The sequence below is a fragment of the Amaranthus tricolor genome, chromosome 3 (genome assembly GCF_026212465.1).
Source record: "Amaranthus tricolor cultivar Red isolate AtriRed21 chromosome 3, ASM2621246v1, whole genome shotgun sequence".
Lineage (NCBI taxonomy): Eukaryota > Viridiplantae > Streptophyta > Magnoliopsida > Caryophyllales > Amaranthaceae > Amaranthus > Amaranthus tricolor.
Genome location: NC_080049.1, coordinates 9,538,158 through 9,610,246, shown reverse-complemented (window position 1 = coordinate 9,610,246; position 72,089 = coordinate 9,538,158). Strand labels below are relative to the sequence as shown.

The following is a 72,089-nucleotide window of genomic DNA, read 5'->3' as shown; positions in this document are numbered from 1 at the left end:
CACCAACCCTAACCAGAATGGAGGTGCAAATGAGTTTGAAGTAGAAAAATTATCTAAGTCATAGCAGTGCACATGTACCTTACGGGAAACTAGCTGCAAGAAAAGAGAATATACAATGCACATATACATGTAAACTATAAATTCGAAGCTAATTAAGCATTAGATCCTTGCATTTATTGCACTGCTTGACCAATGAGATGGCTGATTACGACGACGAACCAACCATAAAATCTAATTAAATGCACAGAAGGAAAAAAACTACTACACAATCAATTGTAAAAACAAAAAAACCCTAATCCTTAACCTAAAACAGTAAAAAGTATTCCTAAATTCTAAAAAAGGCTGATCAACAACAAAGATTCCCTCCAACAGCATCTTACTCTAGTCGCCCAGCAACATCACATCTTCAAGCCCATGCAGCAACATGGATATATGTTGTGCAGAAATCAGCACCATTGGAACATAACAGGAATCAGACAGTAGGCAGGCAGCAGGAGTTAGACAGTATGCAGGCAGGTAATGGGAATCAGTACCATTGTCCAGAAATCAGTCATCAGACAGTGGGTAAGCGGAAGGAATCAGCACCAAAAGCAATGCCAAAACAGATGAGTGTAGAAATAGCAGATCCAAAAGCAGAACACACATCCTATGATATTAGAAGCAGCAGCCTCACACATGCCATTATAGAAGCAACTGACACAACAATAAAAAATATAGAAAGCAGTAAGAATCCGCACCCAAAGCAGCTAAGTGCACCAACATTTCATAAGCCAAAGATGTCAAATCATTAACATTTATTGTGCTATAACACTAACGGCTCGTTTGATAGGTGACATTAAATGGTGGTAATAGGAATAAAAACTAATGTAATTTTGGTTGAAAAATCTCTGGCTACCTTGATAGTCATGCTTGTTCAACTTCAATCATCTCATTTTCTTCGTAAATTTCATTCCAATGCATAATCATTGAAAGGTGGTAATGAAAATTTGTATACAGAAAAGCTTTTTTATGATCAAAGTTTCATTACCATAAAAATGACATGAACTTTTGATGAAATTTTACACTATAAATCATTTCTATTATCACTATTTAATACCACTAATCAAACAGATTGTAGTCTTTATTTCATATCAATACAACTTCCTCCAATTTGTGCTCAATAGAAGACCAAAAAGTTCCATGAACAACACAAAAATAAATAAAAACCACAAAAATTGCATAAATATTCAATGAAACCAGAAAAAGACTTAATTGAACAAACATGAAATATCGCATAATTATACTCACAACAAATAGAACATGAGCAAATGCAACAGAACAGTAGCAGCCTAAATGCAACACTCAGCAACAGCTTCTTGATAAAACATCTGAAATGTAAACCTGAGACATCTGAAATGAGATTTTTTGAAAGTTAAGAACATAATTCAATCATTGATAGTGTTGACATGGTATTTTTATCAAATACTGGCAGCAAGGCTTTTTCCTCCCTCAAATAATTTAATAGGATCAGAGATTTCTGTGTATTCTGACTAAAGATTCCCCTTGTCTGTATGAATTTGCCGCAATTTTTATTTTCGTTAGTCCTTTAACTTTGCAACATTTTTATTTTAGGAAGTGTCAATACTTTTTTTTTAATTCTTATCCACATATCTTCTCTTATTTTCTCCCACTATTAATTTATCCACACAATATAGTGGCCGCTGTCCTTTTCCTAATACTTGTGTGATTGATGAGTGTTGCAATCTCTTGGAGCCGGATGGAGTAAATTATAGGGTCTATAATTCAACAATTATTTTTAACGAAAAAAAAAACTCAAAATAGTTGTCACCGAAACCTTTAAGAGGTTCTTTGTGAATACCAAATTGCTCATAGGCGGTTTCTGGTTGAAATACTGTTTTAGTAGTGTCGTGTTTGGTATTTTTTGCTGAATTACGTAAGTCTAGGCAGGGTCAATCTTGCTCTCCCTGGCCTTCTCTAGAAATTTTGTGAATCTGTTTTGGGGTAAAGGGGAATAAGTATTTTTGGTTTGATATTTCGATGGAAATTTTGTTAGATGACTAGCTACATCCCTTATTCATACAATTTCAGATGATTGAACCAGTACTGATCTTTATTTCCTCAAACACTGGATTATTCAGATTCATCTGATCAAAGTTGTTTGAGTGGTTTATTCATTTGGGAGATGTTTGCTTTAATAGGAAAATAATAGCTTTTCATGATAATATTTTTCAATGGAAAATGCAATTAAAGATTAATGTTTGATTATTTAGTTTGATGGGAAAGTAGTAAATCAAGTGAAAATAAAGATATTGAGAATGGGAACAGTGGAAGAAAATTTTCTTAACGGGGATTACTATTTTTTTCTGATAATGTTTTTACTCACAAAACCAAACATCCCATGGAACTTTTCATATGGGAATTGCCGAGTTTCCACACAAGCAGGATTGATACTATGTGGTGGTAGTGATGATTTAGCAAGTAAATAAATAAAACTAAAGTTTAAGATTAATCATTTATACTACATTGAGCAGGTGGGCCATTCATATTGTTATGGTGAATTTTTTGCTGATCTTTGTTATTGATTTTTTACTCAAACTAATTACGGTATTTCAGCAACTACCTGGATATATTATTGATTTTAACTTATCTTACTCGTAGGCTGTGAAGTAACATCAACTAACTTGTGTTGCATGCTGCTTTTATCTGTGGTCTCTCAGATTGAAGATGCTCGTGCTGCAATGATGCTTTACCAGAGGCACAAAAAGGAGTGGGAGAGGAATGTCAAAGACCGGTCAAGGCTTATGGAGAAACAAAAGAAACGCAAAAAGCGCAAGAATTCAAGCAAGAAAGTGGCTGTGGAGGTGATTATTATTCCAGTTTTGTTGAATGTTTCTGCTAGTTAACTTCTGTTTTTGGCCCTTGAGAATTTTTATGATATGTTATGTTCCTTCTTAATATTTTAAAAGAAAAGCTTAAATATGCCTAGAGGAAAAGTGTCAACATTTTAGATGCATATAGTTTCCATATAAAGTAATCAGAAGTTCTTGAATCCTCAAAAACAACTTCTTAAATTGTGGTTTTAAAAGCTTCCTTAAGAATATTCTAGGGGCTCCATTATGAGTGGTAGCCCTGGCATAGCATTGTCCTTTGTTTTCCTGCAGGCTCAAAAACCTTTCCAATCTTTTGGATCGGAAAATGTAGTTTTTTCTAGCATAGATAATCGCCTTCACACGAGTGTCTAGTCTCTAGCAAGTTTAAAGAAAATCAACCATGTTTGGAATGTCAAAGTGTTTTTTCTAGAGTAGTGGAATTCGTTCAGCCTATGGGAAACAGTGACATGACGCCCACATCAAGTTCATCATTCATAGTGCAAGGCCTGTGAAGATTAGGGTCCTGTTCAATTACACTCTATCACAATTAGGATCATGTCTAGTTTTATGTTGTCTAATCTGAACTTTTACGAAGACTTGATGGATTCGATTATAATCACAGAGAGTATTGGATTTCCATACAAAAACTCGACAATACTTAATTCTGTTAGGATCCTCTGAACCGTACAAAATGCAATTGCAACAGTTACACATTGTTTCTAAAATAGTTTGTTTTCAACAGTGAAGGAAGGAAATGTGGCACCTGACAGCTTCATTAGTGGGCTCCTTTTGCACCTGAGAAATATGTGAACAAATAGGGAGCAAGAGAAGTGGTAAACCTAGATAAGATCAAAATTGGAAGCAGCACTACTTCCAAAAAGCCACTGAGTTTTGGCTCAAATGGTGTACCTGCAAAAACTATGAGCAGAGAAAACAATATATAAGTGGAAAGTTAAGATATCTCTGTTTCACTTGATTTGATTTTGATTCTTTGGTTCGTTTCTCTTTTAATTGGTGTCTTTGTAAAGTGGCATTTTCTGTGACTGTCCATTGCCTAATCCTCCTTTACCAACAAATTTTGCATACTGTACTTTCTCTGTTTTTTTAAGTTGTACTCATGTTTGACTTTGGTACTATTTATCAACCAGATTACCTAGCTTATTATCGGTAATCTATAAGTTAAAACATAGTTATATGAGATTTTGTTTCAATTATTTTGATTGAAAGTTTATTAATTTTTAGTTTTTATAATTTTTTAATCTACATAATTAGATAGAATATTAATGATTGAAAACGTGCATTGGGTGATGTGAAAATACAAATGATGCGAGTATAAGGAGGTTTTTGTTTCTTTTTAAAATTATATTGATTAGTTATTCATGGGAGATTATACCATAAAAAATATGGAGATGAAATAAAAAGAAAAATAGAGTTTGTGGATGAAATGAGGAGAAAAGTTGATGTGGATGAGATATAACAGAAAATGTGAGGTTATAAAGATTAATATAAAATATAGTAAAAGCAGGAGCCAATCAAGAAAGAATAGTATAGCAAATTCAGGAGTAATATGTAAAGTATTGAAGTATTAATTTGATTATTGCAATTTTCTGCCTGTTATTTCTAGGCATACTTGCTTTCTAATAAAATTCAACTCTAATTTTAAAAGGATTCACAATTTTGGGTAATCCAGTTGCATTCCAAATTTCTATCTTCTTTTTCTTCCTGATATTATTTTACACAATTTTTTTTTCATTTACCTCCCTAAAGATTAGTCATTTTTTTAAGAGTCATTTTTATGTTATTATATGCTTTATTTAATTGCACCTACTGCTTTATTTATCTGAAAAAAAAAATCTTACATTTTCTAAAACTTAATTACTCTTTATTTTCATGTAATTTGTGTTAATTTATTTTGAAATAATTTGTTAGACTACTTATTTTGTTAATTATTATTGTGGTTAGTGAGAACCGTTAATTATTCAATTTAGCATTAAAATAACTAATAACAATAATTAATTGAGAATCTAAAAGAAGTCTCTCTAATTGCATGTAAATAATAAAAAAATTAAAAATATAAATGATTTTGTAAACGTTATTATGATTTGGATCATACAAGTTAATGTATGCAACTATCACTTAGTTTACACTACAAAAACTACCTATTTTATACCACCTTTTACAAAAAATTACATATTCTATTTTTTTTCCAAAAACTACTTTATAAGACATAAATATACCCTTCCCTTCGGCCTTTTTCATTTTACCTCCAATTTCCTCTTTTCCCCAAAATTTTTTCTTATAAAAACTGTCAGGCCAATTCATTGCATATCTTTCTGTTCTTTTCTTTCTAATACTCCTACCTCTCGTTCTTATAACTGGAATGTCCAAGGTTGATTGGTATGATTGTGGTGTTCCATTGCAAAGAAAACTTTGCAGACCAAGTAGAATCCTGAAAGGAGGTTTAAGACCTACAAGTTCTATGACCCCAATATCAATTGGAGGGGCTGCAAGAAGTTTATTTGGCTGGATGAACTTGAAATGATGGATTGGCAACGGGAGGTAACAAACACCCTTGTTGAGAAGAAGAGGCAATTGTCAATTAAAGTTAAGATGTTCAATTCAAAAGTTTCTTTCTTGGAACATGAAAAGGAACACTCCATTGTAGAATTGGAGGAGCTGAAGAAGAAAATGAGCAATGAGAGAAAGCGGGGAAAAAAATAATGGACTTGTAGGCTTAGATGTTAAGGGCTATGTATTAGGTTTCTTTTATTTGTGTTTTGTTGGGATTATAATAGTAATTTCTTATTGACCAAGCTATGAGCAAATGTCTACATGCATGAATGCAATTAATGGTAATAACGTAGTGTTGTTCTGTTCAATTGTTTTCTGTGCATTATAGCTACTTGAATGATGCAAATTGTTGGTGTTGTGCAATATAGCAACATGAAGGGTAATTAATGTCAGTTTGTGTTTAGTGCAATATAGAAACATTATGAATGCTACAAATTGTTTGTTTTGTTAAATAGTGCAACTAGAATAAAATGAATTGTGTACTGTGGGTAGTGAACTACAATGCAAATAGAAACATTACATTATGCCAACCACAATGCAAATTACATACAAAAGTAAGTTCTTACAAATGTTCAAGCCTGCAAATAGTAACATTAAGTTCTTACAAACATTAAACTATGTCTACTACACATAATGTTCTACAATTGATTACAACTTAAAGCTTGATTAACAAGCACAATTATCTAAATTTACTACTTTGATCTACTACATTATGTGATGTTTTGATCTACTACATTATGTGATGTTTTGGATTGATGATGAGAACTTGATGAAGTTTGGATTGAAACAACTCTTGGTATAACGAACATCTTTGTTCCCTTTTTTTTTTGCTCCCAACAGCACATAACTTCTCTCTTCTTCCTTCTGATGGTGAGGTCATTAATGGACATGCTTGCTGGTGAAGTGGTATAGGCATTTTTGGAATTGCTAAAGTTTTAGGGGTGGAAGTAAGGATTGTTAGAGTAGCGGGAGTTTTAGTGGCAAGTGTTGGGATAGATCGTTGGGGCTGGTTGCTAGCTGCATTTGGTGTTGTTGATGATGATAAAATGGACCCCTTCTTAGGCCTTCCTTTCTTTGACTTCTCCACTGTGAAAAGGGGTTTTGGAGGGTTATTTTTCTAGAATAGGACTACCTAAGGGTGTCTTTTAGATTTAGGGTTTGGATTTAAGGGTAATTTACATCCTTGTCCTTTAGTGGTGGTCCTTTTTTCACATGTGCACTTGTACTTTCCACATCATCCCAACCTTATTTACCACATCACCCTCATCCATATCCATCTTATTTCCTAACCTGCACACATCATCATTACTTTTCATGGCATCTGCCACTTCATCATTTTCCATTTTTATTTTGGCTTTATTCTTAGTGGTTGTCTTGGGATCTTCACCTTTGCCATCACCTTCATAAACAACATATAGATGGTACCAACCATCAATTTCAAGACTTTCTAAGAAGACTGGGATGCTTTTATCATCCTTGATTTCTGCCCATATCATCAAATCCTAACTCTTTCCTAATTCAATGTGCCATTTCGAAATAACAAACCTCCTCTGTGTTTAGGTGTAAGATATAGATTTCCATTATGTCTATTGGAATTACCTTTTTATCCCTACTAAGGGTGGGAGGGAGGCTCTAAATTTAAAGCAAGTCAATGTATCAACATAAACTTCTTCATCTCCAAATTGAAAATTCACCATTGTTGGTCCTCATCTTAACCATGCAAAGAGTTACAATTTGCAGTCTATTCATAGCTACTGATGTGGAGATTGAAGACATCCACACACTTAAATGCTGTAATAATCATGAAGAGTACTTGACAGAATTAGAGTTTCCAATTCAGATGCCAACCCATTAAGGTCATGTGAAGTGGATGTCATTTTGCGCGTGAAGTGGAGGTTTTAAAAAATCATGTGAAGCTACTCAAAGTTGTAGTAAAGATTTTGGGAATTGTATGTTTACTTCTATTTGCACTATGATTAGGAAATTAAGTTGTTGTTGTGAAATAGTAAGTTTAATTAGTTACTCAAATTAAAAATATCAGATTTGATATATGATTAAAGCTATGCAATGTGATGTGAGCCCTTTTTGGATTTCTTTGAAAAATAAACATAATGTACTCATTGTTTACATTTATAAATTGATATGAATATGCATCTTCATTCTAACAGTATGTCATAACTGCAAATATCTATTTTCATTCATAAGATTTGATTGTAGTCATAAAAAGGTGTGTATTAGTTACATAAGGCATAAGTTCACTATAAGTTCCAAATAATAAGCATAACATAGTTCTAAGTTTAACAGTAGTGATTAAATATCAGACTGAATGGTTCAAGCAGCTTGTCAAGATGATGCCTTTGTTGAAGTACTGTTACCCTTCTTTTGTTTAGCTGTCAACCCACCCGTGCAAGTCTTCACATTATGCCCAAACTCCTCACATCTACCACAATTCACAATCTTAAAACTCTTCCCTTTCTTTCTTCATCTGCATCTTTCTTTCTATTTAAAAGGTCTTCCAACATATCTCTTTATGATTGAAGGCTTAATCATGGGAAACTCCATATCAGGCCAATGTTTAGTGTCTAGAATGGATCTAATAGTTTTTGCATAAGCTTGCTGGTACATCTTACAAGTGTACCATTCACTGCAGAACCTTATGGGATCTTGGCTTGAATGTAGAATGTTTTGGGGATCGATCGACTTGTTTGAATGGGTGAATCATCAAACACATGTAGATCAATAGTGTTATCAAGTGGTTTATTTCCTCTTTTCAATTCCTTTTTTTCTAATTTCTCTTTATTGGGGGGGGGGGGGGGGGGGGGGGGGGAGGGGGGGGGGGGGTAAGGGGGAGTTTGGATGCATGGGTGGAATCCACTTTGATGACATGATTAATTGGGCGTTTAAACAACAGGTGTATCTATATCTATCATCATAAACCGAGGACTGCTCAAGAATGGTATTAAGTGTTACAGGGGACAAAGGAACATGGATTTCTGGGATAGGGGTCTGTGATGCTTATGGTTGTAAAGCCCCACGACTTCTAATTAATTTCATCAAACTACTTTCTTAATCAAGTGTCCTAACCCAAATGTAAATCATATATTTTTCAAGTATGCTCTCAAACATTTTCATCAAGTCTTGTTCACAATTCAGTTTAATTTATTTGTTTTCTAAACATATGCAAATGAAGGAAAATTCAAGCATGATTTTACCAATTCTAAGATACTCATCTTCCCAATCCATTATCAGCTCTAACAAAGTAACCTTATCCGTATCATCTACACTAAAGTCAATATCATGACACTACCAGGTAAAACTTAACACCACATATTATTTGATTCTGCAAATCAAATCAATGACACAATTAAAAGCAATAGATCCCTAATTTTCGCAATAAACAAGTAAATAAAAGACACAATCAAAATCAAATAGCATGCAAACATTAATCATACTACAATTAAGCCCTAGTTTCAACCATAAACTAGTAAATAAAACAAATTCAAAGGTCTAAATAATGGCCATTAACTTAATAAACCCTAATTTGTCGCCATATATTACTTCGAAAAAACTTAGATTTATCAAAGATTACCTCAATAGTAGAAAAAGAGGGTGTGGGGAAGATTGGTTTGATGACGCCTTTGTGAAATTTAAGGTTACATGAAAGGGAAGAAGAGTTCATGTAAGAGAAGTTTAACGAGTGAGGATGATTGGTTTAAAGAGAAGTTTTTGAAAAAATAAACTTAAAATAAACTTAACAGTTACTTAATTGTTTTTTGCTATTAATGTTACCGAAAACATAAGCAGACAAGTATGATGTCATGCCGAGGAAAAATCTGTAAACTTAACAGTTACTTAATTGTTTTTTGCTATGGTTAATGTAAATCATCAAATGATTAGATGTACAAGTGCATTATATATACACCAAAGTCATATCTCTTCATATGCTTTACTTTGTTCCATATGATATAATGAAGATAAATGTATCTTTATATGTACAATCTATGTTCCAACTAACATATATAATATATGTTTTAGTAATCTATTAAAAACTATGCTTGTAATCAAACAATGCAATAAACTAACACTATAATATCAGTAAGCATCTTATATTATGTGGGAAACTTTTATCTTATCAATACTTATATGTGTAACATCATAAGATCTGATTATATTTAGTAGTAAACTAATCGAATTATTAAACAAATCAGAGTTGGTTTAAGTAAAATGTTATGATCATTTATAATAAACAAATACATTTTATCTTCATAAATTGTCCTATTTATATATAGTGTTCACACTTCATTAAAGGAAATCTAATTCCTTCTATATCCTACTTGTCAACCACAAAGTTCCCATATCACTTAATGTCAAATTTAAAAGAATAATGAAAACTTATGTCATCCATAAAAATGTTCAAATTTATTGCCTGAAATCTAACTGTCAAAACAAATGATTTATACTTTAATCCATTTGAGCACGATCATGCATTTTAGTTCTTACTCTTCCAAGAGGCCAAAGACACCAATCCTACTATCCAATCTTTTATAACCAAAACTCCTACTTAATTTTTAGCAACCCTAAGCATTTCCTTTACTGCTTCCTTTTACGATATAATATTTGAGAATGTCAAAGGCATACTAATCACTAAATGAGAATAGTGTCATACTCATAATCAAAGGAATCCACTAATTGCAACAATGAAATTCTTCAAATAATTTTTGAAAAACATCAGAAAAGTCTATCTAATATGTATCACTATTACATATCTATGTAAATGACTAAGAATCTTTGTGTCTCTATTTTCCATTAAATTGCGCTATTAGACAACTTACAAATTAGTCCATAAATAAATCGTTTAGTCCAATTTATTGATTCAAACTAGGGATAAATAGTATTTTAAGTAACTTTGTTCACTTAATAGGATTTCATTCATTAAATCACGTATTTGACAAACCTATTGAATGTTGTGAAATACTTTGAACAATTATCTAACACTAAACCATTGTTAAATAAGAACTATACTCCAACGATAAACATAAACAAATACATTCAAGTGTCTTTAAATATATGACTAAATTCTAAAATAGTACACATTTAAAACCACTTTCATATATTCGTAGATCTCAAACCCTAGTATGACTCACATGCTTAGGTTGAGGCATTGGTTTAGTTAACAAATTAAAAATATTGTCATTCGCATGAGTTTTGCAAACCTTCACATCTTTCCTTTCAATAATCTCATAAAAATATATGAAACTTTTGCGCACATGATTGGGCTTCAAAGGAAGCCTATGCCGTTTGTAACAAAGGGGACTACTACTAGCTTAATAATAATTTCTTTATCAATAGTCTCAAGAGTTACTTCACTTTCCACTCTATACACTAAATAATGACCATTAGTTCTTCTCAAGTACTATAAGATATTATTAGCTACCTTCCATTGTGCATCACTTGTATTTGATTGGAATATTCTACATATACTCAAAGTATAAGATATTTGTGCGAGTACAAAATTTTTGGCATATCTAATAGACCCTATCAATGAAACATAAGGTATAATAATCATCTGCTTAATCTCATCATAGTCTAAAGAACATTATTTCATGCTAAGTGATAAAATATGTTGCATGGGGAGGAATCCTCAATTTCAATTTACATGTTGAACCAAGTAAGGACCTTCTCAATATAAGTCCTTGACTTAGTCCAATTGATTGTTTAGGCTTACCTATATATATCTTGATCCTCAATATGTACTTAGCTTCACTAAGGTCTTTGTCGAGAAATAACTCTTTTAGCCATTTCTTAACCAAGTCAAGCATGTGAATATCGTTTCTTATGAGTAATACGTCATCTACATATATAACCAAAAAAACAATGCCACTCCACTAAAATTTTTGTGAACACAAGCTTCATCTTTATATTTGTGAAAACAATAATATTTAATTACTTCATCAAATTAGATTCAAGCTCCGAGGTGCTTACTTTAGTCCTTAAAAGGAATTTTAAAGCTTGCATAACCTTCATGTACACATCCTCTTTTAAGAGTCCATTCAAGAAAGTTCTTTTGACATCCATCTACCAATTTTCTTAATCATAGATGCAACAATTGCTAACTATGACCAAATGGATCAAAGCATCAATACTTGTAAAAAGATTTCATTATATTCTATACCATGAACTTGTTTGTAACCTTTTGCTACCAACCTTACATTAAAAACACTAATGTTTTCATCCTTGTTTGTGTTCAATTTGAAAACCCATTTGCAAACATTAGGTGTTACCTCATAAAGCATATCGACCAAGTCCCATACTTGATTTTTAAATATGAATTCCATTTCAGACTTCATGGATCCAAGACATTTTTCAGAGTCTTGAACCGCCAAGGCACTTTTGTAGCTAGTTGGTTCATCATGTTCTGGATTCATTATTTCAAAAATTTTAGTCAACAAGAAATCAATAAATCCTTTTAATTAGTTATTAAGTCGACTCAACCTGCGTAGGGCACCAAAAGAAGAAATATCCTTCTCAATAATTTGAGAATTTTTGCATGAACTAGGTACGAGTGGAGCAGTAGGAGATGGTGTTGGAATCACTTCCTCTAGCACAGGGTCATGCAAGTAAAATCTATCATGCATTGGCTACACTTCCTCAACTATAGGCATTTGCATAAGTATTTCTACTTCTAACATGGAGTGATCTATATCCATTTGTTATGGTTCTCATATAACTCCCACTTTCCTTTTAGGAAAAGAAATCATTTTCGTGAAATACTATCATCAGCATCAAACACTTTGTTCTCATGATAATTTTAGAAATAATAGTCCTTTGTTTCTTTAAAATAATCTACAATAAAACATTTGTCGACTTTAGGTAAGAGTTTATCTAATTTTAAACGTTTTACATATGCCTCACAAGTTACAACCTCAAATACATTGAAAAGATAAGCTAGGAACATTTACTCTCCGTAACTTATATGAAGTCTTTTCTACTACCTTAGATGGAGCCCAATTTAGTGTAAAAATAGGTTTTTTGAGAGCATATCTCCAGAAGGACATTAGAAAGTCAACAAGACTTATCATAGGTCGAACCGTATCTATTAAAGTTATATTTCTCCTTTAAAACACACCATTCAATTGAGGTGTTTCATGATGAGCCCATTGTGAAAGAATTCCATAACTTTTCAAATAACTAATGAATGATTGGCTCAAATATTCAACATAATGATAAAGATCGTAATGCTTTAATTGTCTTACCAAGTTGGTACTCTACTTCCTATTGGAATTCTTTGAACATTTCAAATGATTATGACATGTTTTTCATAAAGTAATTATAACCATATTTACTTAAGTTATCAGTGAAGATGATGAAGTAGTTATAACCTCTACTAGCTTTTGTATTCATTGGTACATAGACACTAGTATTTATTAGGCCCAAAAGTTTACTCGTCCTATCACTTTTTCCAATAAAAGGTTTTTCCCCCTCAAATAAGATTCATGCACATTAAAAGTTACATACTCAACCCTAATGTAATATCTAAAATAGTTACACGGTTTTAATTAAAAAATAAATAATAATAATAATAATAATAATAATAATAATAATAAATAAATTAATTAATTAAATAATCAATATATTTAATATCAAAAATTAAGATTTTCGAATAAAATTGAATTATAATTTTATTTTTTTGTTTTGAAACTAAAAAAAATTTAATTGTTAAAATCCAATAAGTTACACGTAAATAAAATACAACTAAAAAAAATTAAATTGTTAAAACCCTGTAAGTTACATGTAAGTTTTCCTAACCTCCTACTCCCACTTTCTCCTGTCATCCCACTCTTCCCTCAACTTTTCCTTATCCAACAATTTCCACCCATATAAATTGATGATGTTATTTTTTAATTTCTTTTCACCATTATCAGTTTATTTTTCTTTTTCTTCTAACTCCTTTTCTCTCATTAACCATTCTTTTTTATTTACAACTATTATTAATTTTTCTTCTCCTTTACAGCATTTTGCAATTTCTTGCTATTTTGTTGTCTACAATTATAAATAACAATTATACTTTAGATATTAGATTTGTAGACGAAGGTTATTAAGAGCGTAGGTTAATGTTCTAGACTCGTTTGATAAGGTAATTCTCATATCCATCCAATTAGGATTAACTCGCTAAAATTATGTGCTAAGTGATTATTAATGTATTTAAATGAGATGCATGATTTTGTTTATATTATACTTTATATACTTATTACTTAAATTATATTAAATCTACTACTATTTTTGTTAAAGGTTTAATTTATAATATTATTTTGATGAAATTTGAATTATTATTTAATAACAAATTTAAAGCCGTTAAATTTGAAAGAAAAATATTTATGATATTAATTTCTGCTGCCACCATTAAATGTAAAAATAATATTTTAAAAAATGAGATTTCAATTAGATATTCTTAAAATATATATTTAGTGGAAAAATTTGTGATCATAAAATGAAATATGTAATGCATGCTTGATTATATGATTATGTATTTACGGCTAGTTATTTAAATATATTAAATCACTTTAAGTGAAACATGAGAGAAATGAAGCTCTGATATTTGTTGTGATCCAAGTATAAGGGTGATGAATAGGTTATCCAGTTTGGTTAGTATAGCTACCGGTAGGTTTATATTTCTGATACTTGATACTATTTTGGTTCTTCCTTCTATTTGTTGTGATCCAAATAGGAGGGGTGTGTACACTAAAGTTATCTGAGACTACTCTGCTGGACTTGAATTATTTGGGGTGATGACCTCTTGATGAATTAGGTATAAGGGTAAAGCCTCGACCTACTGGTGTTCTCGTTCCCTCGATTTACTAATTGAATATGTATTTGTCATTAAGAAATTTCAAATTAGTTAGCTGGTTGACGAGAACTAACGTGATATTATATTGTTTACACAAATTGATTCTTAACTCAACTACGTATTATTTTCTTAAACTATTTTCATACTTAATTATTTTATGGGAAAGAGTTGAAATTACTCAAATTTCCTGATTTTGGAGTTTTTCCCTTTCCTTTCTTGCATTATTATTTTTGCAAGTTATTGATCGCGTAGGGATCGTGGAGTGAGATTCACCTAGAAAATTATTTTTTATTATAGTCATGTCTCAGTTTAAATTTTACTTCAGTTGTAAGACCTTTTTAGTTGGCTTAATTTTATTAAGTTATAAATAACAATGTCAATAGGAATTATTGATATTTGTTCAATTTAATTACTGTAAATGATAGTTTAATTATTATAAATTAATAAATGGAGATTAAAATAATTTTTAGTTTTAAAAATGGGCCGAGTTGCGCCGGGCCAGACTTTTAAAGCCTAGCCCATTTTAAGCCCATATTAAGTTTAAATCGCCTTATCCAACACGGCCCATATTTATTTAAGACCGGTCTGACCCTTATCTAATCCATAGAACACCCCTAGTGCATCTTATGTTATTTGGTAATTTTATCTCGATACTTATATATATGACCTTATAGTACATGATTAAAACTAAAATTAGTAGTATTCAACTAATACCTTCGTCTTTAAAGATAATTTGTTAACTTTAAGACTCATGTCAACTAACGACTCACAAAGTCATTAATTAGTCATCATCAAAATTAATACTCCTTATCAACTATTAGCCATCAACACTTTTATTAACCACTTAAGCATGAACAATCAATAAATTAATATTAACTAATTTGAATTGTTCTCTTCAATTTTCAATTCAACGTATATATATTAATTATATTTAAACTTTTTTTCTTTTGTTAACGTTAAGGTCGAAAAACCCCATATAAATAAGGGGATTGTAAGAATCAAACCTTTATAATAAAACCTTAAACCACCATAAACCAAACTATGATTATCTACATAAATAGTATATTTATTTTTATTTATTCAAGAGATTCTCATAAGCACATTCATAGCATCCCTAAAGATAAAAGGCGAAGTGATTCTCGAATGAAGGGAGAAAAACATGCGATGACTAGGACATCAAATGAAAGCACTTACAATAATGATCATAATAAACACAAAGGTCCGTCTTTATCTTTATGATAGTCTGAGTCCACTATGAGTCGCTTAGCCGCATAAATGGCACAATAATTGTAATTTGTGAACCTTATTAACTAATCTCCAATTGTCTCATTCTATTTTTTTATACTATTTATCGATCACTTTTAATTTGTATTTTATTTTTAATTTAAATATTAAAATATAGTCATGTGAAATCTTGTTAGATTGTTCTAATATACATTTTATTAATATTATTTTTTATAATTTTTAATCATACATAGTTAGATAGAGTGTAAAAACGAAATGGGATCGGAGAGAGTATTAATTAAGGAGAAGATTAGAATGAAAAATTCCTTGACAGCGCACAAAGTTAGTCTCTCCAATAGTGATTGACCACCCAAAAGCTCCTTTTGTTTTGTTTAATTAAACCCAATTGCTCAAATATCACTACCCATCCATTACATTTCTAGTATAGTCTTCTCTTTGAATTTCTATTTATAGCTCAAACAATAACACATATAATCCAAGTTAACTAACCACATTTATGTCTCCCAACATGAAGAAAATTGCTACCCTCCTCTTCCTTGCTCTCTTCTTTACTTTTGGTAAGCTTTATTTTCTATCCTTTTTAAGCTTATCTATGTCATTGCTTTTGTGTTTATCACCTATTTGATTTTCTCTACCAAGTAATAAAACCCATAAAAATAATTTAATATCAATTTTATAAGTCATAATTAATGAAAATTGTACTCCCTCCGTTTCAAATTATTTGTGCATTTTAAGTTTTTTCACTTTATAAAAGAGAAATTTAAATTTTATTTTTAAAGTATATATTCAAGACAAAATGTATTCATATGGGATCTTGTTAAATTTGTCTTGATACATCGAATTTTAATATATAACTTTTACAATTTTTTATCATGCGTACTATTAGATATTAAGGCTCAAAATTTACGTCGAAATACGTGAAAAAGTAAATGCACAAATAAAAGAAATGAAGAAAATATTAAACATTTTTTTAGCATTCACACAATTCGGTGTTTTAGCTTTTATTATTTACTACCTTTGCATAATAATAATTACTATTCATCAAGATTCAAGAAATATAGTTTTACTTCTTGGTTTTTATGTATAATTAAAAAAAAAACTAAATAAATAAGATGGTAATTGATTTGTCTCAATCCATATTTTTATAATAATTAACCTCTTTATAAATTTAGTTATGCACAAATGAAAATATTAAAGATTAAAATTCTATTTTGATTTAGAGTTTTTAATTTTTATACAAATTCACTTATTAAAGGATTTTAATTGTCAAAGTATATATAATATATTATATAATCTCGACCATTAGTTTCTTTTAATTTAGTTTTTAAACATGATATCAAAACTCAACTCAAAAGTTTAACGTTAACTTTTAACATTAATGATTTTGGGTTAATTTATTAGTTAATTTTGCGTCAGTTGCTTTGATTTGTATTATTGTATAGTTATTATTTCGTACACTTTTAAATATTTTTATTTCGTACACTTTTAAATATTTTGTAATGACATGATCGATCTGCGTAATTATAATTTATGCGTAAGAATATCTCAAAAAAAGGTATATAACAATTTGTAATGGTTAAAGAATGATATTAATAAACTCACTTATTGTTTCTTCTGCAAAAAACAAATTTATATTTTGTTTATTCTCTAATAATAGCATCAGTTATTTTCGTTTGCTGAAAAATAAACTCCGATATATACAACTTGTGTTTGTTATTTGTTGATTCCTATGTGAATACTTCCGCCATTTCAAATTAATTGCAACATTATCAAATACGACACTTCATCACTCTTAATTTGTGATTAGTTTTTAATCTATAAGTTAAAATATAGTCAAATGAGATCTTGTTTGATTCGTCTCATTGCAAAGATTATTAATATTAAATTCTTATAATTTTTTAATTTTCATAATTAGAGATATTAAGGATTGAATTAGTGTATTAGACTGCGTGAAAAAGCAAACGTTGCAAGTAAATTGAAATCAAGAAAGTACAAGTTTGTTGAAACATGAAAGTAAACACAATCTATCTAAATAGTACTCCCTTCATTTCTTAATTAAAATCTTTTAGATAGTAAATATATTATTTTATTAATTAATAAATTTGATAGAGAAAAAGTGTGAACCATATACATTAAAAAATATTAAAAGAAAGTTAGTAAAAATTATAAGGACCATAACTAATAAAAAAATATTTTTATAAAATTAGCACCCAAACCTACTTTCAAGCGGGATATTGGATACGATAATGATGATTTATAAAGTTAGTGGAATACATGTAGGGACCTTAAGAAATATAAAAATGTTAAAATGAAGTTAGTAGAAGATATATGAGGACAAAATGTAATATAAAAATATTAAAATAGATAAGGTTATTTTTGTCTAAAATTTATAATATAAAAAGACAAATTTTTTATGCGAATAACAAATAAAACACTTTAAAATGACATAAAAACTTTTATAAGAAACGAAAGAAGTACTACATTGCAATTATTATATTTCTTTTACAGGAAAGATACGACGATTATTTAAATCTTGTTATTATTTTGGACATGGAAAAAGGGTTGAAATCAGGAGAAAGCCAATCGTGTTCATTTGGAACAGTTGAAATGGAGAGATGTTCAATACCACAATGTGCTTCAGACTGCAGGAACAAAGTCTCACACTGTACAGGGAGATGCATTGCTATAGACACTTGTTGTTGTGTTGCAAGACCAACTTTACATAATTGATTTTGTATTTCTACTTTCTTTAGTTTCAGTTGCTAAGAGAGTGAGAGAATAAATAATCATGTATCCTTTTTCTTTTTGACAGGGCTGTGTTCGAACTTTTAAGGTCCTGAACGAATGTTAAATATGAGTTTTTTGAGTATTAACATGTATGTACATTTTTAAATGAAATAATAAATTAATCCCTCTGTTTTAGTAGTTTTGTTCCATTTGACTTGAGCACATTTACCAAGAAAATTATAAAAAATGCAATTCTCTAATTTTTGCATAACTAAAAGTTATAAAAAGTTGAGATTTATAATCCATGCATTAAGGCGAATTAGACAAGATCCCACTTGATGATGTTAAATTAAGAATGAACCGTAAATAGTGTCAAAAAATCAAATGAGACAAAATTACATTTTATCTTTATTAAATAAATTATTGATTTGTTAAATTAATTTTATTAAAGAACAAAATACAACAAAATAATAATAACACTATTCTTTTAATAGTCGGTCTCCTGAGAGATCGTTTCTCTAAGAGACGTCTCTTAGGCCCAGTCCAATAAACCTTAATGTCTACTTACATCATCTTTAATGTCTACTTACATAATTCTTAATGCCTACTTATATAATTCTTAATGCATACTTATAATATCCTTAATGCCTAATTACTGTATCTTTAATACATACTTACATCATTCTTAATACTTACATACATATCTTAAATGCCCACTCAGTAAACGTGTAGCATTACAATATCTTAAATTAACCTAGAAACTCGTATAATGCATAAAGTTTATATATAGACATATATAAATAAAATTTTCAAAGAATATTGCAAGAAAAATACTCTTTTAATGTATTTAAATACTACATTATTGAGTAAAATAATTACTTTAGATAACAATATAAATTACTTACTATAATATTTAATCTAATTTAGCTTTTAAATTTTACTAGAAGATATTTTTGATGGTCTTCTAAAATTCAATTAAATAAAATAAACTATTAATGAATTAATTGAGTTTATTTTTTGTAAATTCAAACTAATTTATTTGTTTTAATTTTAACCTAATTCAAACAACATTTAATAGGAGTAATTTAAATAAATATATTTTTAAAATAATTTCTTACTTAAATATAAACAGTTTTTTAAAATAATTAATCTCTTAAAGATTCTTATTTTAATATAGAGTATTAATGTAATGAAATCTTTTACTCCCTCCGTTTCTTAATGTTCTTCCCTTTAAAAATATTCTATTTTGGAGAGAGAAATTTAATCAAGATTTTAAAGACATATATAGATGATAAAATATATCCATGCGAGATCTTATTAGATTCGTCTAAATGCATACTTTTTTATCATATATTTTTTATAATGCGTATTTAGTGATATTGAGACTTGAAAGTTGCTTTGAAAACTGCGCAAAAAGTAAATGGGAAGAACAAAAAAGAACGGAGGGAGTAAATACTTATCTTACCTATTTTAAATATTTTTTAGGAAAATAAATTTTCACGCAACCCATTTAAAATGAATTACTCCAACCAACGAATCTACGTTATTCTAATATGATTTTTTAATATAAAACCCTTTAGGTTTGGGGCTATGTGCGGTTGGGCACCCCGCACAACCCCAAAATCATCCATTGTAGTTACCTAGATTGAATAATTATTAACGAAAAAGAAAATAATTTAAGCAATATCTACTAACCAAAAATCCAAAATCCATAATTCTCAAACAAATAGTCTTTATTAAGGTAATAAACAGAAATGTTTTATTTTTATTGAGTTAAATTAATTATTTTGGAATAAAGAAATTTTTATTGATCGAAATTGTATTTTAGTAATCTAAGTGCATTTTATTAAACTTATCTTTAAATGATTGAAAATGAATTTTTTTTTCATATTAAAATTTAGGAAAAATTACCCTGAATAATACGAACTTTCACTGATTTTCCTACAATAATACGAACTTTCAATTAACCATGAATAATACGAACTTTGATACTTTTTTCCCGCTGGCATAACAGTTTACCTGTTACCGGTAAAGATGCATCTTTCCTTTAAAATCCTTTTTTTTGCTGATTAAATTTATTACGAAAAACAAAAGCTTTTCTCATTCCAGTGATCATCTTCTTCCTATCGAAACAGAGCTCTTCTTCCTCACGCTTAGAATTCCATTGATCATCTTCCTCACGCTGCGAAAATTAGGCATTGTTCGTCAATCATATTCTTCTCATTCATGGTAAGTTAATTCTTCTCAATTTCATTTTAAATCCCTAAATTCTGTTTTATTACCCAAAATTAGGGCTTGTACCCAGTTAGGCGAAAACGAATGGAATTCTGTCCATTTACTCGAAAATGGATGGAATTTTGTATTTATTTTGTTATTCCATACATGATTATTGTTTGATGTTGATTAAAAACGTTTATGGCTTTGAAATTGGATGTAATTTAGTGTGTTTTTGCTTGTTTTTAGGCTAATTTGAATGAATCAATTACCTTGAAGTTTTGGTATGATGGGGTATTAGAAAAAGGAGTTGTGGGCTTTGAGTATGTGTATGGTATATGTAAAACCATCTCCATAGACGTGGATAAGATGTCATTTTTTGAGTTAGAAGGAATTGTAAAGCAGGATCTTGGGGTAAAACATGAGTTTTGTCTTTGGTATCAATTACCCAATGCAGTTAGCTTTTTGGAAGGGTTAAAGAGAATTACCGATGATATTTGTGTTGGGAAAATGACTGAAATAGCTGTTGAAAATAGAGCATTATCTGTGTATGTAGTTAATGATTTGGATAATGAGATGTTGGTGCTAGAAATATCAAAAAGTGGTACTAAAGGTAGTGAAGTTTTGTCCACTTTTGGGAATAGGAAAAAGTTGACTCCTAAGAGAGCATCTAAGGCAAAACAAGTCCTTATTGAAAGTTCCGTACCCCTTGAATATGATTTTTCTGAAGATGAGCCACATTTTGGTATTAGTGCTGATGTAAGAGATGAAGATGCATCTGAGGATGATGATTCTGATTATGAGCTATCGTATGAGGATGAAGATGAGGATGAAATTTCGAAGGAGCTTGTGCATAGTCAAGATTTGTCATTGTCATGCGAAGAGCAAGTGGGTGATTCTGAGTATGAACATAGTAATGATGAATATGAGGATGCTACTACCGATTTTAGGAGGTTCAAATGGAATGTTGGGCAAGTTTTTAGCACCCCAGTTGAATTTAAAGAGACGGTAAGGAAATATGCAATTCATCAGGGAAGGAATTTAAAATTTTATTTGAGTGACAAGTCTAAATTGAATAAGCTTGGTGTAAGGTGTGTTGATGGGTGTCCCTTTAAGCTTTACGCTAGTTGGGATAAAAAAAGAGCTTCCTTTATTGTCAAGAAAGTTAAGGGTGATCACACTTGTCAAAGAAACATGGATTCTAATCGACAATTCAAAGCTTCTTGGTGTGCAGATCAGTTACTTGATTTATTCAAGTCAAGACCACACATTCCTTCTGCAGAAGTAGTTGATATTGTTAGGAAACAATTTCAAATTATCATTAGTCGGGGCTTTGCCTACAAGATTAAGTATGCTGCACATAGGAGGTTACATGGATCCATGAAACAACATTATGAGAAGCTCATGAGCTATGTTGGGGTTTTAGAATCAAGTAACCCTAATAGCCACTTCGTTGTTGTTACCGATCCAAGCACAAATCCACCCACATTTCAGAGGCTTTTTGTTTGCTTTGAAGGGATTAAAGATGGTTGGGTTGATGGGTGCAAGAAATATTGTGCATTGATGGTTGTTTTCTTAAAACATTCTTAGGAGGAGTGCTATTAAGTGCAGTTGGGAGAGACCCTAACGAGCAAATGTATCCATTGGCGTGGGCTGTTGTTGAGGGTGAAAACAATGAATCATGGCAATGGTTCATTTCTGAATTAAAGAAGTGTGTTCCTTATGATAATGGTAAAGACTGGATATTAATATCAGATGAACACCAGGTATACACCCTTCCTTACTGATTTAGCTATTTTGTATTTAGTATACTGAGCTGGATTTAGCTGGATTTAGTTGTATTTCTTCTGATCTGCTATTGTAATGTGCATTCTGAAATTGTAATGGATCAGGTATACACCATTCAGCATTCTAATGTGCATTCTGCATTTCAATACACAGCATTCTGAACTACGCATTCTGAAATTGAAATGTGCATCCTGCATTATGTATTCAAAATTGAAAATGAGCTACCTGCATTTCAGAATCTCTTTCATTCCTTGTGACCAGTAGTTCTGTAATTTGTTGTGTAATGAATTAAATTGTTTTGTTTGCAATGTAGATTTGTTCTGACCAGCATTGTAATGTGCATTTGCATTGTAAGTGCACATGAAAATGCTGAAAATGTAAGTACACATTCTGAAAATGAGCATTCTGATTTACATCCTGTACAGAGGGATTTTAATTTGAAATTTTTGCATATCCTGTACACATTCTGAATTATATCTGCATCTGCATTGTAAGTACACATGAAAATGCTGATTTTGCATAATTCACTTATATCCTGTACAGAGCATTTTGAGGGCAGTACAGCTGGAGCTTCCAAAAGCAGAGCATAGGCATTGTGCTAGGCACATCTACGCAAATTGGAACAAGTCGTTCAAAGGACAAGAGTTGAAATTACTGTTTTGGAGATGTGTCAAAGCGTACAACTTGGCTGATTTTGAGGAAGCAATTAGGGAGATGGAGGATGTTAATCCGGTTGCTGTTGATGCCTTTAGGAAATGTGGTCCACACTTGTTTTGTAGATCTTTTGTCAAACTACACGGCAAGTGTGATGTTATTTTGAGCAATATGGTAGAAACTTTTAATAATTACATCATGAATGCTAGATCCCATCATTTAATAGATATGCTTGAAGAAATTAGAACAATGCTAATGAAGAGGATGGCAAATAAAAAGGAAGAGGCATTGAAGAAGTGGAAGGGTTTGTTATGTCCCAAAGTACAAAAATTGTTAGACTCAGAGAAGAAAGAAGCAGCTAAGTGCACTGTCATTCCTTCAACATCAACGCGTTTCCAAGTAGCCTATTGTATGGATGTTTTAGAGGTTGATATTGAAAATAGAACTTGTACTTGCAAGAAATGGGATTTAAGAGGGATTCCATGTTGTCATGCAGTTGCATCTATTTTTTACTTGCACAAGGAGGTTGAGTCATTTGTTGATCAGTGCTACACTAGACAGGCTTATTTGAGAGCCTATGAAGGAAGCATCAATCCTTGTATTGGTGAGAGGTATTGGCCTAAAATTGACAAACCGATCGATCCTCCTCCAATTAAGATTGGTCCGGGTAGACCACGAAAAAACAGAATTAAGGATCCGCATGAAGATCCTAAAAAACCGGGAAAGCTCTCAAGACACGGGGTTCAAATGACATGTGGCATTTGCAATACGGTTGGACATAACAAAAGGAAATGTCTGGATAAGGGTAAAGCGGTTGAGCAACCACCTCCATTGAAAAGAAGAAGAGGAAGACCGAAAAAGATTGTTGATGTCGCAACGAACACACCAGAGTTATCCCATCACAACGTGTCTGCACAACCGAGTTCTTTAGGTAAAGGCAACAGGACAATTAGAGCTGGAGAAGGGAGTAGAGGGGGTAGGACTGGTAGTGCAAGCGGAAGGAGTGGTGTGAGTAATGCTAAAAGGGGAAAGCCTAAGAAGAACTCTTCTGAAATAATATCAACCCAAGCATCGACAACAAAGAATTGATGTTGTAATAGTAAAGTGTCATTTTGCTGCTCTTTTGGAAAACATAACTTTTTTGTATGTATCAAGTTACGATTATGGTATAATCTACGGATTACGGCATTGTTCAAAAACATCATTGAAAATTATGTATGGGTTTTAGCTCTTTTGTGTGTAACAAATGCTTATGTATGTAAAGGTAATTATTGAAAATTATCAAAAACATTGGATTTTCAATACATAAAGTTCCATTACATGACCAAATTCTTAAACTTAGCTTGACATAAATAAGAACAATACAAATAAAACCCATGATGCAACAAGTACAAAACTTAACGCTTTATGTGCGTTTACATATTCAACAACTTTCAATTTCAACATAGCTTCGCTTTCTTTCAACTTCGCATTCTTAGCCTTCAATTTCCTTATTTTGCCAATCAACATAGCTTTCTCTTCTTCCAAACAAGAAGAAATTTCACTTGTATACTCTACATCTTTTTCCCACTTAAAAAATTTGCAATCTTGTGCCTACATTTCAAACAAAATCAAGAAATCCTAATTGATAAACAAATTCAAAAATAACATAAAACAAAACAAAGCTACTAAAAAAATAAACTTACTGGCCAAAATGCACATCCGTAAAACCTCTCACCAACCCTTGCTCCATTTTTGACTACTTGTAATTTAGCATGAACACCATGTTTACATAAAGGAATTCCTTTTGCAATTGAAGTTCTAGATTGAGATGATGACGGAGGAGAATACATGTTAAATAACAAATTAATTTAGAGATTATAATGAAAAGGGAAAAAAAAAATTAGATGTTGGAAGAAGTAATTAAATTGGAAGAGGAGAGAGAGCAATTGAGGAAGATGAGCAAGTTTAGATTATGGCTGTCGAAATAACCAGCCTACTGATGCAGCAAATGAAGAAGAAAATCACATTTTACCGTTTCTCTAGGTTAACAACAGGTAATTTATGCCAGCGGGAAACAAGTATCAAAGTTCGTATTATTCATGGTTAATTGAAAGTTCGTATTATTGTAGGAAAATCAGTGAAAGTTCGTATTATTCAGGGTAATTTTTCCTAAAATTTATGTATGCTAGACTGAACAGAAGTATTTTACAGAATATCATTATTTGTTTTGATATTATGTCTTCATTTATTCCCTTCTACAATAGATTTAAATACTTTTTGTAAAGATTATAACAAAAATTATCCAAAATAATTCAATCTCTTATTGATTTTCATATAATAGTCTCAACTATTGATTAATTATGAATAATTTCAATCTTAGAGTCACTTATGTAAGAATATTGTCGCCCAAATGGTGACCGGTTTTTACTAGTTAATTGCTAAAAAAATAAACAATAAATTCAAAAATATAATAAATTAAAAGAAAATTCAATTTCTCTTTTTAATATTTTATATTTATCAATTTTTTTATAATTTTTCATTTTAATAACAATCAGATTTTATGATGAGCTTCATGAGTTAGAAACTCATGAATGTAGCTAAGAATCAAATTTTATGATGAGATTCATGAGTTGCAAACTCATGAATATAGATGTTGGAAGAACACTATAGATAAGTGTTCCTTAGCTTATATAAAAAAAACATTTTATATATATATATATATATATATATATATATATATATATATATATATATATATATATATATATATATATATATATATATATATATATATATATATATATATATATATTTATATATATATATATATGAATATATTTATATATATATATATATATATATATATATATATATATATATATATATATATATATTAATTTTCTCTCATATATTTTCTTGCTTTCATAAAATCAATTCTATTCTTGACTTTGCTATTGTTTGATCATTCCCATCCTACTCATATAAATGCCTATAGGTTGGATGGTGTACTAACGTTTAGTGTTGGAAAATAGGAAGTAGAATAAAATAAAGATATTATTTCAGAATATTATGTTTTAGCAAGTTAAAATCTTTTTTTAATATTTAGGATATTTAGTTTATTTTGTTTCCTATTATTTAGATTTAGATTAATATTTTGTTTTCTTATTTTGGTCTTAATCATGTATAAAAGGTGTTCCTCTCATTGATAAAGTAATACAAATCCAGTATTCACCAGACTAAACCCAAACTGAATTGCGCATTATGATTTTCTACATGGTATCAGCGCCGTAAGGTTTTCCTGGACGGAAAAACTATCGCTATTTTATCATTGATCGTAATCGACCAAAATCGATCCAAACAAAAAACAAATCAAAACAAACCAATCAAACGAAGCCAATCAAAAAAATCAGATGGGAAACATAATGTTTTCATTGGCAGAGGTGGAGCAGATTATCCTCCTTTTCCAACAAAGAAACCAAAAAATGGATACAAACCCAAAAATCAATAAAAACGAAAAGTATTCGAAAATTTAAATGGAAAAAATTACACCAAGTGGTGTCAAGAAATGAAAATAGAACTTGGCGATCGGGGGATGCTCAATCATATCACCGTCATTCCCCCGACGACCATAACTCAACAATGGAAACAATATGATAGCAGGGTTATGTCATAGATTCTCACATGTACTAACTCCGACATTATCGACCTCATTATTTCATTCACTAATACTGCCCATCGAGCGTGAGGTCGCAAGGGGGAGTAATGTAGAAGAAATGAGTATGCATTTTAATTGCGAGAGGGAGAGTAAAGAAAAAGACAAAAAACAAATTTCAAAAGAAGAAGGGACAAATGAATTAGAAGCAAAAACACCCTAACTCCAATCGGAAAAACACCTAGAGAAAGGTTCTCCAAAGGAAGAAGTATGCAAGGATAACTAAATCCCTGTACCCACAAACTCAGAATCCCAAAAATCAGTAGAGAAAGAAAGACCAGAAATGAAAATTAAGAGCATATTTCTAAAAAATGAGTTTTATATAGAGGCTACTCATTTGTTACCCTTGTCTAACCTAAAATTACCTATATTGCAAACCCCCAACCTATTAACCCGCAAACTAACCCACAAACCCATATCTTCTACCCATTTACCCTTTAACAAAATCAACCCAATTTTATCTTTGAATCCCAATTAATCCAAAAACCCCAAATCTAAATTGTTGATCCAAAACAAAAATTAAACCAACCCAATCAATTTCATGACCTTTTATCTAAACTCAAAAAATTGAAAATCAATTATGACAAATTCGCCGAAGAGATCATCAACTAGCAGATTTTCTGTTATAGGAAGTTGGATCAAAAGCATTGAATAATATTGTGCAAGATAGGTTTAGGTGATCCCGAGACCTAACTTGAGAGGGAGTGTAGGTATAACAGACTCAAAATTCTTAATCTTCCGATTAATTAATCCGAATTTTCAATTCAAATTTCTAATCCTTTGGTTATCTATTTCAATCCATCTTTAATTTCTAAACCTTTTTCGATTTTGTAATTTCTTTCAAATATTAAATTTTAAAATATTATTTTGTTTAAAATCTTTTTATAAGCACTAAAATATTATTTTATTATTTTATAGTACGAAATGTAAATTTTTATTATTATATTTACGGTTTTATAAACCGTTACGTTTTAACTTTCCTCCTTAAACTAACATTACTACTTATTATTTTAACCTTATAACTTTGATTTAATTATTTTATACATAAAAATGAGTTGTATTTTAATTATTAACTTTAAGTATAGTTTAAGCAAAATTTTCTAAGTAAACTACATATTTTCATGATCAAATTTACCCATTATTTTAAAGTATATTCACTTGTACATGCTAGAACAAAAATTTGATGAACCAAAATCCTTTCTATAGTAACCCATGATGTTCATCACTTACACAAGCTATCACCATTTTCTTACACAAGCTATCACCATTTCCTTACACAAGCTAACTTTTTTCTACACTCCAAACTCTTACACATTCACTTACAACTCCAATTCTTACACATGTTAACCTTCTTCTATACTTCTAACACTCTTTTTCATACAATCTAATGAACTACAAAGTTGTCCAAACTCATTATAAATATCCTTTAGCCATGAGATCACTTACACCACCATCATCAAATCTTTCTAACATTCTTTCTTACATTTTCACTTCATTAGTTGAAGAAATTCAAGAAGATGGAGCTTAGAAAACTCTTCATTTAGCTTATATCATCATCATTTTAGAACATTATTGGGTTATTACTTTAGGTACTTAATGTATCATTATTTTTGGAGTTTGGATTTATTTATTTTGGGAGTTTAGAAGATCACCATTAATTTGGGAGTTTGGATTAATTATCTTTGGAGCATTATTATCTATCTTGGAGGGTCTTATTTCTAATTATTTTCCTAATTAGTAGTACTAATCCTTGGTATTTCTTATTATTTTCCTAATTAGTACTTAGTACTAATCTTTGGTGTTAGTCTGGTATAACTTCTTACCCTACTTTTTTTGTGGAATTTTATATTATATTTACTTTATAATATGCAAAGTATGAAATATGCTAATATGTTTTAGTAGGAAGTTGGTTTAATGAAATTATGATCAAAATTATATTAAGTATGTGTATGCTAAAAGTATTTTTTAGTATGTTAATTTAATAATCTTTGAACAAGTTTAGGAAGTTGGGTACAAAATTATATTCTACTGATATTAAGTATGATTCATGTTATAAACTAGTGCTAGTATGTTTATGAGTTATGTGTTACATTAGGAATGTTATTATATTTAAGAATTTTTATGTTAAAAATTTATTAATATGTTTATGTTAGCCTTCAAATTAGTTTATAAGGTAGTACGTTATTTTATGAACTTATTTTTTATTATTTTTTATTAAGTACGGTTATATTAAGAACATTGTTATTATACTTTATTTTTAGATTTAAGTTTATCCTTAAAGTTATAGTAAATTTCTAAGTTATTGCGTAAAGTTTTTATTTTTGTAAGTGGTTATGTTAATTATTTAAATCTAGGATTTAGTATGATAAATAAAATTAAGTCGTTCTTTTTATTTGAAAAGGGCCAAAACACTCATAGGCCATTCAACCACTATTATATAAAAAAACAGAGAGTTTGATTTACTATTTTATATTATTACAACTATTTTTGTGATAATAATAAAATAACAATTTAAAAAGATATTTTTGAGAAATTTTTATAAGTTATTGAATGCTGAAGTGTTTTTCTTGAATATATGAGATTTCATAATAAAAGTAACTTTTAATCACTATTTAGTACAAAATAATTTATTTGCTAACTATTTGACCAGAATTTATGTAAAATGATGTAAAAGTATTTTTAGTATATTTGTCACTCAAACTATGTGTGAAATATTGATTTTGTGAAATTACAAGTTTTACTTGTTTTTTAATTAGAAATATTGACTTTTGTGAAAATTATAAGTTTGACTTGTTTTAAAACTAGAAATATTGATTTTTGTGAAATTATAAGTTTTATTTGTTTTATAACTAGAATGTTGATTTATACAAACCTAATAAGTTTATTTATTTTTCTAAACTTGAAATATTGATTTTTGGTGAACTTGTAGAATTTTGAAAACTTATCCAAATAATGCAATTTTAACTTGAATTTTAATTAGAATATTTGATTTTTTTTGAAGAGAATAAATTTTTATTTATTGTAAAGTTGGAAATGTTGATTTTGGGAACTTATTTAAAGAGAAATAGATTTTAGTAGCTACTTGTGAAAAATATTAATTTGGAGACTATTGATAGAATATTAAGTTATTAGTGTGAATTTAGCGAACTATTAAAAATAAAGTCATAAATAAAATTTAATGTGTAAAATTTTAATAATGAATGTATAAAGACATAAAGGTTAATTTTACGTTATGATTATGAATTTTATTAAATAAAAGAGGTTATCACCTAAGTTGATTAAAGTCAAAGTCAAAGTCAAATTGTAATAATAAAAATGTGATGTACTTGTGTGAATGAATATTGACTAAATGACCTTGATAGCAAGGTAATGTCCATAGACCGGCATGTAAAATCCCGGCGCCCGTGTTCGCCGGCACGTAAAATGCGGTGTAAGACAGGAGGTTAGCTACCTATCCTGTAAAGCTCGAGCATAAATTGTATTGGAGGGGTGACGACTCCCACCATAGTTAGGGTTTAGGACTACAGTTCTCACCTAACCAAACTCTTACATATATCAGGTGTCATATTGATATGTTTGTTGATCAGTGATAAACTTGATTAGTGTTGATGCTATGATGCATGGTACGGTTATGAGTATTAACCAAATGAACTTACTTAAGTGTTAAGATTACCGAATTGTATAAGTGGCAGTAACGTACTTCTGTCAGGATCGAGAATGGTATTTTAATGACTTAAAAGTATGTAACAAAAAAGAATATGGTAAAAGTATACGGTGGTGTCAATTAATTATAAGTTCATACTTGAATTATTATTTTGTAAATGTAGCGTATAACTTCCGTATTTTGAGCTGGATAGGAAGTTATGCTCGACATTAAGCGCTGACTAATTCAATTGGTTGTCATCCATATAATGGATGGTAGCATTTTGCAGGATTTATTTCAGGTTCCGATCCAGGTGGCATCAATTACTATTTATCGAGAACTTAGCTATTTTTTTTTCTTTATTGATGACTTGATGATGATGTATTTTTTTTCATTTTGAGCAAACAATATTTCTTATCAGATGTAATATTTTACTTTTGTTTTAAATAGTTTCAATTTTTATGATTTAAAGGTTTTAACAGTTCGGCATTTTGAAACTTCCGCAATATTTTTGTATTAAATATTATTATTATATGTTAATTATGTATCGCGATTTTCGCTCCTGCTACACGTGGTATCAGAGCTAAAGTTACTCAAATTCCGAAACTTCGGTTCTATGTAAAAAAATTGTTCTGATAGCCGACATTTTCAAAAAAAAAAAAAGATTTTTTTTTTCAAATGAGTTTTTTTTTCCAAATAACTTTTTTTTCAATTATTTGTTATAATTATATTAATGTGATATTGATCACATGTTTAAATTTCATTTGAGATGACGAAAGATTATAATAGTCCCTCACTCAGGAGTCTAGGATTTAAGAGTTGGAATAACGGTTAATGTGAATGAAGTGTAAGGTAAAGTTATTTTTGATAATTTTCTCGTAGAAAATTTTTCCATTCATATTCTTTTTGATTTTAAAGTCGATCTATCTTTTATCTCTACCTCTTTTCTTCACAAATCCTATGTCTTTCAAACCTCAGAAATTCAATCCTCAGATTTATTTGTTCACCTAACGATTCACAATTCCTATGTGACCGTATCTCTCCTACTTCTCTCTTAAGATTTTAGATCATCATCTATTGTCAACTTGATAGTGTTTGAATTGAGCACTTATGATATTATTTTGGATATGGATTTGAAGAGACGTCATCATGTGGAGATTTTTTTAAAGGAAAAGATTGTTTGGGTTAAAACTCAAGGAGGAGAGTGCTTGATTATGAACAAATAAGTGTCCCCTGTTCAAACCATTTATGTCGTTCAAGCCATTGAGATGAGTAAGCATAGAGATGAGGGATACATGCATGTGTTTTATTTCTAGTAGTAAGGAGAAAACCAAATTGAGTCTCGATGAAACCCCGATCGTTTGTGAATACCCTAATGTTTATCTTAAGGATTTACCTGGTTTACCCCCGAGGAGAGTGGTTGATTTCCTTATTGGTCTGATTTCTGATGTTTTCTCTATGTTCAAGACTCTACCATTTTATCCTAGTCGAGTTAACTAAATTAAAGAAGTAGTGAATGAGTTACTAGGAAAAAAAAAGAATTTTATTCGCCATAATGAGTCATCTTGGGGAGCCCTTGTTTTATTTGCTAATAAAAATGATGGTACAATGAGGTTGTGTATTGACTATAGGGAGATTAACAAGATTATCATCAAGAACAGTTACCCTTTGTTTAGGATATATTTTCGACTAGTTAGAAGTTAGGAACTCAAGAGTTTTCTATGATTTATTTGAGGTGTAGGTATTATCAATTAAGGATAGCTGAGGAGGATATTTCTAAAACTGCGTTCTCATTGATAAAGTAATACAAATCCAGTATTTACCAGACAAAACCCAAACCGAATTCCGCATTATGATTTTCTACATTTAGTGACGCGATGATCATTTGTGCATATTGGAGAAATCACCAAATATGTTCTTAAGGCAGGGTCTTATTATTGTCACACCAACTTCCTACTTCCATCATTTGGTTCCATCACTTTTATATTTCTTTCATTTAAATTACTTTGTATTGTTCAACTTGTAACTTTTTTCTCATATTTTTATTTCTTTCTCATTGTTATCAATTGTGAAGTGTAAGACTACGTAACTAACGGGTTAATCTCAAAGAAACTACTTAATTAATTTGACTAACTCATATTATCATGCAATACAAAATTAGATATAAAAAGGATTTTATAATTAACGATAAGAAAAATACAAAATTAAGCTACTCTTTAGTAAAATAGACTAAAACAGAAAATCTTGATTTTAAACGATAACAAAAACAGTCTAAAATATCGGAAATCATCCAATTTTTATTTAGAATGGAATGATGTTACTGGTTTGTATCAATAAATTTCAAATCTCCCGACAGTATTATAACCTTTTTACCTTTCGGCTTTCGGTTCATTCATAGCATGAAATTACGAATTGTGGTTAGTGTGTGGGTTTATGCAGTGTTGAGTATGTGCCCTGGTAGTTAATTCTTTAACTAAGTGAACAGTGAACATTCATAATTGGAATTGTATTCGAATTGTAAGCTTTTCTCCATTCAATCAGCTAGTGATGGGTCGACATCCTAGCCATGGAGCCCCTTCTTTTCGCTTCTACCCTGCTGAGGTCACCTTTTCCCTCCCTTTTTACTAAATTTTATTGAATTTGATTGAATTTGATTTTGTGGGTTTTAATCGTTTACGAGAGTTCTTCAATCATTTCTTTCCTTTATCTTTGAAAATGTTGATTTCGTATTATCTGTTGATTACATTTTTGTTATTTATCCAATTGTTGTGTTTCGATTGTGGGTGAATTTGATTGAGTTGTTGCGCCCCTTTCTTGGGTCTTGTTTGCTTCGTCATTTGATGGAATGTGTTTCCTGAACAGTCAAATTGTTAATTTTGTGTGTTGGTTTCCAGGTTGATGCAAATTAGAGTTTCATCATGATACACTGATTGAAAATTATAGTATTTGAAAATGGAGATGCTTTTGAGCTTTCCTGTGAATTTTGTACCTTGCCCATAGAGAGGATACTGTTAGTTAATGGCAAAGATGTATTAGGATCATAATTACCAGATAACCAGAATCTGAAATTTCTCACCGAAACTGTTTTGGAGCCTTTGTTTCCGAAAATCTAGACTGATAATTCCGTAACTACATTCTCCAAATGCATCTTTCAGCCCAAAACCATATATAATACCATAAGCCTTTTCTTTTAAGTCATTTTGTTTTCTTACCTTTTTTACTCATTTTATTATAAAATTGCACCTCGGTTTCATACGTTTCCGAAACTCTAAAGTAAACGTTTCTCGAATCCGTTTTTGTTTCTCTATTGGGTCAAATCTTTTTTCACATGACATTGATTAATCTTCAACTGGTCCAATATCTCAAAAAATTATGTTTAAAGAATAAGTTGTGGCTACTGATGTTTTCTGGACATTTAATTTTACAATGTTTTAATATTATACTCGAATTTTATCTGGTGGCTACCAATTGCTGCATTAATTTATTGTGAGCTGTGGGAAGGAGAAGTAGAACTGATATATATGAGTTGTGTTTGCTTTTGTAAGGTTGCACAAATGGAAACTATTATACGAGAGCATGCTGGTTGCGTGCCACCTAGGGAGTTTCTTCTGTCTCTTGCTGAAAAATTCAGGTTTGTTATGTGTATTAAATGAGGTTTTTTTGTTGATTCCTGTTTTGATTTATCTAATTGTTAGCTCTTTTGAGTGCAGCAACTCACCAGAACGATCTGGAAAAAGCACAATACACATGAAGCAGGTATCGAATCGAATATTTAGCTATTTTTCTCTTTTGATCAATGTATTTTGATTTTTAAAAATAATATGTAATTGTATTTATTCTTTTTGGCTGCCATTGCAGGTCTGGAACTGGTTCCAAAATAGGCGTTATGCTCTTAGGTCAAAATTGGTGAAGTCTCCAGGAAATTCATATATGCCACCAAATCCTCAAAGTGGAGTTGCTCAGGTGAGGAGTGTACCTCCTGTTCCACAGCAGACACCTGTATCATCAGGTAGGATTAGTTTGATCTCTAAGCATAGTATACCTATAATATCTTGACTCTGGCGCCATGTTGCTTGCCTAGATTTACTATTGCATTGTCGTGTGTGTAAAACTTGCTGTAACTTTATCATTAAGTATCCTATAATCATGTTTCTGGTGCCCTTTTGATACATTCATAGTTCAACATTATCAATACTTCTAAGTTGATAAATCTAAAAAGTCTACCGTATATTCTCTCATAAAAGTATCTGTCTCAGGCATTCAAATTTGTGGTATTCACACTTGCAAAATATTATGTAGTATCACTTAAGCTTCCAACATTTAAGCTGATTACATATGGTTTCCTACCTAAAACTTAGAATTAGACAGATTTTCAAGTTAATGTTATATAAAAATCACTTAAGCCCCAACAAATTTTCCACTATGGCATGGTTGTGTCCTTTGGATATCATAGTCAACTCCGTTTATAGGGATTCAAGGCTCTTTTATCGTTGTTATTTTTATTGGAATATTACTTTTTTGATTCATTGGGTGTATGATTAATTTCCAACCTTTGTTTTAATGAAATTCAACTTGCAAGAGCTTCATTATTACTCTAGCTTGCCAAAAACAAATATATATGACGTGTCAAATTGAGATTGTACATCCTGAATTCAAGCTTTAGTTTGACTTCTTTAAAGAGCACCCTCTAGTTGATCGTAAATAAAGTTGCATTCAAAAGTCAAGCTAGATTGAGGAAAATAGTTGCTGATCTCCAATTAACTTTTACACTAGACAAGATTGTGCCAAGGGAATCCCAATGAACATGTGGTGATGCTAAACACTAATCTTTCCAATAAATGGATCTAAATAATGCGTCACTTTAAAAAGGTATGAAAAGGTTCCTACCTTTGTATCATTCAACTATAATGATTATCGTATTTCTCTTTGAACAATTATTCAAAGTGGCACATCATTTGATATAAAATATACAATTAAGATAAAATAATAGAACTTTTGGCATTTCACACAACAGTACAAGTAAATTTATCATTTATGAAGGTTATGAAGATATGATAAGGACTTTTGGCATTTCACACAATATTACAAGTAAATTGTTGTCCTTTTTTGTGAGACTAGCATAAAGTTTCCCATTTTCGGAATTTGAAGAAATATTTCTATGAACATGGATGCTTTGTGATTGTGAGAATTTGTTGCTTACGCAATTGAATGTACCTGATTTTTCATGGTCAATTTTGTACCCATTGTTTTTTCACTCTTTAAAAGATAGTTGTGATTTTGAAAAACTGATGAACATAATTAAATCATTTTTATATTTTTGATTATGATATTGATGCCCATTCTTGTTGGACTCAAAAATTTGTAGTTATGTGACTTTAGCTTATAATGGGCTACGGCTAATGACAAATTAAATTATGTGCACTTTTTATAAATGTGAAGTTGCAAAAGAAGTTTGTTGTCAAAGGTTAATTGACAATGACCTCTTTGTTATCAAAAAGGTTGAGAGTCATTTAATGACAACATGGGTAAATATTTTACCTATTAAAAACTAATGGAGGAACTATAAATATGAACTAGTATAGTATCTTAGATTTTACACTTAGTTTTAAAAGTGTGTCTTGTTTTGCGCCATGTGCGCCTTGGTTCAACTAAAAATGCACTAGCTATGTGAGTTAAATCCCACCAAAAGAGGCGTGCGCCTTAGCGTGCCTCAATGCATGCATGTGCCTCCTCTTTGGGTTGGACAATTAACTTAAGCTTGTTTGCTTGGAAAAGGAATTTCACTTAAAACCCAAATTCACTTGAATATGAAGTTTAAGGAATTGGTGCTTCCATACAAAAAGAAAGCTAAAAAGATGAATATAGCTTTGGGAATTCGTCAAACTTTTATTATAATAGTTATTTGCCAAAGCTGAGTATACTGCAATGAATGATTGTTTTCAAGCATGTTGCTATCATAATAAGAATGTCTTGAGCCGTCACATTACGTTTTACGCCTAGGCCGTAAGGACATTTCGTGTCCCGGTATGCCTCGCGCTTTATAAAACTAGGATTTTATATACGTGACATCCCTTTTTTTATTTTGGAAATTTAAATATTTAATTCCCTTGCCAAGCAGCTCAAGCTTCTTTGAGAATTTATTCTTTTGTTTGGGAATGCATGGAAGTTGGTCACTTCGACATTATAATGCCTACATGGTATTTGGTGTTTTCGGGGAACATGATGGAATTAGCATATACCATGCCAAAACCTCTAATAGACATCAGTATAACATCCTGAAGTCTATATTTTGTTGTGGGAACATGATGGAATTAGCTCATTCAGCAATCATACTGTTTGAGCTTTATATATTGGGGGACATGAGCCTTATATTCAATTGCCTTAAGTCTTTTTTGTTGTGGTGCACATAAGTGGTTGATGTCATTATAAGCTGCTTTCCTATATTAACAAAAGGTGAATGCTTTTAAAGAGAGGGAGTAAGTGTGGCTAGTGCTATATGAAATATGGTAATCATACTGTTTGAACACACAAGACTCAATAGAAGTGTGAGAACTAACATTGATGGAAAAAAAAAAGTGGAAGAAAATTCTATTTGGTTCCTTCTCTATGCTAATTAATTCATAAACCTTTTCTGTTTAGACTATCTATGTTTTAGAACGATGGTAACAACAATAAATTTTTATTGTCTCATTAGAGGTTATATGTGGAAATATCAAATTGTATGCAACCTTTTTCACAGCTTGATTAAGCTGTAGAAACATTTTGAGACTGGTAATTATGAAATTATAAACCTTTTACATTTACAATTTAATAAACAGAATACAAGAATGGAATTATTAGTAGTAGTCTGTATGTTCACCAAGTTTCCCGGAAATCTTTTTGTGTATCTCGTTATATATTTATTGTACTATTTAGGTTGTTGATATGTTTTGTTGCTAAATTTGTAAAAATTTATGTGAAACCAATTGGTCAATGATCATATATTTGCATAATATTTGTACTTAACTTAGAATCTTCCATTAATATACATTTAATGTAGGAAGTTGGAGATTTTTTCAGAAAATTTGTGCTGATGGATTGTGTGGGCAATAGGAAAACTAATTAAGGATTAGGAACAAGAGATGAAATAGGCGGGAAAGGGCAAGGGGATAGGAACATGTGTGCATTTGATCCTCCCTTATTTGAATAGAGGGAAAGGAAGGAGATAGAGGAATGAAATCTCTAGTATTTAATTCTGCCCAACTTTTTCCTTATTTGCCATCCTTTATTTGCGTCCATTTTTTGTCTTCCACCTCCACTCCCCTTTTTCTTTTACTTTTCTGTTGTTCATCTCTTTTCTCTCCCTCTAAAGGAGATCGTGGTTCTTTGTTTTCCATCGGATTAGAAAACATGAGCAAACTTGAACTTCTGAAGAAAAGCCCTATCCCTATACTTGGTATGGTTTGAGTTTTTGAATCCAACAATTTCAATGATTTTTGTCACTTTATACCCTTCTTTAAGATATGCATCCTCCCTTTTGTTGATTCCCTCTTCAATCTCGTTGTTAATTCCATTTGTTACTCAAATTAATTTGGTTAACTCCTTGCTTTTCCCTCTCCTCTCATCTATATCTTCTACATTGACATCAATGCTATGAGAGCCAATTTCTTTGAAAGAAGCCGTTTTAATAATTCTTTGTTGTCGTAAATTTAAGCTACATTTAGTGTGCAATTTGGTGGATGGAAAGCCTCTCCGTGGATTAGTAGTTTTAGAAGTTTAATTTTATATGGTTGATGCAACATTCTCTTTGGTTTATTGTTCATTAATTTCGGATATCAATGTTCAACAGTAAATGACTCATTAAATCATGTGTTCCCTTTTTTTTTTTTTCAATGGTAAATAACCTCTTTGTTCTCATAAGGGGAAGGTTGGGTATATCCAATCTCTCAAAATTCTACTTAGATGGGATCATAGGTGGGACTGAAACCCCTTTAATGGAACTCGGTTAATAGATTATTGTTGTTATTGCTCCATTCAATTATCACTACATTATTTATTTCATATTTATATCAATATTTGTATGTCATAAATAAATTGTTCAGCATATAGCATGTTGCATTTGATTGTCTGTTTAATGTTCCTTGCCTTTCTATGTATTTTTCTGCTCTTATGTTCCTTGAAATCAAGCATTTTATATCTGAGATAACATTTTTGATGCTTTGAATGTATTTACAACCTTGTTAGGTCATAATGTGGTAAGAAATGCATCTGAAAATCCTCCAATGGAATTTGAAGCCAAATCTGCTAGAGATGGTGCATGGTAAATTTGATTTTATAATTAAATTATGTTTTTGTTAACTGTTTATGTTGTATTTGTATTAGCCAATTAGTCATCTATTGTTCATTTCAAAATTGATTCATGATAGTGTTATTTGTCAGGTATGATGTTCAAGAATTTCTTTCTCATAGATACCTTGAGACTGGTAATCCTGTAAGTGTTTGGTGGTCCCTCATTTCTCTTTTTCATAATTCACTAGATCAGTTTTCTTACCGTAAAAGATTGTAGTATGGATATCCATGGCATGTGATCACTTTTTCTTTGAAATAGAAAAGGAGGGTATGAAAGAGTTGATACATCATTTTGAAATAGGAAAGTCATTGGAGGAGCAGCACTACTTTTGTGTCCTTTTCTTTGTTTTCTCCATTGTCTTCTCATTTACAAACCTCATTTATAGAAAAAGAATAATTTTCAGTACCTTAGTCAACACTCCACTATTGGTTCATTCCGTCACTGCTTGTGGTGACCACAAGTTTAAACTAAACTGATGATGATGATGGTCTTATGTTGGTCTTAGGATATTCATGGGTTGAGTGTCATAAGATCCAGATCCGAATGCTGACCACGAAGTGCACCTTGATTTTTACGGTGTAAAAAAATTGGATCCTTATATTAAACCCTTAGGATCTGTAGGTTTTAGGGATCGAAAATTGGGTTTAAACTTCATCTACGTAAATTTTCTAAAACGACTTTAAAAAGAAAAATAGTGAGAACATGAATATAATATATTATTAAATATTTGGGGCTAAAAATTTCAAAAATAATATAATTTATGGCTTATGAACGTCTCAACTATTATTATTAACAACCAATTAATGAAGTAATGATAGTTAGAAATCATGTCATAGCAAGTTATAGAATTTTATTGGGTTTTAGTTAGGTATTAAGTTTGTTTTTCTTTTCTTTTTCTTTTTTTTTTTTTTTTTTTTTTTTTTTGTAAATGAAGATTGCATTTCACCACAAGAATGGCAAAATACAAGCAAGGCATGAAGGTTAGGGACAAACATGCCAAAAAAGACCAAAGAAATTACAAGTTTTCCACTTGCAAGGCATCTATCCTAGAGATTTTTCATTTAATAAAACATAAAAATCTAAACCTAACTTCAGCCAGAATATAGCAAACTACTCTAAGAGCAGGAGTTTTCATTTCCCTGGTAAACTGATTCCTGGTCCACCTACTCAGTACAAGACACTACATAGAGATACCAGACCTTCCTTGTTGCAGAAGCTTTAGAGGATTTGCACTTAGTTAATAAGCAGTGGAGAAAGTCTCTTTCTGTGTAGCGCAGATGGGACAAAGAGGGGATTTTGCCACACCCTATTTTGCAAGCCTTTCCCTGGTCTTAAGTCTATCATTAATGGGAAGCCTAGCAATCAACCTGAGTCGAATAACAATCCAACACCATATTATATCAGCAAATATCACCCTAATATTTGGACTATAGTCAACAACTTTAATGTATTTAATAGAATACAAGCCGGGAACATCATAATCTTGTTTTTCATTTCGTGTTTCACATTACATAATTCTCTAAAACACTCACATCAGTTTTAGGCACAAAAGTCCAGTCAGCCCCTTTAAGATACCTTTCATGGTTATGGATCGAATCTCTCCCTTCAGCAATGTGCATGACAAGTTTACAAACAACTAATTTATTCCAAGTTTCCAAGTTTCGAATTCTCAATCCACGGGAACATACATTTAAGGCTTCCAGTGGCTGCATTATCAAGGCACCCAAACGAAAAGAATTTCCTCCATATGTAGATAAGGAGATAAATCACTCCTTTCTGAAATATCAGCTTCTGCACCCAGTAGGAGGTTGTGATGCTGAGAAGAATGGAGGTGAGGTAGCCAACGTATGTGTAGCTGCATGGGAGAAACTGTTTCCCATCCATCCTTTGATATGGTATGTCATTTTGTCAACAAGGGCTTGGCAATCTTTGTGGTTAATAGGTTTATAGGAAATGGGAATACCAGGGTAACTGAAAGGTAAGGGACCTTTGACAATACCTGCATTCTTGCAGAATGTATTAACCATAGGAGAACTCATACAAAGCTGATTTAAAGGCCAGAGGCACTTGCAAATGTAAGGGCCTCCAACATGAGCTGAATAGAGTTAATGCTGCTTTTGCTGAAAAGCATACGGTCATGCAAAGCTTAGGTCGTACATGGACAAAAACTTCCATATTGGGAGGAATCTAAATTTAGGATTCTTAGCAATTTTTTATAAGTTTGGAGAAGTACTACTTGCATATAACAAAAAGGGTGACACGGGGTCCCCTGTCTCAAGCCTCTTCTTGATTGAATTGTTTTCAGTTGGCCGGCCATTAGCATGAACACAGAATTCTCTGAGGTGATGCATAACATAATGATTTGGATCACTTTAGGAAGGAAGCAGAGGGCTATTAACATCTCATGAACAAAGTTCGATTCAACTGTATCTTAAGCTTTTCTCATTTCCCCCTTTTAATGAGGCAGCTTGAAGGGGCATTTCTTCTATTCTGGGTTCTGACAAGTTCCTAAGAAAGTAACCCATTATAAACAATATTCCTGCCCTTAATGAAAGCCCACTGAGTTAGGGAGAACAATATTGAGTCTTAAACAAATAAGTTTGGTTATACGTTTATAGATTGTGTTTTAACATGTAATATGTTTGAAGTCAGTGTAACCATAGGGATATGGAAAATAGCAGAAATATTAAAGACTTTCAGAAGAACTCCTTAATTGCAGCAATAACACTGCCACCTAGCTGTTCTTAAAGAATGAACTTCCATAGCCATCAATACTCTGGAATTTTGAGTCAGGAGTAGAAAAGAGATCATTTTAATCTCCTCATTGGAGAATTCCAAAGAAAGAAGATTATAAGCATAGAGGAAAAGCTAATGATGCCTATGTTGACTTTTGATCTAGAAGTCATTCAGGAGCTAAGGAGATCTTTATAAAACTTTAGTAATTCTTCCTTGATAAGGAGAGGTTTTCAGTTATTCTTCCACACTTAGAGTTAAGAGCATCCACCTTACTTTTGCTATGATGAATCTTGATGCTTTGAAAAAACACTTTCGAACACTCATCTCCATCCTTAAGCCAATCAAGTTTGGCTTTTTGGTGGGGGAAGGATCTTAAATCACTCTTAGCTTTATGCGAAGGATTGAATTATTAATTATGAGGGTTGAGGGGTTTCACCCCTTTCAACACTTCATTATCATCTTTCTCAAAGACACAATGCTTAACACGTTCAGGGTTACATTAGAGTTCTTTAATCTCACATGGATGCAAAGGTGTTGGAAATTAGAGTGTGTACATTATTCACAAGGGCATTCTGCGTTACTGTATTCACTGTGGCAATGGTTTGAAAACCCTCCTTATCCATTAGTACTTTTCTAGGCTTAGGAGCTCATTGTTTCTACTTGTCTTTTTTACAAACAACAACTTTATGGCCAAAAGGCTTACAAGTAGAAGAAATGATTGGTTTCTGTCCATTTGACTTCTTGTATCACCATATAATTGTGTTCATTGACAAAGAAAGCATAGCTAGGAAAATCACCATTAAAATCCATGTCAATCAGGACTCTTGCAAAGTAGTGTTTATCCTTATTTTGAGTAGCCAATCAACTCTAATAATAGAGCTAGGAGTGCTAGCAATTTTCTTCAAATTGTGCTGCTCTAGTATTTTAATTCTAATTTCTATAATCGCATTATGTAGGAATAATTAACTAGCTTTTAGTTCATCACATTTTTATCAGAGAAAAAATGTGATGAACTAAAAACTAGTTAATTAACGAAAAAAATGCTGATTATGAGAGAATCTGAGAGGTGATAAGGGAATGATCAAAAATAGATAGAAAAGAAGAAAAAAGAGAGGATAGAGAAAGTAAAATGAGGGGGAGAATTTAGTGTATATTTATTTCACGCCTTTAACCAATCATCGCATCATCATATTTATAGCTACACAAGCCTTAACAAACTTGCTGCTCATATAGATTGGTCACAAAGATTCTCTTTCTAGAAGATTTTCCCTATACCCTCATAACAAAAATTGGTTATATTACTGTCCATATGCCAGCTTAGCAGCCTCCTTCCAATGCTTGCCACTGTGATAAACCCTAATTCCCTTGGTATGCTGTGTAGGTATAAATTCCCATGGCTAGGAGTTTTGCCTTATCCTCAAGGTGAAAATGAGGAAATGTAGCCATCGACTTATGATAATCTTCCCAAGTAGCCTAAGGAGGCAAACCCAACCATTGGATCAAAACCTCTCAAGTAGAAGAGCTAGATTAGCGAACATCCAAAATGTCGGAAGGTACAACCTCAGAAATTAGCAATGTGTGGAGCTTAGTTTTAAAAAGCGCGAGGCACACCAAGGCGCTAAAGGCCCTTAGAGCCTAGGCGCAAAGCGTAGGGCGAAGGCGCGAGCTTTTTGTATGCGACGCGCACTTTTTCGCTAAAGCTTAAAAAATAAGTTTTACAACATATATAATACTTCAAACATGACATTCATATTTTAGTATTAACAAGCTTGAAAATATTTATTATTCTTCCGGTAAACACCACTTTAGCACAAAACTATTAATGAGAATACGAAGAATTCCAAAAGTTATTTTCTTCTTCTAATACTTTTTGTTTTTCTTAAAGAAGTAATGGTTTTTTGAACTTCATATTCAAGTAAATTTGAGTTTTACTTCTTTTTGAACAAGCAAGCATAAGTTAATTACCGAACTCAATAAGGAAGCGCACCAGGCGCACATGGCGTGAAGCGCATCAAGGCGCCCTAGGCGCACGCCTCTTGTAGTGGGCTTTGCCTCACCTAGCCGAGGCGTTTTCAGGCAAGCCTGAGCTCGAGGCGCAAAGCGAGGCGCGCTTTTTAAATCTAGGGTATGGAGGAAAGTCAGAAGATTCAAGCATCCCTATTGCTGGTTTAAGAGAGGAAGATCCAACTTGGACACCACCTTGCCCACCTTTTGAAGAACCTTATAAGGGCCATAATAGCGTTACAGGGAGCAACCAACTTTTTATTTGGCCTTATAGAAAGTGAGTGCTGATAGTTAGGTTGCAACTTTAGGAAATCACCTCCAGAAAAAGATTAGTTAGCATAGCTTAGAGTTGGCATAATGCTACATGTTATCCTAAGTCTTGACTAAATGGAATTGGATTTCATCAAGTATGGAATCCCTCTCTTGCAAGAGCTACTCTAGACTATCCATAGTTATACATACACAAATTGCATTATATAAGGAGGTGGTTGACCATTAAAGGCCCGGAAGGGAGACATTTTGATAGAATATTTAGGTGTAGTTTTGCTACAGAACTTCGCTTAATGTAACTATTTAGTCCATCGCTTGGGTTTGCCATTAATAAAGCATCGAAGAAAAGTTTCCAAAGCCTTATTAACAATCTCAGTTTGAGTGTCGATTTGGGGGTGAAACGTACTTTGAACCAATTGAGTACCTTGCAAACGAAATAATTCCTTCCAAAAAGAACTCGAAAGACCAGATCTTTGTTATAAACTATTGAGGAGGGAAAACCATGGAGATTAACTTCTTCCTTGATGAAATAACCGGCCACTTAATGCAGTGAAAAGATGTTTGCACCTCGTATGCCTCCTGTATGTGTTACCTTTTGTTTTTGCTTTTTCTTTTTTTTTTATGTTTTAGGAACTGGAATGCTTACCTTTGCTTTGCGTTTTTGGTTTACACTTAGAGAAATAGCTATTTATTTGAATTTAAAAGAGAAAAAAGCCCCTCTATTTGAACAATGATTTTATCAACTCCTACAGCATCTTCATACCCTTTGGATCCTTCAAGTGAATATAGTCAACTCAAAATTATATTATCTTATGACTTTATAAGCTAAAGTAGTGTATATCTAATTTGTATGTTGTAATAAATGATAATATGAATTTCAGTTCATATCAACTATTAAATATGTTCTAAAATTGACTTTGGAGCCTTTTAGCGAAATTGTACCCCTTGTAAACGAAAAGCCTGCGTCTTCGCCTTGCACCTTGCGCATCAGAAAAAAAGTCTTCTGCGTCTCGGTGTGCCTCGCGCCTCTTAAAACTATGATCACTGCACATAATTAGTAAGCTGCCAAAGCACGCTCCAAGTACCATTCAAATGCTAATCTCTGGTATGTTTTGACCTCACCAACATGTCCCCCACTAGGAGAATCGTGATATTCCGACTCTAATAAAGGGAAAGGATTTAGCAAGTACAAAATGCCCCTTATAAAACAACTTGCCATGGGATATTGCAAAACCTTGTGGAGTTTCCCCATCTGCCAAGATAGTGTGCCTAATATGAACCAAGGTTGCATCTTTGTTTACTTTATTTTAGAGTAGGTCCCAATCAATACTTTTTGTGCTGATCAAGGTTTTCATCTCCAACTCATCATGGTTGCGACATGACAAGGCATCAACTACTTTGTTAGAGACTCTGGGGTTATAAACAATGGTGAAATCGAATGCCATCAACTTCATAATCCATCTTTGATATTGACCCCCCATTTCCCTTCGCTCCATTATATATTTTGAACTCCATTGATCAATTTTAACAATTACATGTTGTCCCATTTAGTAATGTTTCCACCGAAGAACAACAAAGACATGGCTATAAGTTCCCGTTCATAAATGGACTTGAGTTGAGCACGAGATCCCAAGAGTCGATTGAAGTAAGCTATAGGATGGGATTCTTATAGTAACACAGCCAATGCCATGGCTCGAAGCGCTAGTCTCTATCACAAATAGTTTATAAAATCAGGTAGGCCAACACTAGAACATTCGTCTTTAATGTATTCAACTATTCGAAGGCGTTCCTTGCACTTGCATTTTGTCTTTTTTTAACCGATGTGTGAGTCCCTTGCCTAGTTGAGCTTACCACGAATAAATCTATAATAATAGCTTGTTAGCCCCAAAATGATAAGCTACGCGTCGCACTCCAAAATTAAATTTCTTTCCATTGACTACTAACGAGTTTGCTGCTAATGTTTTCAGAACCAATGCTACATGTTCCATAGGCACCGACTTATTTTTACTATAAATGAGGATATCATCAAAAAAATACTAACACAAATATACGTAAGGGCTGGATTACCCCATTAATCACAAATTGAATAGTCGTTGGGGCATTGTTAAGGATAAAGGCATCACAAGAAACTCCTAATGGCGTGATATAACACTACGACGCCATGAATATTGTAGACTGGCCCAACAAACCAATACAAGTCTTTTCAGCACACTTTTTCTTCACAAGTGCGCACCCGAGAAAACTTCCCACGAAGTCACAAATGAGCTCCCTTGAAAAGTAGATGTACCTTCTTGATATAGGTAGTCTACCAATTCTTTTTATAGCTCAACCCAGGATATCACACTCACCCCCACTTAAGAATGCAACGTCCTTGTTGCACCTTAGTTTCATGATCTTTCCCCTACTTGGTGCACTGAACACACTATTAGCCAAGTTGGAGGGGTTGCTTTAATGCCATTTGTGACACTTCCATAATTAGGTCTAATTTTTGAAAATGCTCTTAACGAAAAATATAAACAAGTCCCATCCATAGGAGAGTTACCGGCACATATTTTTCTTAGAAATAAATGTAAGGTTAAAAAACTTATAAAAATTAATAAGTTTTCTAAACCAACTTATATCATCTAAAATACCTAAAAACTCAAACAAAAATATATATGTTGAGACATAAGAGCCATCGTAACTACTTTCTAGGTGAAACTCACTTCACGATCCTTAAGCGATCATTAACATGCAAATTAAGAATGCAAGAAAGACAATAGAAACTCACAAAATTAGTAGATGAGTGTTTCTAACTCCATCCCTGTAAAATAATTAAGTTTGAAAATAATTTAAGAAAATAATCTATTGTTGGATACTTGGATTGCAATGTTATTAGTTCGAAAGAAATCCTTTTGTATGTTTTCAAACTCTCATTTTCAATACTTATGTATGTTTGGACTAACTTACGTCTAGCTTACCAAATACCAATTGGGCAATTAACACACTCTTGACAAGTATATTTCATGCCAAAGGGGCACTATCGATTCAACCTCAACTTTGCATCTTTTTTTTTATAACTTAGCCCTAGTATGTCATTGAATTCCTATGAGTTCATACTCCTTAATAAAATCATTGTTTCTTCCAATTAAATATCCCGTTATATACCATAAAAATTTTGAGGAAGGAGGACTTTGATCCTAAATACAAGATACATATCTTAGTTTACTAGGATTAAAATGATGCATCTCCAGTTTGTGGTCGGTCACGGGATTCACTTACTAGTCATCGTTTATTCCTTATTAGCTTCCCACCTTGTATTTTATGTTCCTGCTTGTTTGGGTCTAGTAGCCGACCCCATTTTGTTGTTGTGGAATTATTGTCGCTGGTTTTCTGGTTAGCCTATCTACATCTTGAGCTCAATTTTGGGCTCCACTGTGGGACTTATTCTCCTTCATAACTTTTTAAGCTCTTCACCAGACATCTGCTCAACAATTTTACAATTGGTACAATATTAGATCGTGTAGGGAAGATCATTATTCTTTTGATTATCTGTATCACTTTGCATAGCTCTATGGCTTTCAGGAAGTTCTAGTTCGTTTCGCTGGATTTGGGCATGAAGAGGATGAATGGGTTAATGTTCGCAAACATGTCAGACAGCGGTCTCTTCCATGTGAATCATCAGAGTGTATTGTAGTCCTTCCTGGGGATCTTATACTTTGCTTTCAGGTAGGGGTTGATCTTTCTGTTGACAATTGGTATATGTTGGAAATCTTTCAAAATTTACATTTGTACTAAAATATTTATCCAGGAAGGTAAAGAGCAGGCTCTTTACTTTGATGCTCATGTCCTTGATGCTCAAAGGAGGAGACATGATGTAAGAGGCTGCCGTTGTAGATTTTTGGTTCGTTATGATCATGATCAGTCTGAGGTACTGCACCTGTCTATATAGTATGTTTACATCATCACAAATGCCGTATGAATTTTAAAATGACTAAGTTTGTTAATTTTGTGTTTCATTCTCTGATTCATTATAAAGCACTCTTCATGATTCTCTTTGCTTTCTCCCTCCTTTATAGTTATTTGCTACTGCTATATGGTCTAGATATTTGAGATGTTTGAGCGAAAAATTGTCTCTTAATGATTCCATACCCTTGACAGATTGTCAAGTATCTACCACAAGAAAGATATACAGCCAATGCTATGTGCGCCTTTGAGTTTGAAGTTTTGTCAGGATAGACTAATGCCCATTGTCAAGAGATATTCGAAATTCGAATTATGATGTGTTGTATGGCTCATAAAATCATGTGCAGTTCTTTTTTATGTAAAGTTGAAATGATGTTGGCAATGAACTTTTGCGATCAAGGGTGAAATGCAGGAACTGGTAATTTAAGTAAAACTTTAAACTGACATTCAAATTTGCTGTTTATTAAGATGGATTAGGGGTTCCATTTCCTTTTTGTTTAGTTCTTCCGGTGTTGAACTATAACCACATGATAAATTAACAATTCAAAAATGTTTCCAGTCCCAGTAAGCCATTATCATGCAAGTGGACAAAGTGGCCAAAGAACTTGAAGATTTGACTAATGATTTTATGTTTTACCCTTGAGAAGTTAAATGTTGGCTGTAGAAGTATTTGTAAATGTAGAACTTGTCTATCAGTTATGAATTTCTGTTTAGCTAAGGTTCACAAAAACTGATTCTGATGTGTTATGTCTCTAGGAAATTGTGCCTTTAAGAAAAGTCTGTCGTCGACCAGAGACTGATTACAGGTTGCAGCAGCTTCATCCTACAAATGAATCGACATTTGCATCTGTTGCAGGAGACTCAAAAGAGCCCACAGTTGACGCTGTTCCCAGCAACATGTCGAGGGTGACTGGTGTGCATCCCAGTGTTGCTATGACATTTCCTTCTTCAACAATTATGAATGCTGACGCTGGTGTTGCACATACAGTTCCAGCTGAAAGTCCGACTCCATCTTCAACTCTGTTTTCTGCTGCAAATCCGTCGTCATCTACGACTCCAATAACTATTCCAACTCCATCTTCATCTACGACTCCAGTATCTGTTCCCACTCCATTGCCATCTTCGACTCATTTATCTACTCCGATTCCGTCTTTTACTTCTATTTCTTCTACAACTCCATCTTTGACCCCAATTTCTGGTCCAACTCCATCTTTATCAGCAAATGCTTCTTTGAATCCCTCTCTGCTTCCAAATTTTGCTACTACTTCATCACCAATTTCAACTCATAATTCTGGTCCAACCCCAGTTTCTGCTCCAACTCAATCTCCAACTCTCATGTCTGCCGCGACTCCTCCAGGTCCAGTTTCAATTCAATCTTCTACTCTGGTGGAAGCTTCTGAATCGATAAAGGTCGAGAGTGATAAACCAGATATTTCAGCAGGTGAAGCATCCGCGCAGAAAAACATTATTAGTCCTGGTACTCCGAGCATACTGGTGGAGGTCAAGAAGGAAGATAGCAGTATACCGTCAACTTTTACGGTGACAGGAAGCAACAATTCCCAGGGAGAAATGAGTGATAACCCAACAGTAACAGTTCCTGCACTGCATGAACCTATAACAGGAGTCCGCGCAGCAATGGAAGGTGGTTCTATTGTCTCAACAGGGATCGAGAGCTCTAATCTGACTACATCAGCTGTCGATAACAAGGAAGAAACAGGATCACGGGCAGTTGTAGAATAGAATAAACTAGCTCTTTAACCTTTTCGTAGATTATTATCAAGTCTTTGAAACTTGTGTCTGGGAAGCAAGCCATATTTCATAGTAGTAGCGCCTGTCCGACTGTCCATGACTTGATTAGCAACTTATATTATTCGCTATAGTTAATTTTTTGGTAATTCTGTTATTAGAGTTTATTATCACAGAAATTTATATGAATGTATTAAACAACATCATCATCATACCCAGTGTATTCCGCTCATAAAAACTATGATCAGGATCTAGAGAAGGATGGAAGACGGCAAACCATATTAAGATCTAAGAGGGATGATCTGTTTCTGGTGCTACTGCGTGATGTCTGATATTTGCTAGTGATCCTATACTTGGTGTGCTTACAATCTGATGAGGACTACTGATCCAAATGAGCTATGCTGTTGGTGTTGCTTAGGTCTCCGGGTGCTGCTGCCTCAGCCTAAGTTGATGCACATCAGTTTGTCTTAATTAACTGTTCCACATATGATTCCACCCTCATTTATGTTCCTAACAAGCTGAGAGGACTTTTAAATAGGAAAGGTTGATTAATTATTTAAAAATTAACTTAAAAAATGATTTAGATAATATTTTTTTTCTTTAAATAGTTAATTATATTTAAAATCAAATTAATTTAGTTAGTTGACTAAAATAATTTTTCTTAAATATCAATTTCAACAGAATTTGCAAAAAACATATTCTCCTTATCAACGTTGCGGAATGCTATCATATGAAATATTTCTTGTTTTAAAGTCCATTCCATGCTGCTAACTTTACAACTTCCCAGAAACATACAACTTAGAGTTGTATACTATTCAATTTTTGCTTATAAGTGTGCAAAATGTTAACATTATCCTGCCTACTACCAAACGCACACCCCATTAACTTACACTCTAAAATCAAGCAATGAGATTTAGACTCTAAAATATTCTCATTCGCTGAAACACAACCCATCATCTTATACTCCAAAATCAAACTAACTTTACACTCTCCAATATTCCTCATCTCCGGAATACACCCGACATACTTACACTCCAAAACCAAACTATGAAGAGACATATATTTCAAGATATTCTCCAATTTCAAAATTTACCCTATCAACTTACACACTAAAATCAAATTCTGTGACCTACACTTTAGGGTACAACCTGCAAACCTATCTCCGAAATACACACCATTTACATAGACTCCTCAAACTTCACATTATGAACCTACTATTTGAAATCATATGTCCCGCGAATAGCCAGAATTCGAAAAAAATAAGACAATTAAACAAATTATTTCCCAAAATAAGCTCCGTGAAAACTTATTTCCCAAAATAAGCGTCCGCACATTCAAACCTAGGTTTGGCAAGAGTCGCTGTTAGTAACAGCGATAGAGGAAAAAAAAAATTAAAACCCTAAAGTCGCTGTTACTAACAGCGACTTTGGGCTTTATATTTTTTCCAGTTCCTTCTTCCTCACACATATTCGCACATTCTGTTTTCATTTGCTAAACATACGAGATCTCCCTCGTTATTCCTCCATTAAAATCACATTCAATCCTTCAACTAAAGTTATCAAATTCCAAGTTTGTACCACTAATTAGTTCTGTAATCTTCCTACATCGACCTAAGGTATTTTTTTGTGTTTTTTTTCAATTTTCGAAAAATTAGGGTTTACTGAATTTTAATCAACTTTCACATTAATGTAGGTTCATAAACTTGCAATTATTCTTGTTGATGTACAGCTTATTGAGGTACGTTTTTATTACAAATTTTTTTATTTGGTGTTGATTTTAAAATGTATGTCATGTATAGTAGTCATTTACACTTAAACTCTACGAATATGTCGAATGTAGTTGTTATTTACCTTGATCTTCATCTTGAGGAGGTTGATTTAACGTGCCCGGACTACGGTGCCGGGTCCTCACAGGGTGCCACATCATCACATTATCAATCACCTCCCCTACCCGATTGTCATGCGACGGCCTCTTACTATCGTAGGAGGCGTCGTAAACCGTCACAGTTAGACAGAGTACAGGAGGAGGATTAGCATTAGAATACTATTTGTATATATTCAACATTTGTACATACTCAATATTTGTAACATTTGGTCTTTTGTGTGTAAATTGTAACATATATGTAGATGTATATATTTTTATCGTATTATCACACGTTTATTATGAATGAAATGATGTTAAGTACTCAGACTTTTCGGCGATGAATCATTCCGCCAAGAATGCAGTATGAATTTAATCAAAAACAAACAGACAATCATATTCAAATAAGGATGTTGCTATCGAACATTCAACAGAATTTCAATCATGTTCAACAAATCCATATCAAATTACATACTTCATTCGTTAAATTAAACTACTGTCGCTAACTAAGAAGGCTTCTTAAACTTTCTCATAATTCTTTCAGTCTCTTCTTTTCTATGTGCCATATCATCCATTTGTCTCTTTAGATTAAATACCTCATCTTTAAGCTCTTGGTTTTCCTTTTCAAGCCGTATTATTAAGTCTCTCTGTCATTTTGTACCCTCCGGAGCAATCCATCTAAAGTATGTGAATCCTAATCCGTCAACCAAGTAGAAAGGGCAAGCAACAAATTCACGCCCTGGATCGAAGTCGCTCCAATCTGTATTAATCTTAACTTCATAGCCACAATCACAAAACTCTTCAATACAATGCTCCTTTGACATCTACATAATACATATAATATAGTAACGTAAGTGAACTTTCAAAAGTAATATTAACATTTATAATTTGAGAGTAAAACTAACATAATACCTTATGTTACCTTTAAAAATTGATTGAAAAGAAGAAGAATGATGTAGAATGGATATAATGAAGTATGGGAAATGATGGAGCTATTTATAGAACATCATTACAACGGCTATTTTCAAGTTCGTAACGGCTATTTTTCTAATTAACAACGGCTACTTTAGTTCATAAAAAAAAATTATAAAATGGTAAAGTCACTATTAGTAACAGCGACTTTGGGGTTTTAATAATTTTTTTTTCCTCTTTCGCTGTTACTAACAGCAACTCTTGCCAAACCTATGTTTGGATGTACGTACGCTTATTTTGGAAAATAAATTATTTAATTGTCTTATTTTTTTCAAATTTTCCCAATAGCCTATACGTAAAAATAAGTTATCAGACTCCTTCATGTGAAACTCTACCAATCTATACACCTTGTTCAATTTACAAGGCTTTAAAGACTCAGTCTTACACTGAGGCGAACTAAACTCCAACTAATGAATTTAAACACTACTATATGATGCTCAAAATTCACTTTATAAAGCTCCCATCATATTATACTCTTAAGTCAACTTACGAAGCTCCAAGTTATACCCCCTAATTCAAAGGAGAACGATTTTGGATACTAAATGAATTCATTTTTTCATTATATTATATATCTCTTGCTCCTACAAATTCATGTAGACATACTTATTACCCTTTTTTTGGGTAGCCCTTCTCTTTTGTTAATCATTCTCCCTCAGTAATCCTTCTCTTTTGTTGTTCTTCTATTAGAACCTTCAATATTCCATCCAAAAAACAAAAAGAACCTTCATCAAATAAGACCTCTACACCATTCTTCTTCTCTTTCCTCACATCTCACAATAAATTTATCATTCTCTCTCAATGCTGCAAATGCTTGATCAAGAGTAATACCCCCGCCCCAATAAGCAATGTTTAACTATATTTCTATAGCTCTTAGGATGAGAAACCAAAATATTTAAGACTTGCACTACGATTCCACAATTGACACACAAGTTGATTGAATATATTCAAACTTTAGTATAACATGCATTTGTTGATGAAACCATCTCATATGCTAATTTGTGAATAATTTTTTATCTGAGTTTTCCAATGCAGCTATGAAGAATAGATTATATATGAATACAAAGAGCTTATTGTTAGTTTTTACGTTCTCATCATTGTAAATTGACTCAATTCATACATTAGTAGTACAAATAAGAAAATGTATATTTATCCCAAAATTTACGAGTTTTTTTTTTATTGGTTATGAAATCTGTATGGATTGTTTTATTATCTATCAATAAGAAATTGCAGAATAAGAAAAAGGTCAATTTTGGTTATTTATGTAAAATTTTGAATTTACTTGATAAATTAGTTATTTGTATCTATATATTTATATTTAAATAATCAACTATTCATTCTAATTCAATACTAATTATTAATTATTATTTATTATTTATCTTAATTATTATTTATTATTAAATATTTATCATTTATTATTGATTCTCAATTATTTATTACTCCCTCCATTTTCATATGATATTCTCAAATAGAATTTATGAACTTTATTATCAAACTTTAACTATGATTTTTCATCGATCTATATGAGAAAACATATTCATGTGGGATTCTAATAGATTCGTTTCAATATATACTTTTTAAATATCAACTTTTAAAATTTTTAAAAACGCACAATTAAAATTATTAAATTTTAATTTTGCATTGGAATTCACGAAAAAAAGTAGTTGAGAAAAAACAAATGAAAACAGAGTGAGAATTGATTATTTATTATTTATTATCTATTATTTATCATTTAATATTTTTTCATTTATTATTTATTTTTTATTAGTAGAATTAGTTTAGTATTGGTAGTATTTGTATAGTTGTTAGTCATATTAGTTTGAAATTATTTTATTAGTATATTATTATTATTTTTTGAAAGAAACTAATTAGTGTTTATTAGTATGATATTAGTTGTATTAGTATGCTATAATCGTATTAGTATATTATTAGTTGTACTAGTGTACCTATAATAGATTATTTGTTATATTAATGAAGTATTAATATATTATTAGTCGTTTTAGTGTATTATTAGTATGTATTATTCGTAATAGTACTAGTCATATTAGTGTAGTATTTGTCGTATTAATTTACTATTAGTTTTAGTAGTGTAGTGTTAGTATATTATTAGTCGTATTAATATAGCATTGGTCGTATTAAAATATTATTATTCGTCTTAGTTTAGTATTAAACCTTGGTGATTGATGGCCAAAATTCCCATTTTCAATCCCTAATTTTAATCCCAATTCAACCTATCAAATTGCCAAACAACCCCTCAATTCCCTTCGCCTAATACTTGCCCCCATAGGTACTAAAACCTTGGGAATTGATAGCTAAAATTCCCACTTTCAATTCCTAATTTTAATCCCAATCCCACCTACCAAATATGAAATTTTATGATTTTTGGGAATTAAATTTCCATTCTCATCCCAAATTTCCATATGCCAAATACCCCTTAATACATATGGGGGGCAAGTATTAGGGGATGGGAATTGAGTTTTATTTTGAAAAGACATTTATAACCTTGTTTATAAAAAATTCACTAGTTTTTGTATTTTTAATGGGGCAAATTTGTCAATATATATTTTATTTTCAATATATATCCACAATTTCTGTCTTATTTCTTCTAACATACCAAACAAGGGATTGGTAATATATTATATAAAAAAATCCCAATAATCAAATCTCAATCTCAATCCCACATTCTTATCCTCAAATTCCCATTCTCATATACCAAACGCCCTTTGAGTTTTTTTTGAAAAGACATTTGTACCCTTATTTATAAAAAATTCACATGCTTTTTTATTTAATGGGGACAAAATTGTCAATTGACATTTTATTTTCAATATATATTCACAATTCTCAACTTATTCCTTCTAACATACCAAACAAGAGATTGGTAATACATTATGTTATGGTAACATTTAATTGTTTATTTATTTACTAATTATCAATGTGAAACTACCTAAATACCCTTTGACTTTTTGTTGACCTTTATTCCTAGTCAAGGGGTTTTTTATGACATTTCGTCTAGTCTGCTTAACAACCAAGTAAACTACTCCCAAAACCCTAAAATAACTACCCACTCATCACATCAACTAACCATGTCTTCCCCTCCCCTGCCATGGCACCCATCACTAGTGGAAAAAATCTCATTTGCTGCGATTTTTTGCCATAATATGCTACGGTTTTGGCCCCAAGCATTAGTGATGGCAGCAGAAGGCCTATTTTAAATGCTGCGGTTTAAAACCGCAGCAGAAAAGTGAACCATAAGCTGCGGGCCTCATTAAAACCGCAACATATAGTCTTAAACTATGTGTTGCGGTTTTAGGGAGGCTCGCAGCATATATATATATATATATATATATATATATATATATATATATATATATATATATATATATATATATATATATATATATATATATATATATATATATATATATATATATATTGCTTTTTTCGTTTAATACTAATAAATAATCCAATAATGTACAATGTAATAATCCAATGATAATCACCAATTATCACAAATAATCACCAATAGTCTCTTTGTAAACTCTCGATCGTATATATAATAATATGTACATATACAAATTAAAGTCCTAAATCTAAACTAATTATATTATTTACCAAGAACAAAAATTAGCAAGATACGCGATACAATCTTGTCTTTCAATTCGCGCATTTTCCCATCTCTCAAAGGGCGTGTTTCCCTTGGATTGTCGTATAAAACCTATAATAAAATATAAAAATAAAAGATATATAATATATAATATATATTATAATTTAAGAACGTAACAAATACTTACGGCATCTATGTTTTCGACTCCAACCTTCTTCACGGATTGTAAGATATCATCCATGTATATGAGAGTGTAGTGGCCGCAATCAACGATATTATAAGCTTATCGAAAGCACTAAGAGAAAATAGATGTTAGTGCCAAAAAGCTTAAAAACCCCTAAAATCGCAACATAACACGTAAATTCTAGCATATGACTATGATTTTCAATTCTAACCACTTCAACAAAATAATATATACCAAATAGTGTTGTGTGCCAAGTTTCATACAAACCAAACCAAGTGTGAACTACTTTATGCGCGAAAGTGCCAAAAAAGCTTAAAAACCCATAAAATTGCAACTTAACACGTAATTTCTAGCATATGACTATGATTTTCAATTCTAACCACTTCAACACAATAACATATACCAAATAGTGTTGTGTGCCAAGTTTCGTGCAAAACAAACCAAGTTTGAGCTACTTTGTGCCCGAAAGTGCAAAAAAAGCTTAAAACCCCTAAAATCGAATAGTATTGTGTACCTTTACTATTGTCCATTTCAGAAATGTCGCTCTGGATATAGATCCCATTTCTACACGCAGTTTCTTCATTGTGCTGAAATGCATGAGAAAAATATAACTATTTATATATCAATGCATGTAATAATATTAATGTAATACTATTTAGATATATATAACACTTAATTAAATCAAATTGGTAAAATTTATAAAATTACGTACGCATTCAACAAGGCTTTGAATTTTATGTTGCGAGGCCGGCTTTGAGGTTTTTGTAATGAGTCGAAGATGTGCACAGTGTTCGTTAAAGGACATATGACCAAGAGTATCCAATGCAAACTACAAACGCAAATTTAAAATTAATAAATTAGAGATTATGTGAACTTAAAAATCAAAAGATAAGTTCAATTTCAAAAATAAAACTTACTCTTCCACATATGGAGCCATAATGAATGTGTGTTTAGATGCAAGGGAATTATTCAAAGCAGTCTCAATGTATGCTTTGACGTCATCTGGATCATTTACGCATTTAGTACCCGAAATTGACTCAGGACAAAACCATCCAATTTTTATTGGAGGTTCGCAAGAATTTAGCTCCTCATAAGCCGCACTAAACTCACGAATAAGCCAATTTTTTCAGTAATTCGGTTATTAAAATGAACATCACCTCATGTAGACATGGATAAGAGCTACATTCAACATTTCTCCTCTCAAAAATTGCCCAATGTCACTAGGACTAATAATTACAAATGGGCTCTCAACAAAGCAGAATTGTTCCTTCTGCAGGGTTAGAACGATTGGGTCTCCTCAAGCATGCGAGATGCACAAGTGTGCAGCCATTTGCAATCTTGAGAGAGATCTTTTAGCTCCGCATCAGTCAAAATTGGAGTGATTGCCATCGAATTTGACCCAGTCGACACCTTTGATGAGGAACCGATCTCTCTCCTAGAGCCCTTTGGACTCTTTTTCTATTTCAATTTATACAATTAAATTAGTGTAAATATACAATTAAAAAAATAAAAATAAATAAGGTACAAATGATTATTACCATGGTAGTGAATTGGACCCAAGCATAGCCATGTGACGAAACTACCTAGGGCGTCTGATAGTTTCTCAAGGCTCCATTCTGGCATTGGAACTGAGAGTGAGAAATTTTCAAACCCCTTTAGAATAGTTTCCACGGTCACACTGATGTGGCCACTTATAACAGACATCGAATGCACTGTTTGGCCCTCTTTGGTTGGCTATGCCACACCATATGCAACCTCAGTTAAGTCGCCATCACTAGCAACACCTAACTGAGGCAACAAAAGAGAACAAGGAGTCGCCTCCTGAAAATTGTGTTGTTTAGTATAATAAGCATCATAATAAAATATTAAAACATGTTGCAATTTAAATTAATAAGTGCTTATATATTTAAAAACTATGTACCTGAACCACTAGCTTGGGAGTTGGCTCCGGATTTTGAGCAACAGAGTTCATGGTCTCCGTTGTGGGATTTTGCCCTTCAGGGGTACTAATGAGTTGGGGTGCTACGGGAGTAATGGGCTCAAGTGTTGGCTCGACCGAAGCGTTAGGATCCCCATGTTGACTTTGCTGATCCTCGAAAATTAGGTTTGCCAAGTCAACAGTGGGTGCTCCCATCTTCTGCAACACAAGTGCCACTTTGGTGAGAACGTCCTTCGTAATTTCTGCTCGGAAGGTTGCTACTTCATCAAGTGGCATCGTTCGGGATTGAGTAGCAACACACTCTTTGTTGAATGCCTTCTTTAACCCCACAACGCCTCCTTTTTCGACTACCCACCCTCTATGGTCTTCCCTAAGACCATATACAATGCATCAACATTGCGTGAACTCCCCCGTATCTTCTTTTTCCTTCCAGTCCATCTGTTTAAATAAACAGTGACATATATAACAATTAGTATAAGTAAATCAAAGCCAAAAAATACAAAACAAATCAAGAATATACTTAATAAATTCAAAACTCACCACAGCATCAGCAACCTTCTTCGTTCCCGGATCAGTAATGGTAAATTTACCACTTGTATCTCAGTAATGAAGTCCGCAATACCAATCTCGCACCCGATCTCCAACTGGAGTATTCACGGATTTGGAGATAGTCGTAGATGAGGGCGTGGCTGGACTTTGATTGGGGTATAAACCCGCATCTACCCACTCTTTTCGGACCTCATCGTACGTTTTTGGGCCAAGGCGATGGTAAAACTTCTTTTTGCTTGCTGATTCAGAAGCTTTACCACGCTTTTCCTAATTAATCAATAGACATCAAATTTCATATATTAGTTTAATGATTGAATCAAAAGAAGTAAATTCAAATCAAAAGCTATAGTATAATATGGAATACTTACAACTTCAATGGGAGTTGTTCTTTTGGCAACAAAAGCATCCCATTCCATCTTTGATATGTGACCCCATATTTCGTAGGGCATCTTCGAAGGTGCTTTCTCTCCACCTTCGTTTCCCGTTTTGACCTTTTTGGTCGTACGGGAACGCTTCTTCGTGATCCAGCCAGTTACTAGCTTGGATTTGAAATCTCTGAATCTTTCAGCAACAGCTAAAAGATACACATTCTTCTTCTCCTCATCGCTCTCGATGTGAAAAAGATTCTACAAGAAAAAAAATTATATTTATTAGTGTCAATTAAATTAATTTTAAAATGAAACTAAATGAATAAAAATAGTAAAGTTGCTTACCACAGTATCATTCCATAGAGAGTTCTTCAAACCCTCTGGAACCTCGTTCCATGCGTACAATATGAAAATCTTGCGGATACATAGGCCTACTTGTTTTCCATATTGCCTACGCCATTTTGCACAGGGTTGACCCAATGCATTTTATTCCAAATTCGTGCAATGGGTGGTTATTGAAAAACACGTACAGTAGCAGTCGTGGGGTTTGGAAGATGATGAACGAAATTGAAGAGAAGAACACAGTAGCAGTCGTGGTGAAGAACTTAAAGAGATTTTTGCTGAGATTTTCGTGGGTTTTTGCAGAGATTTTTGAGAACTTGAAGAAGAAGAAGACAGTAGGTAGTCGTTGGTTTTAGGAATACAATAGTTTATATGAGGGTTTAAGCAAATGAACGTTAAAACGCGGGTTTTTAATTTTTTGGGAATCACTGTTTGATGCAGGCAGGCCAAAAACCGCAGCATTTGTTGTGAAAAATAGCTTATATGCTGCGAGCATCAAAAAACTCACAGCATTTGTTGTTATTTTTTTTTCTTATTCTTTTTTCCTATTTATTGCTGCGTATATAAAAAACCGCAGCAAATGATGTTTTTTCCACTAGTGCATGAAGTCTCACCTTTTTTCTGAGGTAACTCCTTCTTTGTCCTTATAAATAGAGGTTGTTATCACCATTTACCCTCCGAAGTGAAAAAGACCATACCGAAAATTTGCCAAAATTTCTACTCATCATTGTCTTCACCAACACACCAAAATATAAACAACCAATATCCTGATATATACATTCTGACATTTAACTTATTATCGTTCATTCATGGATCTCTCATCTCCTATCTAACTTGAGCGTCGGAAGGATTTTCCGGGAGATCACCCCCCAAGCAAGGCTAACGTGTTGTGTTGCAGGACTTCGGGTCTCTTCCGCGGAAAAGTCACATCTCACTTCCAGTTTATCGACCGTTGACTTTGATAACACTTCTATTTTAGGTATTTCAAGTGTCTCCTGCACTTCCTCGTTTCCTTACCGAAACAGTTTGGCGTCGTCTGTGGGGATCCATGTTTTAAGCACTTGAACAAAAATCCATGGCTCCCAAGAAGAATCCTACAACAACCGCTATCGTGCACAACACAAATATAGAAACTTCCGCGGGTCAGGCCAACAATCAAGCCGTGACTGGCCGTGATCTGGACATGCTGGCACAGAATCTCACTACCACTTTCGCTGAGCAACTTTGCGCCATTGTCAGCGCCAATGCCGCTACCCCCCATGAGCAGGTGTTGGCTGACATGGTGGATCAAATCAAGAACCTCAAGGAGAGCATTGAACCCACCAACTCGAGTTCCCAAAAATCCGATGATAGGGACACACAAATATCGCGGTCAAGCAGAAGGAACAGAAAGAGGAGGGAAAAACAAACTGGGTTCTACCAATTACCATGCTTGTAGGGTAAAAGTGATTCGGACCCCCTTTAGGCAGGTCCTATCCAAACTAGGGCTAAGTACGTGATTCGGATCTTTTCCGAGACAATGATCTAGATGTTGCGGCCAAGATGATTGAAATTGTGCCAGTAAGAGTCATACGTTTCCGTGGTCATTTTCCGTGGTATTGTGGCGGGAAATTATCGGGACGTTATCAATTTTGAAAATATCACCTTCAAGATTTGAACAGTTAACATTTGAATATCGTTATCCTTTCCGCATAAAGGAAGATGTTGTGATTCTGTTGGTGGTTCCTCTTACATCATCTTTCATGCGTGGGGCTAAATGTTATGGTAACATTTCATTGTTTATTTTTTTAATAATTATCACTGTGAAACTACCTATATACCCTTTGATTTTCAGATGACCTTTATGCCTAGTCAAGGGGCTTTTTCTGACATTTCCTCTACTCTGCTTAACCACCAAGTACCAAACTCTTAAAAGCTAAAATAACTACCCACCCACTCATCACATTAACTAACCATGCCTTCCCCTCACCTGCCATAAAACCAATGAACTCCCACCTTTTTTCTGAGGTAACTCCATCTTTGTCCTTATAAATAGAGGCTGTTATCACCATTTACCCCCGAAGTTAAAAAGACCATATCGAAAATCTGCCAAAATCTCTACTCATCTAAATCTTCACCAACGCACCAAAATATAAACAACCATTATCCTGATATATACATTCTGGCATTCAACATATTATCGTTCATTCATTGATCTCTCATCTCCTATCTGACTTGAGCGTCGGAGGGGTTTTCCGGGAGATCACCCCCCGGGCAAAGCTAACGTGTTGTGTTGCAGGACTTCAGGTCACTTCTGCGGAAGAGTCACATCTCACTTCCAGTTTGTCGACCGTTGACTTTGATAACAATTCTATTTTAGGTATTTCAAGTGTCTCCTGCACTTCCTCGTTTTCTTACCGAAACACATTATATAAATTCCCAATAATCAAATTCTATTAATCAAGAAGGGTTGAACACGTGGAGGTAGCATTAATTGTGGACTTATCAAATTCTATTAATCAAGAAGGGTAACAAAAACAACAATTGGTATAGATAGGTGATAAGTGACAACAATTACGACTAAAAAGGATTAAAATTAAATATATTAAAATACTAAAGGCTCCGAAAATCCCCACTACTATACCTTACAATTGGTAAAGATAAGTGAATTATAGTTCTAAAAACTAAAACCCAAAAATAATGTTGCTGTAGTGACATTCGAAATAAACTAATGAAAAATGAAATTAAAGATGATACCTCCTCCACTAACTTTATACTTAAGAAAAAACTAAAACTCAAAAAATTAAAATTGCAGGCAGTCTCGATCTAAGCAGGTCTTAGTATTCATATTTCACTTGTACACGTCGTGGATATATGCGGCCCACTAACTACAATTCCAACAATAATTTTCATAGCCGGCAGTCGTGCAAACTAAATCAAATTCCAACAATAATATTTGAGCGGCAATCAACATTATATAAGCCCATTACATTTTTAGTCTTACACCATCCTCATCTTGGTTCCCATCTACAAACATGGGTCTCCCACGCATCCTCTCCCTCTCCACTTTCCTTGTTTTGTCATCTTTAGTTTTTGCATCTGCTAGCGTGTCTCGTTCTTACACTCCACCTTCTACCATTGAGCCTCTCTCGTACACATCAACTCCAGTTTATAGTCCCTCGCCTGAATCTGAAACTTCATCATACACTTCAACCCCACCTTATAGTCCATCTCCCTCTCCCGCGTATGAAACTCCGTCCTATACTACTCTAAGTCCACCATATAGCCCATCTCCATCTCCTGAGTATGACACTCCAGCATACACCACTCTAAGTCCACCATACAGCCCATCCCCATCTCCTGAGTATGAGACTCCAGCATACACCCAAAGTCCTCTTTACAGTTCCCCACCTTCATATGAAACTCCATCATACACTCCAACACCAGTCTACAGTCCAACCCCAGACACTAAGACCTCATCATACACATCAAGCCCACCTTACAACCCAACACAAAAGTATGACACCCCATCATACACCCCAAGTCCGATTTACAGCCCATCTCCTAAGTACGAAACCCCAAGTCCGATTTACAACCCATCTCCTAAGTACGAAACTCCTTTGTACACCCCAAGTCCAACCCACAGCCCATCTCCTAAGTACGAAACCCCAAGTCCGATTTACAACCCATCTCCTAAGTACGAAACTCCTTCGTACACCCCAAGTCCAACCTACAGCCCATCTCCTACGTACGAAACCCCAAGCCCAACCTACAGTCCATCTCCTAAGTATGAGACACCTTCATACACGTCAAGTCCAAATTACAGCCCACCTCCTAAGTACGAAACCCCATCCTATACCCCAAGTACAACATATAGCCCATCTCCTAAGTATGAAACACCATCATACACCCCGAGTCCAATTTACAGCCCATCACCTAAGTATGAAACCCCATCTTACACCCCCACTAAAACTTATAGTCTTTCTCCTAAGTATGAGACTCCATCCGACACCACTACTGTGACTTACAGCCCTTCTCCCAAGTACAACACTAAAACATACACTCCAAGTACTACTTACAGTCCATCTCCAAAGTACGAAACTACATCTTACACCCCTACTCCAATTTACAACCCATCTTCAGAAACCAAATCATATGAAACTCCAACATACAGTCCATCTCCCAAATACGAAACCCCATCATATACCCCAAGTCCAACTTACAGCCCATATCCTATGTATGAAACTCCAACATACACGCCTACACCAATTTATAGTCCATCTCCTAAGCATGAAACTATGTACACCCCAAGTACTAATTATAGCCCATCTCCCAAGTATGTAACTCCATCCTACACACCCACTTCAACTTATAGTCCATCTCCTAAGTATGTAACTACATCCTACACACCTACTTCAACTTACAGCCCATATCCTAAATACAATACTCCATCCTACAACCCATCTCTTAAGTATGAATATGAGACTCCATATGTTTCTACCCCGATATATAGTCCATCACCCAAGTATGAGACCCTATCATACACCCCGTCAGCAACTTACAAACCTTCTCCCAAGTATAAGACTCCTTCATACACCCCATCATCAACTTATAGCCCTTCTCCAAAGTATGATGCAACATCATACACCCCAACGTCCACTTACAAGCCTTCTCTAACGTACAAGACTCCTAACACTCAAACCCCAACATATAGCCCATCTCTTAAATACGAGACTCCATTATATAAGCCTACCTCATCGTATAGCCCTTCACCTAAATATAACACCCAATCATATACCCCAACCACAATGTACAACCCTTCTTCTAAGCACTCTCCTAAATATGACACTCTATCATACACCCCATCTACAACTTATAGTCCATCTCCAAAGTACGATGTCTCTTCATACACCCCTACCTCATCTTACAATCCATCCCCTAAGCATAAGACCCAATCATACAAAGTTTACGGTGTACAAGGTGTCATATATTGCAAGTCTTGCAATGATTTCAAACCAATTGAAGGTAAATTCTTTCTCCATTTACTTTTATATGTGCTTAATAAAGTATTTTGTTTTGATTCAACAAAAGATTTTGAATTTAGAAAGGGATAAAATTAATTTGTTATGGATAAAATTATTTTCTTTGAATAGGGAGAAAATTAAACTCATAATATTTATTAATCTTAATCTTTCCGTACAACAATATTCGTACCACAAAAAGGTGTTAGTGCATGTTTTAATAAACCACTGAAATAGTTTTAAAATTATGCTCAAATTAAACATATCAATACCATTTTATATCACTAAATTTATCGTAACTTGTCTGAATCTGAAATCAGGTGCAATAGCCAAAATTTCATGTGAGGCAAAGACTGGGTATGGATACAAGGCAGCTAAGTTTTCAATGTTGACTCCCAAAACTGATAAGAATGGTTATTACTTGGCTACATTTACTCAAGAACAACTTGGTAAACATTTACAACCAACAGATTGCAAAGTTTATCTTGAAAGTTCTCCATCATACACTTGCAATGTTGCTACAAATATGCATCTTGGAGTAAGCGGAGCTCCCCTAACTTATTCAAAACAAATAACTGAGTACCAAAAAACATACACCTTAGAGTTGTACTCTATTCCAATTTTTGCTTACAAGTCAAGTGCTAAATGCGAATATTATCCAGCTTATTACCAAAGAAACACCCCATCAACCTACACGCCAAAATCAAGCTATGAGACATACACTCCAAAATATTCCCCATCTCCGAAATATACCCCATCAACTTATACTCCAAAATCAAGCTATGAGACTTACACTCCAACATATTCTCCATCTCCGAAATACACCCTATCAACTTATACTCCAAAATCAAGCTATGTGGCTTACACTCCAGAATATTCTCCAGCTCCGAAATACACTATAAAATCAAGCTCTGAGACTTACACTCCATATTATTCTCCATCTCCAAAATCAAACTATGTGAATTACACTCCTGGATACACCCCATCAACCTACTTTCCAAAACCAAGCTCCTACTCTCCAAAGTACACTCCATCCACATACAGACCAACATCGGACTATGAGACTTCAAAATACACCCTATCAACCTACTCTACAAAGTCAAGCGATGAAGCTTCATCATATGTCTCACCATCAACCTATACTCCAAAATCAAGTTATGAGAGTCCATCATGCGATACAACACCATCTTACACACCTGGATCAGCTTCTAAGGCTCCACCTTACACTGAAGAAAGGTACAGTCTAAGTAGTGAAACTCCATCCTACATTGCACCAAAGTCAAGTTATGAAACTTCATCAAACTATACACCTCAGTCAAGTTATGAAGCACCATCATCTTATGCTCCAAAATCAGAGGATAAAACTACTACCTACACTAACTACGGATACTAAGAGAAATTAAATCATGAGTTTTTATAAGCTATGATTATGTTTGATTATATGTGGCCTATTGTGCCATATCTACTACTGAATTGGTTAAAAAATTTAAATTTTTATTTACATTTTTTTTAATTCTTATGCAACATGGAAAAAAAATAATACTCTTTGTTCGAAAAATCTTCAAATCTATTAATCTTTATCAAAATTTAAGCCAAACTGGAAAGTTCACTAAAGAGGTATAATAAATAACATGGTTCCTAAGGATAAATTATTAAATAAATAAACTTTACAAAATCAACTCGTGATTAATGAATTATTGGCTCAATTATTCACCACAACGAAAAGATCATATAGCTTTGACCATGTCATTTTATTTTTCTTTTAAGATACACCATTCAACTTATGTGTTTCAAGAGGAACCCATTATGAAATAATTTCAAAATTTTTCAAATGATTAATGAATTATTGGCTCAATTATTCACCACAACAAAAAGTTCTTAATGCTTTAATTGTCTTACTGAATTGATACTCTACTACCTATTGGAATTCTTCGAACATGTCAAATGATTATGACTTGTTTTTCATTAATTCAATATGGTAATATGTCCTTCAATCATCAGGGAAGGTACTAGCACTAGTGGAAAAAACCTCATTTGCTGCAGTTTTATGGCCATTATTTGTTGCGTTTTGGCCCCAAGCAATAGTGATAGCAGCAAATGTCCTACTATAAATGCTGCGGTTCAAAACCGCAGCAAAAAGGGCATTATTTCCTGCGGTCAACACAAAACCGCAGAAAATAAGGAGGAGTATTTGCTGCAGTCAGAGGCAAAATCGCAGCAAATAAGTGGGCATTATTTGCTGCGGTTTTGCCTATGATCGCAGCAAATACTTGCTATTTTTTTTCTTTTTTCGTTTTATCCTAATAATAATCCAATAATAATACAATGTAATAACAATGATTAATCCAATAATAATCAAATGATAATCACAAATAATCACCAATAATCTCTTTGTAATAATAAACTCTCGATCATATATATAATATAATGTTATGTACGTACATATATATATATATATATATATATATATATATATATATATATATATATATATATATATATATATATATATATATATATATATATATATATATATATATATATATATATATATATATATATATATATATATATATATATATATATATATATGTATATATATATATATATATATATGTATATATATATATGTATATATATATATATGTATATATATATATATGTATATATATATATATATATATATATATATGTATATATATATATGTATATATATATATATGTATATATATATATATATATATATATATATATATATATATATATATATATATATATATATATATATATATATGTATATATATATATATATGTATATATATATATATATATATATATATATATATATGTATACATATATATATATATGTATATATATATATATATGTATATATATATATATATGTATACATTTATATATATATATATATATATATATATATATATATATATATATATATATATATATATATATATATATAATATACATTAAAGTCCTAAAAATTCTATACTAATTACAATTTACAAGCCTTCTCAAACGTACAAGACTCCTAACACTCAAACCCCAACATATAGCCCATCTCCTAAATACGAGACTCCATTATATAAGCCTACCTCATCGTATAGCCCTTCACCTAAATATTACACCCAATCATATACCCCAACCACAATGTACAACCCTTCTTCTAAGCACTCTCCTAAATATGACACTCTATCATACACCCCATCTACAACTTATAGTCCATCTCCAAAGTACGATGTCTCTTCATACACCCCTACCTCATCTTACAATCCTTCCCCTAAGCATAAGACCCAATCATACAAAGTTTACAGAGTACAAGGTGTCATATATTGCAAGTCTTGCAATGATTTCAAACCAATTGAAGGTAAATTCTTTCTCCATTTACTTTTATATGTGCTTGATAAAGTTTTTTTTTGATTCAACAAAAGATTTTGAATTTAGAAAATTAAACTCATAATATTTATTAATCTTAATCTTTCCGTACAACAATATTCGTACCACAAAAAGGTGTTAGTGCATGTTTTAATAAACCACTGAAATAGTTTTAAAATTATGCTCAAATTAAACATATCAATACCATTTTATATCACTAAATTTATCGTAACTTATCTGAATCTGAAATCAGGTGCAATAGCCAAAATTTCATGTGAGGCAAAGACTGGGTATGGATACAAGGCAGCTAAGTTTTCAATGTTGACTCCCAAAACTGATAAGAATGGTTATTACTTGGCTACATTTACTCAAGAACAACTTGGTAAACGTTTACAACCAACAGATTGCAAAGTTTATCTTGAAAGTTCTCCATCATACACTTGCAATGTTGCTACAAATATGCATCTTGGAGTGAGCGGAGCTCCCCTAACTTATTCAAAACAAATAACTGAGTACCAAAAAACATACACCTTAGAGTTGTACTCTATTCCAATTTTTGCTTACAAGTCAAGTGCTAAATGCGAATATTATCCAGCTTATTACCAAACAAACACCCCATCAACCTACACGCCAAAATCAAGCTATGAGACATACACTCTAAAATATTCCCCATCTCCGAAATATACCCCATCAACTTATACTCCAAAATCAAGCTATGAGACTTACACTCCAACATATTCTCCATCTCCGAAATACACCCCATCAACTTATACTCCAAAATCAAGCTATGTGGCTTACACTCCGGAATATTCTCCATCTCCGAAATACACTATAAAATCAAGCTCTGAGACTTACACTCCAGATTATTCTCCATCTCCAAAATCAAGCTATGTGAATTACACTCCTGGATACACCCCATCAACCTACTTTCCAAAACCAAGCTCATACTCTCCAAAGTACACTCCATCCTCATATAGTTCAACATCGGACTATGAGACTTCAAAATACACCCTATCAACCTACTCTACAAAGTCAAGCGATGAACCTTCATCATATGTCCCACCATCAACCTATACTCCAAAATCAAGTTATGAGAGTCCATCATGCGATACAACACCATCTTACACACCTGGATCAGCTTCTAAGGCTCCAACTTACACTGAAGAAAGCTACAGTCTAAGTAGTGAAACTCCATCCTACACTGCACCAAAATCAAGTTATGAAACTTCATCAAACTATACACCTCAGTCAAGTTATGAAGCACCATCATCTTATGCTCCAAAATCAGAGGATAAAACTACTACCTACACTAACTACGGATACTAAGAGAAATTAAATCATGAGTTTTTATGAGTTATGATTATGTTTGATTATATGTGGCCTATTGTTCCATATCTACTACTGAATTGGTTAAAAAATTTATATTTTTATTTACATTTTTTGTTTATTCTTACACAACATGGAAAAAAATAATACTCTTCGTTCGAAAAATCTTCAAATCTATTAATCTTTATCAAAATTTAAGCCAAACTAGAAAGTTCACTAAAGAGGTATAATTATTAAATAAATAATCTTTACAAAATCAACTCGTGATTAATGAATTATTGGCTCAATTATTCACCACTACGAAAAGATCATATAGCTTTGACCATGTCATTTTATTTTTCCTTTAAGATACACCATTCAACTTATGTATTTCAAGAGGAGCCCGTTATGAAATAATTTAAATAATTTCAAAATTTTTCAAATGATTAATGAATTATTGGCTCAATTATTCACCACAACAAAAAGTTCTTAATGCTTTATTGTCTTACTAGATTGATACTCTACTTCCTATTGGAATTCTTTGAACATGTCAAATGATTATGACTTGTTTTTCATTAGTTAAATATGGTAATATTTACTTTAATCATTAGTGAAGGTACTAGTTATAACCTCTCCTTGCTTTTGTATTTATTGGTCCATATACACCAGTATGTATTAGGTCCAAGAGTTTAATAGTCCTATCACTTTTTGAAGTAAAACGTTACTTTATCATTTTTGCCTCAAACAAAATTCATACACATTAAATGATACATAATCAAAATATGTTAGAAGTCTATATTTATGCAACTTCTAAATGCAACTTGAGTCGATGTAGCCTAAACCATACTGCGATAGACAAGTTAAGTTTGTATCATTTGATCTATGTTTCTTGCTTATTATGTTAAGAATATATTTATCTTTATTGAGTGAACTCATTTAAATCATTAGTGTAAGCATAAAATATTTCATTCATTTAAATATAGAACTAATTTTTTTTATTGTAAATGAATATCCTTCATTATACTATTCAAGAATAAATATAATTTTTTTATCAATACTAGAATCATATAACAAATATTAAACACTAATATTAATAAAAAAGGTAAAGGCCGAGTATAAGTCCCAGCTGCTGTAGCAGCAACTTTTACGCCATTTACAATGCGTAGTTCTACTATACCTTTGGCCAGCTTCCTACTCTCTAAAAGTCACTTCACATTTATTAAATAAATTTAAAAAACCCATGGTATCAAATACCTAAGAAATAGAAATTTTGAATTAAATTATCATGATATAGATACCTATAGTAGAAGTATCATGCTTCTTATTCAAGCACTTGGTATCCAAAAACGACTCATGGCTTTGCAAAAGCTTTTAATTTTTCAAAAGCTTTAGAAAATAATTTTGTTTTTCCTTTGGGGTTCTTCTTTGCTTTCCTAGCATTTTTAAACCGTTGTTTTCCTTTTTAAATCATAAGCACATCTTTTTGTGATTCAACTTGAATAATTTTCTCGGCAATGAAGAACATACCATGTTACTCAAAAAGGTTTTCTCTTCTCCATTCATGTGATAGTTCGAACAAAACTTTTGAATCATTTATGAAATAATGTAGTATGATGTCAGTAGCATACACTTGGCTATAGGGAAAGCCTAGTCTTTCCATGTTTTGAAAATAACCAAGAATCTTAAAAGACATGTTCTCTCATTAGCTTCTCTTAATTAACATTCAAGAATAGCTTTGTTAGTCTCATACCTTTCAACTCTATTTTGAAAATGAAACGTGATTTTCAATTGTTGGATGATGTTGTATGCATCCATTTTTCTCATGCTTCGTTTAAAGGCTAAATTTAATGGAAGCTAACATAAAGAAAACAACAATTACTAACCTTTCAATGATAATCTTATGAATGACTTTCACCTCATCTTTAGAGTTTTAGGTTAGGTTTGAAATAGGGGTTTCAAAAATATCTTCTCTTCCTCCGAACTTTATAACAATTCTCAGGTTCCTTTCCAGTAAGGAAAATTTTTTCGTTTAATTTATCCTTCACAAGCACTAGTGGAAAAAAACGTATTTGCTGCTCAATATTTGCTGCGGTTTTAGTATATTCGCAGCAATAAATGGGAAAAAGATTTGAAAAAAAAAAAATACTAATTGCTGCGGTTTTTGTTGATTGACCACAGCAAATACCCCATTCTACCGTTAACAAATAGCAAAATTAAAAAAAAAAAAGCATTTATTGCTGCGGTTGGCTAGGGCCCGCAGCAAATAACCTTAAATGGCCCGCAGCAAATAACGTAAAGCAACCGTTCAAATTCAGCAAAAATTAAAAAAGAAAGTTTTATTTGCTGCGGTTGGCTTGTGACCGCAGCATTAAACCGCAATGTACACTGCACGCTTCTTCAACTTCTCAAAATACAAGTATAGCAAATAAAGCCCGCCATTCTGATCTTTTCATTTCGCCATTCTCTTCTCACAAACCCATTGAAAATCCTCGACTCAAGCAATAAACGCACCATTTTCGCCATTCAACATTTCATTCTTCATCTTCATCTTCTTCTAAAAAACATAAAATCAATTCAAACCCACCATTATTGAAAAACACTCGAAAAAACTGAGTGATTGAGTGTTTCTTCAAACTTGTTCTTCATAAACTTCGAACACATAATCTTCACAAACGTTTGCTTGCTGTTTCATTCGTGCATTTGCTTGTTCATCTGCGTGTGTGTGCATTCTTCAAAAGCGTTTGAAACCAAAGGCATTTGCTTGTTCATCTTCAAAACTCACGAATTAAGGTAGTATTTCTCTTTTTAATAAGCATAAACAATTTTTGTTACGAGACATGATATCTACAACATAAAATATGAAAACTTTTATTATGTTTATCAAACTATCATTTAAGTTATTTAAAATAATAAAAGAGTGAATGCCATTAACACTTGAATCACTTTAAGTTGTCCTTAGGAATTAATTTTCTAAGATCCTGTTTAAAATAATTATAAGCGGACCTAGGCCCTACTATTCGTCAGAATCTATGTCGTATCGTAAACACTTTATTCATTTTAAGTTGTGCTAAAGATACATATTAAATTCCGAAATTCAGCTATGTTGTGCTAAATCAATCAGCAACACCTTGCTTGGGCATAAATTATCACGAATGATAAAAGGATTGTTCAGGTGTTTGTTTGGAAAAGGATTTTTTTTTTTTTTTTTGAGGTGGTTTTGGAAAAGGATATTCATTCAATAATATTTAGTGAAACATTTTTATGTTAGTTTATTTAAAAGCAAACACATGTATA

General features: G+C 32.4%; 4 protein-coding genes across 7 annotated transcripts in view; 3 read left to right on the top strand and 1 right to left on the bottom strand.

Annotated features, from left to right (window-relative positions):
* Positions 1 to 4,619, top strand: part of LOC130809491 (uncharacterized) — a 9,011-nt gene extending 4,392 nt beyond the window's left edge. For 2 of the 4 annotated variants that reach the window (XM_057675286.1, XM_057675287.1), the window contains exons 9-10: positions 444 to 723; positions 2,718 to 2,853. In XM_057675286.1, coding sequence (XP_057531269.1) covers positions 444 to 723; positions 2,718 to 2,722 — 285 coding nt within the window. In that variant the 3' untranslated portion in view covers positions 2,723 to 2,853. Of the gene's footprint in view, positions 1 to 443; positions 724 to 2,717; positions 2,862 to 3,612 lie in introns of those variants that run through there. The other 2 variants (XM_057675288.1, XM_057675289.1) reach the window with 2 other exon arrangements.
* A 19,542-nt stretch (positions 4,620 to 24,161) lies between these two features.
* Positions 24,162 to 24,943, bottom strand: LOC130809490 (uncharacterized). Its single transcript, XM_057675284.1, has 2 exons — positions 24,600 to 24,943; positions 24,162 to 24,507 (listed from the first exon to the last, which is right to left on the bottom strand). The coding sequence occupies exons 1-2, from the start codon at positions 24,744 to 24,746 to the stop codon at positions 24,253 to 24,255; spliced, it is 402 nt and encodes a 133-aa protein (XP_057531267.1). The 5' UTR covers positions 24,747 to 24,943; the 3' UTR covers positions 24,162 to 24,252.
* A 7,625-nt stretch (positions 24,944 to 32,568) lies between these two features.
* On the top strand, positions 32,569 to 50,228 carry LOC130809489 (protein SAWADEE HOMEODOMAIN HOMOLOG 2-like). Its single transcript, XM_057675283.1, has 9 exons — positions 32,569 to 32,852; positions 33,797 to 33,882; positions 33,962 to 34,007; positions 34,110 to 34,260; positions 38,475 to 38,550; positions 38,670 to 38,721; positions 47,155 to 47,298; positions 47,381 to 47,500; positions 48,292 to 50,228. Exons 1-9 carry the CDS (start codon positions 32,799 to 32,801, stop codon positions 49,273 to 49,275), a joined length of 1,713 nt encoding a protein of 570 aa, XP_057531266.1. The 5' UTR covers positions 32,569 to 32,798; the 3' UTR covers positions 49,276 to 50,228.
* Positions 50,229 to 62,104: 11,876 nt separating this feature from the next.
* LOC130808324 (uncharacterized) lies at positions 62,105 to 68,895 on the top strand. The gene is made up of 5 exons (XM_057673802.1): positions 62,105 to 64,100; positions 64,417 to 65,487; positions 66,098 to 66,102; positions 67,125 to 67,482; positions 67,744 to 68,895. Exons 1-5 carry the CDS (start codon positions 62,111 to 62,113, stop codon positions 68,814 to 68,816), a joined length of 4,497 nt encoding a protein of 1,498 aa, XP_057529785.1. The 5' UTR covers positions 62,105 to 62,110; the 3' UTR covers positions 68,817 to 68,895.
* Positions 68,896 to 72,089: the final 3,194 nt, after the last annotated feature.

Bases quoted from the DNA above. Each gene is read 5' to 3' on its own strand.
- LOC130809490 (XM_057675284.1), bottom strand. From the start codon at position 24,746: ATGTATTCTCCTCCGTCATCATCTCAATCTAGAACTTCAATTGCAAAA. The intron at 24,508-24,599 runs GTAAGTTTATTT...TTTGAAATGTAG, and splicing joins ACGGATGTGCATTTTGGCCA to GCACAAGATTGCAAATTTTT.
- LOC130809489 (XM_057675283.1), top strand. From the start codon at position 32,799: ATGGGTCGACATCCTAGCCATGGAGCCCCTTCTTTTCGCTTCTACCCT. The intron at 34,008-34,109 runs GTATCGAATCGA...CTGCCATTGCAG, and splicing joins GCACAATACACATGAAGCAG to GTCTGGAACTGGTTCCAAAA. The intron at 47,299-47,380 runs GTAGGGGTTGAT...ATATTTATCCAG, and splicing joins ATCTTATACTTTGCTTTCAG to GAAGGTAAAGAGCAGGCTCT.
- LOC130808324 (XM_057673802.1), top strand. From the start codon at position 62,111: ATGGGTCTCCCACGCATCCTCTCCCTCTCCACTTTCCTTGTTTTGTCA. The intron at 64,101-64,416 runs GTAAATTCTTTC...ATCTGAAATCAG, and splicing joins TGATTTCAAACCAATTGAAG to GTGCAATAGCCAAAATTTCA. The intron at 67,483-67,743 runs GTAAATTCTTTC...ATCTGAAATCAG, and splicing joins TGATTTCAAACCAATTGAAG to GTGCAATAGCCAAAATTTCA.